The sequence below is a fragment of the Phyllobates terribilis genome, unplaced genomic scaffold, assembly GCF_046119375.1.
Source record: "Phyllobates terribilis strain yellow unplaced genomic scaffold, ASM4611937v1 Scaffold_8__6_contigs__length_399053987, whole genome shotgun sequence".
NCBI lineage: Eukaryota > Metazoa > Chordata > Amphibia > Anura > Dendrobatidae > Phyllobates > Phyllobates terribilis.
In genome coordinates, this window is record NW_027362768.1 from 120,838,560 (window position 1) to 120,910,648 (window position 72,089).

A 72,089-nucleotide genomic window follows, 5' to 3' on the forward strand; every position below is an offset into this window, starting at 1 on the left:
GTAGTTTTTTCCGTAAAGAAAAATAGTAGGGTCTCCTGACTGTTGTGACACAAAAATATATCTGTTGAAAACAGTCTTGTGTAGGCCCGACATCCCAGTGTGGTTTCGCAGTTCCACGGGTCAAATCGCTGTACTATCCAGTTTTGGGCCTTTGGTATCTAAAAAAAAAGCAGTTTGAGTGTGCCGCTCACTGTTCAGCCGCAAATATCTCTATTTAAAAAAGTATGGTATACCCCAGTAAACAATAACTGTGGTTTTGCCATCCCACGGTAAAAAATCTCTATTATTCAGCTTTTGGTAGTTTTTTCCATAAAGAAAAACAGTAGTGTCTCCTGACTGTTGTGACACAAAAATATATCTGTTGAAAACAGTCTTGTGTAGGCCCGACATCCCAGTGTGGTTTCGCAGTTCCACGGGTCAAATCGCTGTACTATCCAGTTTTGGGCCTTTGGTATCTAAAAAAAAAGCAGTTTGAGTGTGCCGCTCACTTTTCAGCCGCAAATATCTCTGTTTAAAAAAGTATGGTATACCCTAATAAACAATAACTGTGGTTTTGCCATCCCACGGTAAAAAATCTCTATTATTCAGCTTTTGGTAGCTTTTTCCGTAAAGAAAAACAGTAGTGTCTCCTGACTGTTATGACACAAAAATATATCTGTTGAAAATAGTCTTGTGTTTGCCCGACATCTCAATGTGGTTTCGCAGTTCCACGGGTCAAATCGCTGTACTATCCAGTTTTGGGCCTTTGGTATCTAAAAAAAAAGCAATTTGAGTGTGTCGCTTACTGTTCAGCCGCAAATATCTCTATTTAAAAAAGTGTGGTATACCCCAGTAAACAATAACTGTGGTTTTGCCATCCCACGGTAAAAAATCTCTATTATTCAGCTTTTGGTAGTTTTTTCCGCAAAGAAAAACAGTAGTGTCTCCTGACTGTTGTGACCCAAAAATATATCTGTTGAAAACAGTCTTGTGTAGGCCAGACATCTCAATGTGGTTTCGCAGTTCCACGGGTCAAATCGCTGTACTATCCAGTTTTGGGCCTTTGGTATCTAAAAAAAAAGCAATTTGAGTGTGTCGCTCACTGTTCAGCCGCAAATATCTCTATTTAAAAAAGTGTGGTATACCCCAGTAAACAATAACTGTGGTTTTGCCATCCCACGGTAAAAAATCTCTATTATTCAGGTTTTGGTATATTTTCAGTAAAGAAAAACAGTAGTGTCTCCTGACTGTTGTGACACAAAAATATATCTGTTGAAAATAGTCTTGTGTAGGCCCGACATCCCAGTGTGGTTTCGCAGTTCCACGGGTCAAATCGCTGTACTATCCAGTTTTGGGCCTTTGTATCTAAAAAAAAAGCAGTTTGAGTGTGTCGCTCACTGTTCAGCCGCAAATATCTCTATTTAAAAAAGTGTGGTATACCCCAGTAAACAATAACTGTGGTTTTGCCATCCCACGGTAAAAAATCTCTATTATTCAGCTTTTGGTAGTTTTTTTCCGTAAAGAAAAACAGTAGTGTCTCCTGACTGTTGTGACACAAAAATATATCTGTTGAAAACAGTCTTGTGTAGGCCCGACATCCCAGTGTGGTTTCGCAGTTCCACGGGTCAAATCGCTGTACTATCCAGTTTTGGGCCTTTGGTATCTAAAAAAAAAGCAGTTTGAGTGTGCCGCTCACTGTTCAGCCGCAAATATCTCTATTTAAAAAAGTATGGTATACCCCAGTAAACAATAACTGTGGTTTTGCCATCCCACGGTAAAAAATCTCTATTATTCAGCTTTTGGTAGTTTTTTCCGTAAAGAAAAACAGTAGTGTCTCCTGACTGTTGTGACACAAAAATATTTCTGTTGAAAATAGTCTTGTGTAGGCCCGACATCTCAATGTGGTTTCGCAGTTCCACGGGTGAAATCGCTGTACTATCCAGTTTTGGGCCTTTGGTATCTAAAAAAAAAGCAATTTGAGTGTGTCGCTCACTGTTCAGCCGCAAATATCTCTATTTAAAAAAGTGTGGTATACCCCAGTAAACAATAACTGTGGTTTTGCCATCCCACGGTAAAAAATCTCTATTATTCAGCTTTTGGTAGTTTTTTCCGTAAAGAAAAACAGTAGTGTCTCCTGACTGTTGTGACACAAAAATATATCTGTTGAAAATAGTCTTGTGTAGGCCTGACATCTCATTGTGGTTTCGCATTTCCACGGGTCAAATCGCTGTACTATCCAGTTTTGGGCCTTTGGTATCTAAAAAAAAAGCAATTTGAGTGTGTCGCTCACTGTTCAGCCGCAAATATCTCTATTTAAAAAAGTGTGGTATACCCCAGTAAACAATAACTGTGGTTTTGCCATCCCACGGTAAAAAATCTCTATTATTCAGCTTTTGGTAGTTTTTTCCGTAAAGAAAAATAGTAGGGTCTCCTGACTGTTGTGACACAAAAATATATCTGTTGAAAACAGTCTTGTGTAGGCCCGACATCCCAGTGTGGTTTCGCAGTTCCACGGGTCAAATCGCTGTACTATCCAGTTTTGGGCCTTTGGTATCTAAAAAAAAAGCAGTTTGAGTGTGCCGCTCACTGTTCAGCCGCAAATATCTCTATTTAAAAAAGTATGGTATACCCCAGTAAACAATAACTGTGGTTTTGCCATCCCACGGTAAAAAATCTCTATTATTCAGCTTTTGGTAGTTTTTTCCATAAAGAAAAACAGTAGTGTCTCCTGACTGTTGTGACACAAAAATATATCTGTTGAAAACAGTCTTGTGTAGGCCCGACATCCCAGTGTGGTTTCGCAGTTCCACGGGTCAAATCGCTGTACTATCCAGTTTTGGGCCTTTGGTATCTAAAAAATAAGCAGTTTGAGTGTGCCGCTCACTTTTCAGCCGCAAATATCTCTATTTAAAAAAGTATGGTATACCCCAATAAACAATAATTGTGGTTTTGCCATCCCACGGTAAAAAATCTCTATTATTCAGCTTTTGGTAGCTTTTTCCGTAAAGAAAAACAGTAGTGTCTCCTGACTGTTATGACACAAAAATATATCTGTTGAAAATAGTCTTGTGTAGGCCCGACATCTCAATGTGGTTTCGCAGTTCCACGGGTCAAATCGCTGTACTATCCAGTTTTGGGCCTTTGGTATCTAAAAAAAAAGCAATTTGAGTGTGTCGCTCACTGTTCAGCCGCAAATATCTCTATTTAAAAAAGTGTGGTATACCCCAGTAAACAATAACTGTGGTTTTGCCATCCCACGGTAAAAAATCTCTATTATTCAGCTTTTGGTAGTTTTTTCCGCAAAGAAAAACAGTAGTGTCTCCTGACTGTTGTGACCCAAAAATATATCTGTTGAAAATAGTCTTGTGTAGGCCAGACATCTCAATGTGGTTTCGCAGTTCCACGGGTCAAATCGCTGTACTATCCAGTTTTGGGCCTTTGGTATCTAAAAAAAAAGCAATTTGAGTGTGTCGCTCACTGTTCAGCCGCAAATATCTCTATTTAAAAAAGTGTGGTATACCCCAGTAAACAATAACTGTGGTTTTGCCATCCCACGGTAAAAAATCTCTATTATTCAGGTTTTGGTATATTTTCAGTAAAGAAAAACAGTAGTGTCTCCTGACTGTTGTGACACAAAAATATATCTGTTGAAAATAGTCTTGTGTAGGCCCGACATCTCAATGTGGTTTCGCAGTTCCACGGGTCAAATCGCTGTACTATCCAGTTTTGGGCCTTTGGTATCTAAAAAAAAAGTAGTTTGAGTGTGCCGCTCACTGTTCAGCCGCAAATATCTCTATTTAAAAAAGTATGGTATACCCCAGTAAACAATAACTGTGGTTTTGCCATCCCACGGTAAAAAATCTCTATTATTCAGCTTTTGGTAGTTTTTTCCGTAAAGAAAAACAGTAGTGTCTCCTGACTGTTGTGACACAAAAATATTTCTGTTGAAAATAGTCTTGTGTAGGCCCGACATCTCAATGTGGTTTCGCAGTTCCACGGGTGAAATCGCTGTACTATCCAGTTTTGGGCCTTTGGTATCTAAAAAAAAAGCAATTTGAGTGTGTCGCTCACTGTTCAGCCGCAAATATCTCTATTTAAAAAAGTGTGGTATACCCCAGTAAACAATAACTGTGGTTTTGCCATCCCACGGTAAAAAATCTCTATTATTCAGCTTTTGGTAGTTTTTTCCGTAAAGAAAAACAGTAGTGTCTCCTGACTGTTGTGACACAAAAATATATCTGTTGAAAATAGTCTTGTGTAGGCCTGACATCTCATTGTGGTTTCGCATTTCCACGGGTCAAATCGCTGTACTATCCAGTTTTGGGCCTTTGGTATCTAAAAAAAAAGCAATTTGAGTGTGTCGCTCACTGTTCAGCCGCAAATATCTCTATTTAAAAAAGTGTGGTATACCCCAGTAAACAATAACTGTGGTTTTGCCATCCCACGGTAAAAAATCTCTATTATTCAGCTTTTGGTAGTTTTTTCCGTAAAGAAAAATAGTAGGGTCTCCTGACTGTTGTGACACAAAAATATATCTGTTGAAAACAGTCTTGTGTAGGCCCGACATCCCAGTGTGGTTTCGCAGTTCCACGGGTCAAATCGCTGTACTATCCAGTTTTGGGCCTTTGGTATCTAAAAAAAAAGCAGTTTGAGTGTGCCGCTCACTGTTCAGCCGCAAATATCTCTATTTAAAAAAGTATGGTATACCCCAGTAAACAATAACTGTGGTTTTGCCATCCCACGGTAAAAAATCTCTATTATTCAGCTTTTGGTAGTTTTTTCCATAAAGAAAAACAGTAGTGTCTCCTGACTGTTGTGACACAAAAATATATCTGTTGAAAACAGTCTTGTGTAGGCCCGACATCCCAGTGTGGTTTCGCAGTTCCACGGGTCAAATCGCTGTACTATCCAGTTTTGGGCCTTTGGTATCTAAAAAATAAGCAGTTTGAGTGTGCCGCTCACTTTTCAGCCGCAAATATCTCTATTTAAAAAAGTATGGTATACCCCAATAAACAATAATTGTGGTTTTGCCATCCCACGGTAAAAAATCTCTATTATTCAGCTTTTGGTAGCTTTTTCCGTAAAGAAAAACAGTAGTGTCTCCTGACTGTTATGACACAAAAATATATCTGTTGAAAATAGTCTTGTGTAGGCCCGACATCTCAATGTGGTTTCGCAGTTCCACGGGTCAAATCGCTGTACTATCCAGTTTTGGGCCTTTGGTATCTAAAAAAAAAGCAATTTGAGTGTGTCGCTCACTGTTCAGCCGCAAATATCTCTATTTAAAAAAGTGTGGTATACCCCAGTAAACAATAACTGTGGTTTTGCCATCCCACGGTAAAAAATCTCTATTATTCAGCTTTTGGTAGTTTTTTCCGCAAAGAAAAACAGTAGTGTCTCCTGACTGTTGTGACCCAAAAATATATCTGTTGAAAATAGTCTTGTGTAGGCCAGACATCTCAATGTGGTTTCGCAGTTCCACGGGTCAAATCGCTGTACTATCCAGTTTTGGGCCTTTGGTATCTAAAAAAAAAGCAATTTGAGTGTGTCGCTCACTGTTCAGCCGCAAATATCTCTATTTAAAAAAGTGTGGTATACCCCAGTAAACAATAACTGTGGTTTTGCCATCCCACGGTAAAAAATCTCTATTATTCAGGTTTTGGTATATTTTCAGTAAAGAAAAACAGTAGTGTCTCCTGACTGTTGTGACACAAAAATATATCTGTTGAAAATAGTCTTGTGTAGGCCCGACATCTCAATGTGGTTTCGCAGTTCCACGGGTCAAATCGCTGTACTATCCAGTTTTGGGCCTTTGGTATCTAAAAAAAAAGTAGTTTGAGTGTGCCGCTCACTGTTCAGCCGCAAATATCTCTATTTAAAAAAGTATGGTATACCCCAGTAAACAATAACTGTGGTTTTGCCATCCCACGGTAAAAAATCTCTATTATTCAGCTTTTGGTAGTTTTTTCCGTAAAGAAAAACAGTAGTGTCTCCTGACTGTTGTGACACAAAAATATTTCTGTTGAAAATAGTCTTGTGTAGGCCCGACATCTCAATGTGGTTTCGCAGTTCCACGGGTGAAATCGCTGTACTATCCAGTTTTGGGCCTTTGGTATCTAAAAAAAAAAGCAATTTGAGTGTGTCGCTCACTGTTCAGCCGCAAATATCTCTATTTAAAAAAGTGTGGTATACCCCAGTAAACAATAACTGTGGTTTTGCCATCCCACGGTAAAAAATCTCTATTATTCAGCTTTTGGTAGTTTTTTCCGTAAAGAAAAACAGTAGTGTCTCCTGACTGTTGTGACACAAAAATATATCTGTTGAAAATAGTCTTGTGTAGGCCTGACATCTCATTGTGGTTTCGCATTTCCACGGGTCAAATCGCTGTACTATCCAGTTTTGGGCCTTTGGTATCTAAAAAAAAAGCAATTTGAGTGTGTCGCTCACTGTTCAGCCGCAAATATCTCTATTTAAAAAAGTGTGGTATACCCCAGTAAACAATAACTGTGGTTTTGCCATCCCACGGTAAAAAATCTCTATTATTCAGGTTTTGGTATATTTTCCGTAAAGAAAAACAGTAGTGTCTCCTGACTGTTGTGACACAAAAATATATCTGTTGAAAATAGTCTTGTGTAGGACCGACATCTCAATGTGATTTCGCAGTTCCACGGGTCAAATCGCTGTACTATCCAGTTTTGGGCCTTTGGTATCTAAAAAAAAAGCAATTTGAGTGTGTCGCTCACTGTTCAGCCGCAAATATCTCTATTTAAAAAAGTGTGGCATACCACAGTAAACAATAACTGTGGTTTTGCCATCCCACGGTAAAAAAATCTCTATTATTCAGCTTTTGGTAGTTTTTTCCGTAAAGAAAAACAGTAGTGTCTCCTGACTGTTGTGACCCAAAAATATATCTGTTGAAAATAGTCTTGTGTAGGCCCGACATCCCAGTGTGGTTTCGCAGTTCCACGGGTCAAATCGCTGTACTATCCAGTTTTGGGCCTTTGGTATCTAAAAAAAAAGCAGTTTGAGTGTGTCGCTCACTGTTCAGCCGCAAATATCTCTATTTAAAAAAGTGTGGTATACCCCAGTAAACAATAACTGTGGTTTTGCCATCCCACGGTAAAAAATCTCTATTATTCAGGTTTTGGTATATTTTCCGTAAAGAAAAACAGTAGTGTCTCCTGACTGTTGTGACACAAAAATATATCTGTTGAAAATAGTCTTGTGTAGGCCCGACATCCCAGTGTGGTTTCGCAGTTCCACGGGTCAAATCGCGGTACTATCCAGTTTTGGGCCTTTGGTATCTAAAAAAAAAGCAGTTTGAGTGTGTCGCTCACTGTTCAGCCGCAAATATCTCTATTTAAAAAAGTGTGGTATACCCCAGTAAACAATAACTGTGGTTTTGCCATCCCACGGTAAAAAAATCTCTATTATTCAGCTTTTGGTAGTTTTTTCCGTAAAGAAAAACAGTAGTGTCTCCTGACTGTTGTGACCCAAAAATATATCTGTTGAAAATAGTCTTGTGTAGGCCCGACATCCCAGTGTGGTTTCGCAGTTCCACGGGTCAAATCGCTGTACTATCCAGTTTTGGGCCTTTGGTATCTAAAAAAAAAGCAGTTTGAGTGTGTCGCTCACTGTTCAGCCGCAAATATCTCTATTTAAAAAAGTGTGGTATACCCCAGTAAACAATAACTGTGGTTTTGCCATCCCACGGTAAAAAATCTCTATTATTCAGCTTTTGGTAGTTTTTTCCGTAAAGAAAAACAGTAGTGTCTCCTGACTGTTGTGACACAAAAATATATCTGTTGAAAATAGTCTTGTGTAGGCCTGACATCTCAGTGTGGTTTCGCAGTTCCACGGGTCAAATCGCTGTACTATCCAGTTTTGGGCCTTTGGTATCTAAAAAAAAAGCAATTTGAGTGTGTCGCTCACTGTTCAGCCGCAAATATCTCTATTTAAAAAAGTGTGGTATACCCCAGTAAACAATAACTGTGGTTTTGCCATCCCACGGTAAAAAATCTCTATTATTCAGGTTTTGGTATATTTTCCGTAAAGAAAAACAGTAGTGTCTCCTGACTGTTGTGACACAAAAATATATCTGTTGAAAATAGTCTTGTGTAGGCCCGACATCTCAGTGTGGTTTTGCAGTTCCACGGGTCAAATCGCTGTACTATCCAGTTTTGGGCCTTTGGTATCTAAAAAAAAAGCAATTTGAGTATGTCACTCACTGTTCAGCCGCAAATATCTCTATTTAAAAAAGTGTGGTATACCCCAGTAAAAAATAACTGTGGTTTTGCCATCCCACGGTAAAAAATCTCTATTATTCAGGTTTTGGTATATTTTCCGTAAAGAAAAACAGTAGTGTCTCCTGACTGTTGTGACACAAAAATATATCTGTTGAAAATAGTCTTGTGTAGGCCCCACATCCCAGTGTGGTTTCGCAGTTCCACGGGTCAAATCGCTGTACTATCCAGTTTTGGGCCTTTGGTATCTAAAAAAAAAGCAGTTTGAGTGTGTCGCTCACTGTTCAGCCGCAAATATCTCTATTTAAAAAAGTGTGGTATACCCCAGTAAACAATAACTGTGGTTTTGCCATCCCACGGTAAAAAATCTCTATTATTCAGGTTTTGGTATATTTTCTGTAAAGAAAACAGTAGTGTCTCCTCACTGTTGTGACACAAAAATATATCTGTTGAAAATAGTCTTGTGTAGGCCCCACATCCCAGTGTGGTTTCGCAGTTCCATGGGTCAAATCGCTGTACTATCCAGTTTTGGGCCTTTGGTATCTAAAAAAAAAGCAGTTTGAGTGTGTCGCTCACTGTTCAGCCGCAAATATCTCTATTTAAAAAAGTGTGGTATACCCCAGTAAACAATAACTGTGGTTTTGCCATCCCACGGTAAAAAATCTCTATTATTCAGCTTTTGGTATTTTTTTCCGTAAAGAAAAACAGTAGTGGCTCCTGAGTGTTGTGACCCAAAAATATATCTGTTGAAAATAGTCTTGTGTAGGCCCGACATCTCAGTGTGGTTTCGCAGTTCCACGGGTCAAATCGCTGTACTATCCAGTTTTGGGCCTTTGGTATCTAAAAAAAAAGCAGTTTGAGTGTGCCGCTCACTGTTCAGCCGCAAATATCTCTATTTAAAAAAGTATGGTATACCCCAGTAAACAATAACTGTGGTTTTGCCATCCCACGGTAAAAAATCTCTATTATTCAGCTTTTGGTAGTTTTTTCCATAAAGAAAAACAGTAGTGTCTCCTGACTGTTGTGACACAAAAATATATCTGTTGAAAACAGTCTTGTGTAGGCCCGACATCTCAGTGTGGTTTCGCAGTTCCACGGGTCAAATCGCTGTACTATCCAGTTTTGGGCCTTTGGTATCTAAAAAAAAAGCAGTTTGAGTGTGCCGCTCACTGTTCAGCCGCAAATATCTCTATTTAAAAAAGTATGGTATACCCCAGTAAACAATAACTGTGGTTTTGCCATCCCACGGTAAAAAATCTCTATTATTCAGCTTTTGGTAGCTTTTTCCGTAAAGAAAAACAGTAGTGTCTCCTGACTGTTATGACACAAAAATATATCTGTTGAAAATAGTCTTGTGTAGGCCCGACATCTCAATGTGGTTTCGCAGTTCCACGGGTCAAATCGCTGTACTATCCAGTTTTGGGCCTTTGGTATCTAAAAAAAAAGCAATTTGAGTGTGTCGCTCACTGTTCAGCCGCAAATATCTCTATTTAAAAAAGTGTGGTATACCCCAGTAAACAATAACTGTGGTTTTGCCATCCCACGGTAAAAAATCTCTATTATTCAGGTTTTGGTATATTTTCCGTAAAGAAAAACAGTAGTGTCTCCTGACTGTTGTGACACAAAAATATATCTGTTGAAAATAGTCTTGTGTAGGCCCGACATCCCAGTGTGGTTTCGCAGTTCCACGGGTCAAATCGCTGTACTATCCAGTTTTGGGCCTTTGGTATCTAAAAAAAAAGCAGTTTGAGTGTGTCGCTCACTGTTCAGCCGCAAATATCTCTATTTAAAAAAGTGTGGTATACCCCAGTAAACAATAACTGTGGTTTTGCCATCCCACGGTAAAAAAATCTCTATTATTCAGCTTTTGGTAGTTTTTTCCGTAAAGAAAAACAGTAGTGTCTCCTGACTGTTGTGACCCAAAAATATATCTGTTGAAAATAGTCTTGTGTAGGCCCGACATCCCAGTGTGGTTTCGCAGTTCCACGGGTCAAATCGCTGTACTATCCAGTTTTGGGCCTTTGGTATCTAAAAAAAAAGCAGTTTGAGTGTGTCGCTCACTGTTCAGCCGCAAATATCTCTATTTAAAAAAGTGTGGTATACCCCAGTAAACAATAACTGTGGTTTTGCCATCCCACGGTAAAAAATCTCTATTATTCAGCTTTTGGTAGTTTTTTCCGTAAAGAAAAACAGTAGTGTCTCCTGACTGTTGTGACACAAAAATATATCTGTTGAAAACAGTCTTGTGTAGGCCCGACATCCCAGTGTGGTTTCGCAGTTCCACGGGTCAAATCGCTGTACTATCCAGTTTTGGGCCTTTGGTATCTAAAAAAAAAGCAGTTTGAGTGTGCCGCTCACTGTTCAGCCGCAAATATCTCTATTTAAAAAAGTATGGTATACCCCAGTAAACAATAACTGTGGTTTTGCCATCCCACGGTAAAAAATCTCTATTATTCAGCTTTTGGTAGTTTTTTCAGTAAAGAAAAACAGTAGTGTCTCCTGACTGTTGTGACACAAAAATATATCTGTTGAAAATAGTCTTGTGTAGGCCCGACATCTCAATGTGGTTTCGCAGTTCCACGGGTCAAATCGCTGTACTATCCAGTTTTGGGCCTTTGGTATCTAAAAAAAAAGCAATTTGAGTGTGTCGCTCACTGTTCAGCCGCAAATATCTCTATTTAAAAAAGTGTGGTATACCCCAGTAAACAATAACTGTGGTTTTGCCATCCCACGGTAAAAAATATCTATTATTCAGCTTTTGGTAGTTTTTTCCGTAAAGAAAAACAGTAGTGTCTCCTGACTGTTGTGACACAAAAATATATCTGTTGAAAATAGTCTTGTGTAGGCCTGACATCTCAATGTGGTTTCGCAGTTCCACGGGTCAAATCGCTGTACTATCCAGTTTTGGGCCTTTGGTATCTAAAAAAAAAGCAATTTGAGTGTGTCGCTCACTGTTCAGCCGCAAATATCTCTATTTAAAAAAGTGTGGTATACCCCAGTAAACAATAACTGTGGTTTTGCCATCCCACGGTAAAAAATCTCTATTATTCAGGTTTTGGTATATTTTCTGTAAAGGAAAACAGTAGTGTCTCCTGACTGTTGTGACACAAAAATATATCTGTTGAAAATAGTCTTGTGTAGGCCCGACATCTCAATGTGATTTCGCAGTTTCACGGGTCAAATCGCTGTACTATCCAGTTTTGGGCCTTTGGTATCTAAAAAAAAAGCAATTTGAGTGTGTCGCTCACTGTTCAGCCGCAAATATCTCTATTTAAAAAAGTGTGGCATACCCCAGTAAACAATAACTGTGTTTTTGCCATCCCACGGTAAAAAATCTCTATTATTCAGGTTTTGGTATATTTTCCTTAAAGAAAAACAGTAGTGTCTCCTGACTGTTGTGACACAAAAATATATCTGTTGAAAATAGTCTTGTGTAGGCCCGACATCCCAGTGTGGTTTCGCAGTTCCACGGGTCAAATCGCTGTACTATCCAGTTTTGGGCCTTTGATATCTAAAAAAAAGCAGTTTGAGTGTGTCGCTCACTGTTCAGCCGCAAATATCTCTATTTAAAAAAGTGTGGTATACCCCAGTAAACAATAACTGTGGTTTTGCCATCCCACGGTAAAAAAATCTCTATTATTCAGCTTTTGGTAGTTTTTTCCGTAAAGGAGAACAGTAGTGTCTCCTGACTGTTGTGACACAAAAATATATCTGTTGAAAATAGTCTTGTGTAGGCCCCACATCTCAGTGTGGTTTTGCAGTTCCACGGGTCAAATCGCTGTACTATCCAGTTTTGGGCCTTTGGTATCTAAAAAAAAAGCAATTTGAGTATGTCACTCACTGTTCAGCCGCAAATATCTCTATTTAAAAAAGTGTGGTATACCCCAGTAAAAAATAACTGTGGTTTTGCCATCCCACGGTAAAAAATCTCTATTATTCAGGTTTTGGTATATTTTCCGTATAGAAAAACAGTAGTGTCTCCTGACTGTTGTGACACAAAAATATATCTGTTGAAAATAGTCTTGTGTAGGCCCGACATCTCAATGTGGTTTCGCAGTTCCACGGGTCAAATTGCTGTGCTATCCAGTTTTGGGCCTTTGGTATCTAAAAAAAAAGCAATTTGAGTGTGTCGCTCACTGTTCAGCCGCAAATATCTCTATTTAAAAAAGTGTGGCATGCCCCAGTAAACAATAACTGTGGTTTTGCCATCCCACGGTAAAAAAATCTCTATTATTCAGCTTTTGGTAGTTTTTTCCGTAAAGAAAAACAGTAGTGTCTCCTGACTGTTGTGACCCAAAAATATATCTGTTGAAAATAGTCTTGTGTAGGCCCCACATCCCAGTGTGGTTTCGCAGTTCCACGGGTCAAATCGCTGTACTATCCAGTTTTGGGCCTTTGGTATCTAAAAAAAAAGCAGTTTGAGTGTGTCGCTCACTGTTCAGCCGCAAATATCTCTATTTAAAAAAGTGTGGTATACCCCAGTAAACAATAACTGTGGTTTTGCCATCCCACGGTAAAAAATCTCTATTATTCAGCTTTTGGTAGTTTTTTCCGTAAAGAAAAACAGTAGTGTCTCTTGACTGTTGTGACACAAAAATATATCTGTTGAAAATAGTCTTGTGTAGGCCCGACATCCCAGTGTGGTTTTGCAGTTCCACGGGTCAAATCGCTGTACTATCCAGTTTTGGGCCTTTGGTATCTAAAAAAAAGCAGTTTGAGTGTGTCGCTCACTGTTCAGCCGCAAATATCTCTATTTAAAAAATTGTGGTATACCCCAGTAAACAATAACTGTGGTTTTGCCATCCCACTGTAAAAAAAATCTCTATTATTCAGCTTTTGGTAGTTTTTTCCGTAAAGGAAAACAGTAGTGTCTCCTGACTGTTGTGACACAAAAATATATCTGTTGAAAATAGTCTTGTGTAGGCCCGACATCTCAGTGTGGTTTTGCAATTCCACAGGTCAAATCGCTGTACTATCCAGTTTTGGGCCTTTGGTATCTAAAAAAAAAGCAATTTGAATGTGTCACTCACTGTTCAGCCGCAAATATCTCTATTTAAAAAAGTGTGGTATACCCCAGTAAACAATAACTGTGGTTTTGCCATCCCACGGTAAAAAAATCTCTATTATTCAGCTTTTGGTAGTTTTTTCCGTAAAGGAAAACAGTAGTGTCTCCTGACTGTTGTGACACAAAAATATATCTGTTGAAAATAGTCTTGTATAGGTCCGACATCTCAGTGTGGTTTCGCAGTTCCATGGGTCAAATCGCTGTACTATCCAGTTTTGGGCCTTTGGTATCTAAAAAAAAAGCAATTTGAGTGTGTCGCTCACTGTTCAGCCGCAAATATCTCTATTTAAAAAAGTGTGGTATACCCAGTAAACAATAACTGTGGTTTTGCCATCCCACGGTAAAAAATCTCTATTATTCAGGTTTTGGTATATTTTCCGTAAAGAAAAACAGTAGTGTCTCCTGACTGTTGTGACACAAAAATATATCTGTTGAAAATAGTCTTGTGTAGGCCCGACATCTCAATGTGGTTTCGCAGTTCCACGGGTCAAATCGCTGTACTATCCAGTTTTGGGCCTTTGGTATCTAAAAAAAAAGCAATTTGAGTGTGTCGCTCACTGTTCAGCCGCAAATATCTCTATTTAAAAAAGTGTGGTATACCCCAGTAAACAATAACTGTGGTTTTGCCATCCCACGGTAAAAAATCTCTATTATTCAGGTTTTGGTATATTTTCCGTAAAGAAAAACAGTAGTGTCTCCTCACTGTTGTGACACAAAAATATATCTGCTGAAAATAGTCTTGTGTAGGCCCGACATCCCAGTGTGGTTTCGCAGTTCCACGGGTTAAATCGCTGTACTATCCAGTTTTGGGCCTTTGTTATCTAAAAAAAAAGCAGTTTGAGTGTGTCGCTCACTATTCAGCCGCAAATATCTCTAATTAAAAAAGTGTGGTATACCCCAGTAAACAATAACTGTGGTTTTGCCATCCCACGGTAAAAAAATCTCTATTATTCAGCTTTTGGTAGTTTTTTCGGTAAAGGAAAACAGTAGTGTCTCCTGACTGTTGTGACACAAAAATATATCTGTTGAAAATAGTCTTGTGTAGGCCCGACATCTCAGTGTGGTTTCGCAGTTCCACGGGTCAAATCGCTGTACTATCCAGTTTTGGGCCTTTGGTATCTAAAAAAAAAGCAATTTGAGTGTGTCACTCACTGTTCAGCTGCAAATATCTCTATTTAAAAAAGTGTGGTATACCCCAGTAAACAATAACTGTGGTTTTGCCATCCCATGGTAAAAAATCTCTATTATTCAGGTTTTGGTATATTTTCCGTAAAGAAAAACAGTAGTGTCTCCTGACTGTTGTGACACAAAAATATATCTGTTGAAAATAGTCTTGTGTAGGCCCGACATCCCAGTGTGGTTTCGCAGTTCCACGGGTCAAATCGCTGTACTATCCAGTTTTGGGCCTTTGGTATCTAAAAAAAAAGCAGTTTGAGTGTGTCGCTCACTGTTCAGCTGCAAATATCTCTATTTAAAAAAGTGTGGTATACCCCAGTAAACAATAACTGTGGTTTTGCCATCCCACGGTAAAAAATCTCTATTATTCAGCTTTTGGTAGTTTTTTCCGTAAAGAAAAACAGTAGTGTCTCCTGACTGTCGTGACACAAAAATATATTTGTTGAAAATAGTCTTGTGTAGGCCCGACATCCCAGTGTGGTTTTGCAGTTCCACGGGTCAAATCGCTGTACTATCCAGTTTTGGGCCTTTGGTATCTAAAAAAAAAGCAGTTTGAGTGTGTCGCTCACTGTTCAGCCGCAAATATCTCTATTTAAAAAAGTGTGGTATACCCCAGTAAACAATAACTGTGGTTTTGCCATCCCACGGTAAAAAAATCTCTATTATTCAGCTTTTGGTAGTTTTTTCCGTAAAGGAAAACAGTAGTGTCTCCTGACTGTTGTGACACAAAAATATATCTGTTGAAAATAGTCTTGTGTAGGCCCGACATCTCAGTGTGGTTTTGCAGTTCCACGGGTCAAATCGCTGTACTATCCAGTTTTAGGCCTTTGGTATCTAAAAAAAAGCAGTTTGAGTGTGTCGCTCACTGTTCAGCCGCAAATATCTCTATTTAAAAAAGTGTGGTATACCCCAGTAAACAATAACAGTGGTTTTGCCATCCCACGGTAAAAAAATCTCTATTATTCAGCTTTTGGTAGTTTTTTCCGTAAAGAAAAACAGTAGTGTCTCTTGACTGTTGTAACACAAAAATATATCTGTTGAAATTAGTCTTGTGTAGGCCCGACATCCCAGTGTGGTTTTGCAGTTCCACTGGTCAAATCGCTGTACTATCCAGTTTTAGGCCTTTGGTATCTAAAAAAGAGCAGTTTGAGTTTGTCGCTCACTGTTCAGCCGCAAATATCTCTATTTAAAAAAGTGTGGTATACCCCAGTAAACAATAACAGTGGTTTTGCCATCCCACGGTAAAAAAATCTCTATTATTCAGCTTTTGGTAGTTTTTTCCGTAAAGGAAAACAGTAGTGTCTCCTGACTGTTGTGACACAAAACTATATCTGTTGAAAATAGTCTTGTATAGGTCCGACATCTCAGTGTGGTTTCGCAGTTCCATGGGTCAAATCGCTGTACTATCCAGTTTTGGGCCTTTGGTATCTAAAAAAAAAGCAATTTGAGTGTGTCACTCACTGTTCAGCTGCAAATATCTCTATTTAAAAAAGTGTGGTATACCCCAGTAAACAATAACTGTTGTTTTGCCATCCCACGGTAAAAAATCTCTATTATTCAGGTTTTGGTATATTTTCCGTAAAGAAAAACAGTAGTGTCTCCTCACTGTTGTGACACAAAAATATATCTGTTGAAAATAGTCTTGTGTAGGCCCGACATCTCAATGTGGTTTCGCAGTTCCACGGGTCAAATTGCTGTGCTATCCAGTTTTGGGCCTTTGGTATCTAAAAAAAAAGCAATTTGAGTGTGTCGCTCACTGTTCAGCCGCAAATATCTCTATTTAAAAAAGTGTGGCATGCCCCAGTAAACAATAACTGTGGTTTTGCCATCCCACGGTAAAAAAATCTCTATTATTCAGCTTTTGGTAGTTTTTTCCGTAATGAAAAACAGTAGTGTCTCCTGACTGTTGTGACCCAAAAATATATCTGTTGAAAATAGTCTTGTGTAGGCCCCACATCCCAGTGTGGTTTCGCAGTTCCATGGGTCAAATCGCTGTACTATCCAGTTTTGGGCCTTTGGTATCTAAAAAAAAAGCAGTTTGAGTGTGTCGCTCACTGTTCAGCCGCAAATATCTCTATTTAAAAAAGTGTGGTATACCCCAGTAAACAATAACTGTGGTTTTGCCATCCCACGGTAAAAAATCTCTATTATTCAGCTTTTGGTAGTTTTTTCCGTAAAGAAAAACAGTAGTGTCTCTTGACTGTTGTGACACAAAAATATATCTGTTGAAAATAGTCTTGTGTAGGCCCGACATCCCAGTGTGGTTTTGCAGTTCCACGGGTCAAATCGCTGTACTATCCAGTTTTGGGCCTTTGGTATCTAAAAAAAAGCAGTTTGAGTGTGTCGCTCACTGTTCAGCCGCAAATATCTCTATTTAAAAAATTGTGGTATACCCCAGTAAACAATAACTGTGGTTTTGCCATCCCACGGTAAAAAAATCTCTATTATTCAGCTTTTGGTAGTTTTTTCCGTAAAGGAAAACAGTAGTGTCTCCTTACTGTTGTGACACAAAAATATATCTGTTGAAAATAGTCTTGTGTAGGCCCGACATCTCAGTGTGGTTTTGCAATTCCACAGGTCAAATCGCTGTACTATCCAGTTTTGGGCCTTTGGTATCTAAAAAAAAAGCAATTTGAATGTGTCACTCACTGTTCAGCCGCAAATATCTCTATTTAAAAAAGTGTGGTATACCCCAGTAAACAATAACTGTGGTTTTGCCATCCCACGGTAAAAAAATCTCTATTATTCAGCTTTTGGTAGTTTTTTCCGTAAAGGAAAACAGTAGTGTCTCCTGACTGTTGTGACACAAAAATATATCTGTTGAAAATAGTCTTGTATAGGTCCGACATCTCAGTGTGGTTTCGCAGTTCCATGGGTCAAATCGCTGTACTATCCAGTTTTGGGCCTTTGGTATCTAAAAAAAAGCAATTTGAGTGTGTCGCTCACTGTTCAGCCGCAAATATCTCTATTTAAAAAAGTGTGGTATACCCCAGTAAACAATAACTGTGGTTTTGCCATCCCACGGTAAAAAATCTCTATTATTCAGGTTTTGGTATATTTTCCGTAAAGAAAAACAGTAGTGTCTCCTGACTGTTGTGACACAAAAATATATCTGTTGAAAATAGTCTTGTGTAGGCCCGACATCCCAGTGTGGTTTTGCAGTTCCACGGGTCAAATCGCTGTACTATCCAGTTTTGGGCCTTTGGTATCTAAAAAAAAGCAGTTTGAGTGTGTCGCTCACTGTTCAGCCGCAAATATATCTATTTAAAAAAGTGTGGTATACCCCAGTAAACAATAACTGTGGTTTTGCCATCCCACGGTAAAAAATCTCTATTATTCAGGTTTTGGTATATTTTCCGTAAAGAAAAACAGTAGTGTCTCCTGACTGTTGTGACACAAAAATATATCTGTTGAAAATAGTCTTGTGTAGGCCCGACATCCCAGTGTGGTTTCGCAGTTCCACGGGTCAAATCGCTGCACTATCCAGTTTTGGGCCTTTGGTATCTAAAAAAAAAGCAGTTTGCGTGTGCCGCTCACTGTTCAGCCGCAAATATCTCTATTTAAAAAAGTGTGGTATACCCCAGTAAACAATAACTGTGGTTCTGCCATCCCACGGTAAAAAATCTCTATTATTCAGGTTTTGGTATATTTTCCGTAAAGAAAAACAGTAGTGTCTCCTCACTGTTGTGACACAAAAATATATCTGCTGAAAATAGTCTTGTGTAGGCCCGACATCCCAGTGTGGTTTCGCAGTTCCACGGGTCAAATCGCTGTACTATCCAGTTTTGGGCCTTTGTTATCTAAAAAAAAAGCAGTTTGAGTGTGTCGCTCACTATTCAGCCGCAAATATCTCTATTTAAAAAAGTGTGGTATACCCCAGTAAACAATAACTGTGGTTTTGCCATCCCACGGTAAAAAAATCTCTATTATTCAGCTTTTGGTAGTTTTTTCGGTAAAGGAAAACAGTAGTGTCTCCTGACTGTTGTGACACAAAAATATATCTGTTGAAAATAGTCTTGTGTAGGCCCGACATCTCAGTGTGGTTTCGCAGTTCCACGGGTCAAATCGCTGTACTATCCAGTTTTGGGCCTTTGGTATCTAAAAAAAAAGCAATTTGAGTGTGTCACTCACTGTTCAGCTGCAAATATCTCTATTTAAAAAAGTGTGGTATACCCCAGTAAACAATAACTGTGGTTTTGCCATCCCATGGTAAAAAATCTCTATTATTCAGGTTTTGGTATATTTTCCGTAAAGAAAAACAGTAGTGTCTCCTGACTGTTGTGACACAAAAATATATCTGCTGAAAATAGTCTTGTGTAGGCCCGACATCCCAGTGTGGTTTCGCAGTTCCACGGGTCAAATCGCTGTACTATCCAGTTTTGGGCCTTTGGTATCTAAAAAAAAAGCAGTTTGAGTGTGTTGCTCACTGTTCAGCTGCAAATATCTCTATTTAAAAAAGTGTGGTATACCCCAGTAAACAATAACTGTGGTTTTGCCATCCCACGGTAAAAAAATCTCTATTATTCAGCTTTTGGTAGTTTTTTCCGTAAAGGAAAACAGTAGTGTCTCCTGACTGTTGTGAAACAAAAATATATCTGTTGAAAATAGTCTTGTGTAGGCCCGACATCTCAGTGTGGTTTTGCAGTTCCACGGGTCAAATCGCTGTACTATCCAGTTTTAGGCCTTTGGTATCTAAAAAAAAGCAGTTTGAGTGTGTCGCTCACTGTTCAGCCGCAAATATCTCTATTTAAAAAAGTGTGGTATACCCCAGTAAACAATAACAGTGGTTTTGCCATCCCACGGTAAAAAAATCTCTATTATTCAGCTTTTGGTAGTTTTTTCCATAAAGAAAAACAGTAGTGTCTCTTGACTGTTGTAACACAAAAATATATCTGTTGAAATTAGTCTTGTGTAGGCCCGACATCCCAGTGTGGTTTTGCAGTTCCACGGGTCAAATCGCTGTACTATCCAGTTTTAGGCCTTTGGTATCTAAAAAAAAGCAGTTTGAGTTTGTCGCTCACTGTTCAGCCGCAAATATCTCTATTTAAAAAAGTGTGGTATACCCCAGTAAACAATAACAGTGGTTTTGCCATCCCACGGTAAAAAAATCTCTATTATTCAGCTTTTGGTAGTTTTTTCCGTAAAGGAAAACAGTAGTGTCTCCTGACTGTTGTGACACAAAACTATATCTGTTGAAAATAGTCTTGTATAGGTCCGACATCTCAGTGTGGTTTCGCAGTTCCACAGGTCAAATCGCTGTACTATCCAGTTTTGGGCCTTTGGTATCTAAAAAAAAAGCAATTTGAGTGTGTCACTCACTGTTCAGCTGCAAATATCTCTATTTAAAAAAGTGTGGTATACCCCAGTAAACAATAACTGTTGTTTTGCCATCCCACGGTAAAAAATCTCTATTATTCAGGTTTTGGTATATTTTCCGTAAAGAAAAACAGTAGTGTCTCCTCACTGTTGTGACACAAAAATATATCTGTTGAAAATAGTCTTGTGTAGGCCCGACATCTCAATGTGGTTTCGCAGTTCCACGGGTCAAATTGCTGTGCTATCCAGTTTTGGGCCTTTGGTATCTAAAAAAAAAGCAATTTGAGTGTGTCGCTCACTGTTCAGCCGCAAATATCTCTATTTAAAAAAGTGTGGCATGCCCCAGTAAACAATAACTGTGGTTTTGCCATCCCACGGTAAAAAAATCTCTATTATTCAGCTTTTGGTAGTTTTTTCCGTAAAGAAAAACAGTAGTGTCTCCTGACTGTTGTGACCCAAAAATATATCTGTTGAAAATAGTCTTGTGTAGGCCCCACATCCCAGTGTGGTTTCGCAGTTCCATGGGTCAAATCGCTGTACTATCCAGTTTTGGGCCTTTGGTATCTAAAAAAAAAGCAGTTTGAGTGTGTCGCTCACTGTTCAGCCGCAAATATCTCTATTTAAAAAAGTGTGGTATACCCCAGTAAACAATAACTGTGGTTTTGCCATCCCACGGTAAAAAATCTCTATTATTCAGCTTTTGGTAGTTTTTTCCGTAAAGAAAAACAGTAGTGTCTCTTGACTGTTGTGACACAAAAATATATCTGTTGAAAATAGTCTTGTGTAGGCCCGACATCCCAGTGTGGTTTTGCAGTTCCACGGGTCAAATCGCTGTACTATCCAGTTTTGGGCCTTTGGTATCTAAAAAAAAGCAGTTTGAGTGTGTCGCTCACTGTTCAGCCGCAAATATCTCTATTTAAAAAATTGTGGTATACCCCAGTAAACAATAACTGTGGTTTTGCCATCCCACGGTAAAAAAATCTCTATTATTCAGCTTTTGGTAGTTTTTTCCGTAAAGGAAAACAGTAGTGTCTCCTGACTGTTGTGACACAAAAATATATCTGTTGAAAATAGTCTTGTGTAGGCCCGACATCTCAGTGTGGTTTTGCAATTCCACAGGTCAAATCGCTGTACTATCCAGTTTTGGGCCTTTGGTATCTAAAAAAAAGCAATTTGAATGTGTCACTCACTGTTCAGCCGCAAATATCTCTATTTAAAAAAGTGTGGTATACCCCAGTAAACAATAATTGTGGTTTTGCCATCCCACGGTAAAAAAATCTCTATTATTCAGCTTTTGGTAGTTTTTTCCGTAAAGGAAAACAGTAGTGTCTCCTGACTGTTGTGACACAAAAATATATCTGTTGAAAATAGTCTTGTATAGGTCCGACATCTCAGTGTGGTTTCGCAGTTCCATGGGTCAAATCGCTGTACTATCCAGTTTTGGGCCTTTGGTATCTAAAAAAAAAGCAATTTGAGTGTGTCGCTCACTGTTCAGCCGCAAATATCTCTATTTAAAAAAGTGTGGTATACCCCAGTAAACAATAACTGTGGTTTTGCCATCCCACGGTAAAAAATCTCTATTATTCAGGTTTTGGTATATTTTCCGTAAAGAAAAACAGTAGTGTCTCCTGACTGTTGTGACACAAAAATATATCTGTTGAAAATAGTCTTGTGTAGGTCCGACATCCCAGTGTGGTTTTGCAGTTCCACGGGTCAAATCGCTGTACTATCCAGTTTTGGGCCTTTGGTATCTAAAAAAAAGCAGTTTGAGTGTGTCGCTCACTGTTCAGCCGCAAATATATCTATTTAAAAAAGTGTGGTATACCCCAGTAAACAATAACTGTGGTTTTGCCATCCCACGGTAAAAAATCTCTATTATTCAGGTTTTGGTATATTTTCCGTAAAGAAAAACAGTAGTGTCTCCTGACTGTTGTGACACAAAAATATATCTGTTGAAAATAGTCTTGTGTAGGCCCGACATCCCAGTGTGGTTTCGCAGTTCTACGGGTCAAATCGCTGCACTATCCAGTTTTGGGCTTTTGGTATCTAAAAAAAAAGCAGTTTGAGTGTGCCGCTCACTGTTCAGCCGCAAATATCTCTATTTAAAAAAGTGTGGTATACCCCAGTAAACAATAACTGTGGTTCTGCCATCCCACGGTAAAAAATCTCTATTATTCAGGTTTTGGTATATTTTCCGTAAAGAAAAACAGTAGTGTCTCCTCACTGTTGTGACACAAAAATATATCTGCTGAAAATAGTCTTGTGTAGGCCCGACATCCCAGTGTGGTTTCGCAGTTCCACGGGTCAAATCGCTGTACTATCCAGTTTTGGGCCTTTGTTATCTAAAAAAAAAGCAGTTTGAGTGTGTCGCTCACTATTCAGCCGCAAATATCTCTATTTAAAAAAGTGTGGTATACCCCAGTAAACAATAACTGTGGTTTTGCCATCCCACGGTAAAAAATCTCTATTATTCAGCTATTGGTAGTTTTTTCCGTAAAGAAAAACAGTAGTGTCTCCTGACTGTCGTGACACAAAAATATATTTGTTGAAAATAGTCTTGTGTAGGCCCGACATCCCAGTGTGGTTTTGCAGTTCCACGGGTCAAATCGCTGTACTATCCAGTTTTGGGCCTTTAGTATCTAAAAAAAAGCAGTTTGAGTGTGTCGCTCACTGTTCAGCCACAAATATCTCTATTTAAAAAAGTGTGGTATACCCCAGTAAACAATAACTGTGGTTTTGCCATCCCACGGTAAAAAAATCTCTATTATTCAGCTTTTGGTAGTTTTTTCCGTAAAGGAAAACAGTAGTGTCTCCTGACTGTTGTGACACAAAAATATATCTGTTGAAAATAGTCTTGTGTAGGCCCGACAACTCAGTGTGGTTTTGCAGTTCCACGGGTCAAATCGCTGTACTATCCAGTTTTAGGCCTTTGGTATCTAAAAAAAAGCAGTTTGAGTGTGTCGCTCACTGTTCAGCCGCAAATATCTCTATTTAAAAAAGTGTGGTATACCCCAGTAAACAATAACAGTGGTTTTGCCATCCCACGGTAAAAAAATCTCTATTATTCAGCTTTTGGTAGTTTTTTCCGTAAAGAAAAACAGTAGTGTCTCTTGACTGTTGTAACACAAAAATATATCTGTTGAAATTAGTCTTGTGTAGGCCCGACATCCCAGTGTGGTTTTGCAGTTCCACGGGTCAAATCGCTGTACTATCCAGTTTTAGGCCTTTGGTATCTAAAAAAAAGCAGTTTGAGTTTGTCGCTCACTGTTCAGCCGCAAATATCTCTATTTAAAAAAGTGTGGTATACCCCAGTAAACAATAACAGTGGTTTTGCCATTCCACGGTAAAAAAATCTCTATTATTCAGCTTTTGGTAGTTTTTTCCGTAAAGGAAAACAGTAGTGTCTCCTGACTGTTGTGACACAAAACTATATCTGTTGAAAATAGTCTTGTATAGGTCCGACATCTCAGTGTGGTTTCGCAGTTCCATGGGTCAAATCGCTGTACTCTCCAGTTTTGGGCCTTTGGTATCTAAAAAAAAAGCAATTTGAGTGTGTCACTCACTGTTCAGCTGCAAATATCTCTATTTAAAAAAGTGTGGTATTCCCCAGTAAACAATAACTGTGGTTTTGCCATCCCACGGTAAAAAATCTCTATTATTCAGGTTTTGGTATATTTTCCGTAAAGAAAAACAGTAGTGTCTCCTGACTGTTGTGACACAAAAATATATCTGTTGAAAATAGTCTTGTGTAGGCCCGACATCCCAGTGTGGTTTCGCAGTTCCATGGGTCAAATCGCTGTACTATCCAGTTTTGGGCCTTTGGTATCTAAAAAAAAAGCAGTTTGAGTGTGTCGCTCACTGTTCAGCTGCAAATATCTCTATTTAAAAAAGTGTGGTATACCCCAGTAAACAATAACTGTGGTTTTGCCATTCCACGGTAAAAAATCTCTATTATTCAGCTTTTGGTAGTTTTTTCCGTAAAGAAAAACAGTAGTGTCTCCTGACTGTCGTGACACAAAAATATATTTGTTGAAAATAGTCTTGTGTAGGCCCGACATCCCAGTGTGGTTTTGCAGTTCCACGGGTCAAATCGCTGTACTATCCAGTTTTGGGCCTTTGGTATCTAAAAAAAAGCAGTTTGAGTGTGTCGCTCACTGTTCAGCCGCAAATATCTCTATTTAAAAAAGTGTGGTATACCCCAGTAAACAATAACTGTGGTTTTGCCATCCCACGGTAAAAAAATCTCTATTATTCAGCTTTTGGTAGTTTTTTCCGTAAAGGAAAACAGTAGTGTCTCCTGACTGTTGTGACCCAAAAATATATCTGTTGAAAATAGTCTTGTGTAGGCCCGACATCTCAGTGTGGTTTCGCAGTTCCATGGGTCAAATCGCTGTACTATCCAGTTTTGGGCCTTTGGTATCTAAAAAAAAGCAGTTTGAGTGTGTCGCTCACTGTTCAGCCGCAAATATCTCTATTTAAAAAAGTGTGGTATACCCCAGTAAACAATTACTGTGGTTTTGCCATCCCACGGTAAAATATCTCTATTATTCAGGTTTTGGTATATTTTCCGTAAAGAAAAACAGTAGTGTCTCCTGACTGTTGTGACACAAAAATATATCTGTTGAAAATAGTCTTGTGTAGGCCCAACATCTCAGTGTGGTTTCGCAGTTCCACGGGTCAAATCGCTGTACTATCCAGTTTTGGGCCTTTGGTATCTAAAAAAAAAGCAGTTTGAGTGTGTCGCTCACTGTTCAGCCGCAAATATCTCTATTTAAAAAAGTGTGGTATACCCCAGTAAACAATAACTGTGGTTTTGCCATCCCACGGTAAAAAAATCTCTATTATTCAGCTTTTGGTAGTTTTTTCCGTAAAGGAAAACAGTAGTGTCTCCTGACTGTTGTGACACAAAAATATATCTGTTGAAAATAGTCTTGTGTAGGCCCGACATCTCAGTGTGGTTTCGCAGTTCCACGGGTCAAATCGCTGTACTATCCAGTTTTGGGCCTTTGGTATCTAAAAAAAAAGCAATTTGAGTGTGTCGCTCACTGTTCAGCCGCAAATATCTCTATTTAAAAAAGTGTGGTATACCCCAGTAAACAATAACTGTGGTTTTGCCATCCCACGGTAAAAAATCTCTATTATTCAGGTTTTGGTATATTTTCCGTAAAGAAAAACAGTAGTGTCTCCTGACTGTTGTGACACAAAAATATATCTGTTGAAATTAGTCTTGTGTAGGCCCGACATCCCAGTGTGGTTTCGCAGTTCCACGGGTCAAATCGCTGTACTATCCAGTTTTGGGCCTTTGGCATCTAAAAAAAAAGCAGTTTGAGTGTGTCGCTCACTGTTCAGCCGCAAATTTCTCTATTTAAAAAAGTGTGGTATACCCCAGTAAACAATAACTGTGCTTTTCCTCTTCCACGGTTCTAATCTACTCTTTATTACCCTTTTTCCATTGATAGTGCAAGTGTAAGCTATTTTACTTCATTTACAATGGGAAGTGGACGTTCTGGTGATGGTTTTTGCAGAGGACAGGGCCGTGGCCAAGGTGAAAATGTGCCACAACCAACAGCCACATCTTCTCTCTGGCACTTCTTGACCAAATTACTAGGGAAGCACAGAACAACACCAGTATTGAGAACTGATGAGTGTGAACAGGTTATTAATTGGATAGCAGATAATACTTCCAGTTACCTGGGCACCACCACCTCCGGTCTGTCTTCCACACGGTCAACTCTTAGTAGCCATGAGTCTCGAACGCAAACTCCTCCTCACCCTGATGCTCCTTCCTCCCACCATGCCGATTGTCGTCAGACAGCAAGTGATCCCACACTTGGACACTCTGAAGAGCTGTTCACTGGTCCATTTCCATATTTGGGCCCCTCACCTGATACGCTTGAAGTGGTGGAAGAGGAGATCCCATGTTGCGATGCCCAAATATTTGAACAGCCACGGCCACAGGAAGTCGACGTTGGCAATCTGTCACAAGAGGTGGACGATGACGAGACACAATTGCCAGGAAGTGAGGAGGAGGATCGTGGTGCGCAAGTGGAAGAGGAGGAGGTGGTGGATGATTTAGTAACTGACCCAACGTGGAAGGAGGACATGCAGAGTGAGGCCAGCAGCACACAGGGGGAGGGAGGCAGAGTACCCCAACAGGCAGGAAGAAGCAGTGTGGTGGCCGCAGACAGAAGGCAGGCAACCGTTCCCCGTAACACCAACACGAGGGCGTTGCCAGTACAAGCGGTAGGTCTTCCAGAGTCTGGAATTGTTTTAAAGACTCTGCTGATAATACCAAAAAGGCCATATGTTCCACCTGCCATGCCAGCATCAGCAGGGGTGACAAAACTACCAGCCTGACCACCACCAGCATGATCAGGCACATGGCAGCAAAGCACCCGACTTTGTGGGGCGAAACCCAGGGTCCACGACCAGTGTCAGCGGGTGTCACCACTGCCTCTTCCACTGTTGTGCGCGCAATAGAACCCCCTGTTGTGTGTGCAAGGCAATCCCCTGTCCATACTGCATGTAAAGATGCCCCCTCCTCTCAGTCTTCACTTGTTATGGCAGTTTCTCAAGAAACAGCATCAACGTCCACGTCCACGTCCCACCGCAGCGTTCAATTGTCCATATCCCAGACCTTTGAACGAAAGCGGAAATTCGCAGCTAACGCCCCACAGGCCACAGTCCTAAATTCGCACATTTCACGACTGCTTGCGTTGGAAATGTTGCCTTTCAGGCTGGTGGAGACCGAATCCTTCCGCAATCTTATGGCGGTGGCCGTCACTCGGTACTCGGTCCCCAGCCGACACTATTTTACCCGGTGTGCCATCCCCGCACTACACAAGCACGTGTCCCAAAGCATCTGCCGTGCCCTCAACAACGCAGTTACTGGGAGAGTCCACCTGACAACGGACACGTGGACAAGTGCTTGTGGCCAGGGACGGTACATCTCTCTGACGGCACACTGGGTAAACATAGTGGAAGCCGGGACCCAGTCGGACCTTGGGACGGAACACATCCTCCCCAAACCGAGGATTGAGGGCCCTATGTCAGTTAGAGTTGCCCCCACAGTGTACAGCTCCTGCGCATCCTCCCCCTCCTCCTCATGTTCAGCCTCCATCTCAGATATCACCACATCATTTACAAGCTGGAAGCATTGCAGTACTGCCTCCGCCAAGCGGCAACAGGCAACAGACCGCTGAACCTACATCCCGGCATGGTCGTGTGTGACAATGGCTGTAACCTGGTGGCGGCTCTGAGTCAAGGTGAGATCACACACGTACCATGCCTGGCTCATGTGCTTAACCTAGTGGTTCGGATTTAGTAAAGCTGTCTCTCAGCTTCTAGGGGAGAAAATGGAAAGAGGAACGGCGCAGATCTAAGTGCAGTATATTTTAGGATTTGTAAATAAGGGTGAGGTAACTGAAAACTGCTCACCTTTAAGTAATCTTGAGGTTTAACGTTTAGTAGTGGTGGACTCTTGTGGCTTGCAGCACGCTTTGCCGGAAGGATCAGGTCCTCATGTTGGAAGATCCTGTTTGCTCAGTAGATCGGTTCGATAAATTCCGGTTTGTATATCGCGGCGCTTCCAAATAGGGCCCAGTGGATATTTACATTCAGGATTTATTGATTAGAATATAAAATAGCAATGTACAACGCGTTTCTACTCATTACAGAGTCTTCATCAGGTACAATTTCGTAGTCATGCTTATGGAAAGTCTCTTCATTATATAAAGCACTGATCAGGTTCATCAGGGTCATGGACCGCCCAGTTAATTAATCATGTTAATTGAGTTGATTTATGCATGTGATTAGTTAATCATGCAATCTAAGGTTGTCTCTACTAGAGTAAAATCAAATAAAAATACAACAACAACTACAATAAAAATGCAACAACAACAAAAAAAAAAAAAAAAAAAAACACACAAAATACTTTCTTAAATGATTAAGAAGAAATAAAAACCTGTTTTTGGTTAAAATGTTTAAAAGAATATTTTTCTCCCCTGCATGTAGATCCAGTAGCACTATCGCTCACTATTGACAGATTGTATTTAAGAGGAAAATCAGATTCATAATAATATTATGTTGTTCTTACTGACCTTCAGTGTGGTTATTATTTCTCTATTTTATGACTAATAAATATATGTTTATTGTTAATATATTCAAGGTCCTCTAATGTAAAGTGAACTCAGTGTGGTTCTGCCTGTTCAACTTTGTTTTTCTATCAAATATATTCAATTCTGTCATTTAATCCCTCTGGCTGTAGACACCGCATGCGATAAATCCAGAAGGATTCCTTTCTATTCAATGTTTGAATTCTATTCTGGGTGGAAACTGGTATGGATTCTACGGGGGTTATTTGAACTTCAAATTTCCCCCCGTGATTCTGCAGTAGATGGCGTGATAGGCTATGTGTTAAAAGCCCTATTTTGGCATTGTGACGGTGTCCACTAAGGCGGTTTTGCACTTTTCTTATGGTACGACCGACGTATTGTAAACCGCATTTGCAAGTAATAACCTATATAACGTAGTCTGTTTGACAGGTGAGATACTGGCGAATTGGAAATTTTTCACCTGTACTATGACAAATAATCTCTTTGCAGCCGTGTGATATACATCTGCAACAGTTGCAAAGTTTCTTTCTGCATTTGAATACTCCCACTGATTTGGTTGTATTAAATCTTTTTCGCTCAGATAAAGTGGGGATGTTTTTAAGTCGGCTTGGAGCTATCAAATTCCTGATGGTTTTTCCTCTTCTAAAGGTGATCCCTGGTCTTTCAGGTAGGGATTCTCTTAGAAGAGGATCTTGTTGCAGAATATACCAATATTTACTGAGTATTTTTCTGACATTTAAATTTTCCTTATTGTAGGCTGTGATGAAGTTAAATCTCCATTTATTAGGTTGTAAAGGATTTTTTGTGAACCTTGTACTGTCATTGGGGAATTTTAAGGTGGTATCTGTTTCTAATTTGTGTTCCTTGCTCTTTTCCTTAATTTTTTCTGTCTTATTTGACTTATTTTTCATTGCCAAAAGGCAATCCTTCTGTGTCTTTTTTCTGTTGATTTCATATGCTGCTGAAATTAGTTTTTTGGGGTACTTTTTTGTTTTAAACCGGTCTATAAGGACTTTTGCTTGTATATTATAGTCCTCTAGTTGTGTGTTATTTTTCCTTATACGTAAAAACTGGCTATAAGGGATGTTTTTTTTCCATTTGTGAAAATGTGCACTATTGAACTCTAAATATCCATTTGAATCTACTACTTTAAAGTATGTTTTTGTTATTAATGAGTTTTTTTTAAAACTGATTTCTAAATCTAAAAAATTGATTTTATTTATACTCATATTAAAAGTGAAATTGATACCCCACTCATTTTGGTTTAGTTCATAAATAAGTTGTTCCGCCATTTTTTGGTCTCCTTTCCACAGGATAACTAGATCATCAATATATCTACGGTACAGGATAATATTTTCTGTATACATGGCTTTTGTCAGAGCTGATAGGGACTCGAAACGTCCCATGAATAAATTAGCGAAACTAGGCGCGACTCGAGTCCCCATTGCTGTACCGAGCTTCTGGACATATAACTGGTCTTGGAATTCAAATATATTTCTCTTTAAGATGAATTCAAGGCCTAAAAGAATGAATTGTATTTGTGCTTGCGGCATATTGGTATATGTTTCTAAGTAATATCGAGTTGCTGATATCCCCAATTGGTGGTCTATGTTTGAATATAGTGCTGTTACATCTAAGGATATGAACCAATATCCTTCTTCCCAATATATATCCTGTAATTCTTCTATCAGTTGGGTAGAATCACGTAGATACGATGGGAGTTTTTTCACTATGTTTTGTAGATGGAGATCGATATAATGGGAAAGATAGCTGGTGAGTGAATTTATACCAGCTATAATGGGGCGACCTGGTGGATTAATTGGATCCTTATGAATTTTGGGTAAATGATAAAAAAAAGCTAGAGAGTATTCTTTATTTGTGAGAAACTGCTTTTCTCTTTTATCTATAATTCCTTTTTCATAAGCGGTATTTATGATTAGATGATATTCTTTAGAAATGGTTTTTGAAGGATCTGTATTAAGTTTACTATAATATTTTTCATCTGATAGTATTCTATGTGCTTCTTTGAGGTACACTTCTCGATCTTGAATTATTATCCCCCCCCCTTTATCTGCTTCTCTAATGACAATTGTATTATTATTTTTTAAGGTTTTTATGGCACATTTTTCTTTTTTTGTGATGTTAGCTCTTGTTTTCAGGTTTTCTTTCACATGGTGTTTTTTATTATTCTTTTTTGAAGATTTTTTAAAAAACTGTTTTTTATTTATTTTGCGGAATTCGTCCCCTACCAATGAGAGGAAGGTCTCAATGTAGCTTCCTCTATGATGGATAGGATTAAAATTAGATCTATTTTTAACTACAAGATGTATATTTTCATCATGTTTATTTTCAGACTTAGAATTATTTTTAGGATTTTTACGTATTTCCGTAGGTTCAAAAGTTTTTTCTTTTATTTTTTCTTTTATCGCAAAATGTCTGGATAGGGTAAGACGTCTTATGAACTGATTTAGATCAATATACAGATCAAAGTTATTTGCACGTTGGTCAGGGCAGAAGTTCAGTCCTTTTTCAAGCAGAGTTTGTTCATTTTCGTTTAGTGTGTATTTAGATAAATTAAAATTTTTTATTTTATCAGAGTTTTCTTTCCTATCTCTTTTCATTACTTTTTTATTTTTTATGTGTTTCTTATTACTTTTTATTTTTGTGTTTGGGCTATTTTTTCTTTTTCTATCAGATTTAAGGAGGTAGGATTTGGTAATGATTTTTTTAGGGTGTTTCCTACCTGCTCTCGTGCCTCTGGGCCGCCTTTTCTTTTTTTGTTGGTTTGAGATGTAATCAAGGGAAAAAATTGAGTTATCTGCTGTTGTGAAGGAGGTAGCATAATGGGAGCCATAGAGGTGAGGCTTATTATCGGAGGAAGCAGTGTTTCTAATAGAGGTGGAGGTTGGAGGGGTCCAATCTCTAAAAAAGAAATATGTGAGGCTGTAGATGAAGGGGAGTATGACGGTGCTTGGATGACAGTTATAAAAGGTTGAGAGCTGTCCTCTACACTATGTGTTGTTAAATTTGCTAGATTTGTTATATTTAGAAGATCCTCACATTCAGTAATTTCTTCGATGTCCCTGCTTTCTATTGAACAGGGATTAACCCATGTGTTAGCAGTCGTAGTTGTTTTATTTGTTAATAATTTTAAGGGTGGGAGACCCGGGTTGGGTGCCTGAAGATTATGCACTTCCGCATTGACTTCTATGTGAATGGGAGAGATATTAGCAGTGGGAATTATGTTGCAGGGGGATTTTATTTTCTCTGTATGTTGGAAATTTTTCCCACTACTAGGTGTAGACTGGCAATGTGACTGTTTAATAGTTGAGAAGCTTGCATTATTTTTCCTTGGAATCCGATTGTGATTGGGAGTTGATTCATTTACCCAATATTTATTTGAGGTTTGTCTATTCCTTGCATGCTTTGAATTGTAAAACGTACAAATAGTGTCTATAGTTTCTCTCTGTTTTTTTGAAAACATGTTTTCATTTGTGATGTTCTCTTTGGTGTTTTGATGGAATTGTTTCTCTTTATTAGTTTTACGTAAATTTATATTTTCAACTGTATTTTGCTTAAAATTTGCTTCCATATTATTTCTAAGATTATTTTTATTGTTATTGTAGGGATACATGTCTCTCCTCAGTTTTTTGGTTTTATGTTCGATAAGACCATTCTCCAATCTCTGCAAATTCCCATTTATATCAGAATTTACTATGTTAAAGTAGGAGGAATGATTGAATTCATTCAGTTCTGTCAACAATTTTTCACAGTTTTCAGAAGCATTTTTTGCAAGCATTTTCCTTTTCTTTATCAATAAAGACATTAATTTGTAAGAACAATTGTCTATAATCTTTCTCCAGTCCTTTGTGAAATCCGGATCTTCCGGAAAGGAACTGTCAAAATGAATCTCCAGTCCCCTAGGGATAATACTTTTATCTAAACATATATTTAAAAATTCCGCGTCGAGCTGGTGTCTAATTTCCATCTTCATTGTTTTTTCGAACATGAAAAACAATGTATTGATCTTCTTTTTAGTGTCTAGATCTATTTCATTAGGTATGAATCCCACATTGTGTTCAGACTTATCCATGTATGTAATTTTTGCAAGTGTCTCTCTTCTCCTTGATGATCTGTTTTTAAAGTGTTCCATGATAGATCGCTGCCAGTTCCTCCTCAGAACGAGGTTAATCCACTCCCTAGCTCCCGGGTTATGTTCCAGGGGCTTCAGTCAGGATTTAGTAAAGCTGTCTCTCAGCTTCTAGGGGAGAAAATGGAAAGAGGAACGGCGCAGATCTAAGTGCAGTATATTTTAGGATTTGTAAATAAGGGTGAGGTAACTGAAAACTGCTCACCTTTAAGTAATCTTGAGGTTTAACGTTTAGTAGTGGTGGACTCTTGTGGGACATCGAAGAAATTACTGAATGTGAGGATCTTCTAAATATAACAAATCTAGCAAATTTAACAACACATAGTGTAGAGGACAGCTCTCAACCTTTTATAACTGTCATCCAAGCACCGTCATACTCCCCTTCATCTACAGCCTCACATATTTCTTTTTTAGAGATTGGACCCCTCCAACCTCCACCTCTATTAGAAACACTGCTTCCTCCGATAATAAGCCTCACCTCTATGGCTCCCATTATGCTACCTCCTTCACAACAGCAGATAACTCAATTTTTTCCCTTGATTACATCTCAAACCAACAAAAAAAGAAAAGGCGGCCCAGAGGCACGAGAGCAGGTAGGAAACACCCTAAAAAAATCATTACCAAATCCTACCTCCTTAAATCTGATAGAAAAAGAAAAAATAGCCCAAACACAAAAATAAAAAGTAATAAGAAACACATAAAATATAAAAAAGTAATGAAAAGAGATAGGAAAGAAAACTCTGATAAAATAAAAATTTTTAATTTATCTAAATACACACTAAACGAAAATGAACAAACTCTGCTTGAAAAAGGACTGAACTTCTGCCCTGACCAACGTGCAAATAACTTTGATCTGTATATTGATCTAAATCAGTTTATAAGACGTCTTACCCTATCCAGACATTTTGCGATAAAAGAAAAAATAAAAGAAAAAACTTTTGAACCTACGGAAATACGTAAAAATCCTAAAAATAATTCTAAGTCTGAAAATAAACATGATGAAAATATACATCTTGTAGTTAAAAATAGATCCAATTTTAATCCTATCCATCATAGAGGAAGCTACATTGAGACCTTCCTCTCATTGGTAGGGGACGAATTCCGCAAAATAAATAAAAAACAGTTTTTTAAAAAATCTTCAAAAAAGAATAATAAAAAACACCATGTGAAAGAAAACCTGAAAACAAGAGCTAACATCACAAAAAAAGAAAAATGTGCCATAAAAACCTTAAAAAATAATAATACAATTGTCATTAGAGAAGCAGATAAAGGGGGGGGATAATAATTCAAGATCGAGAAGTGTACCTCAAAGAAGCACATAGAATACTATCAGATGAAAAATATTATAGTAAACTTAATACAGATCCTTCAAAAACCATTTCTAAAGAATATCATCTAATCATAAATACTGCTTATGAAAAAGGAATTATAGATAAAAGAGAAAAGCAGTTTCTCACAAATAAAGAATACTCTCTAGCTTTTTTTTATCATTTACCCAAAATTCATAAGGATCCAATTAATCCACCAGGTCGCCCCATTATAGCTGGTATAAATTCACTCACCAGCTATCTTTCCCATTATATCGATCTCCATCTACAAAACATAGTGAAAAAACTCCCATCGTATCTACGTGATTCTACCCAACTGATAGAAGAATTACAGGATATATATTGGGAAGAAGGATATTGGTTCATATCCTTAGATGTAACAGCACTATATTCAAACATAGACCACCAATTGGGGATATCAGCAACTCGATATTACTTAGAAACATATACCAATATGCCGCAAGCACAAATACAATTCATTCTTTTAGGCCTTGAATTCATCTTAAAGAGAAATATATTTGAATTCCAAGACCAGTTATATGTCCAGAAGCTCGGTACAGCAATGGGGACTCGAGTCGCGCCTAGTTTCGCTAATTTATTCATGGGATGTTTCGAGTCCCTATCAGCTCTGACAAAAGCCATGTATACAGAAAATATTATCCTGTACCGTAGATATATTGATGATCTAGTTATCCTGTGGAAAGGAGACCAAAAAATGGCGGAACAACTTATTTATGAACTAAACCAAAATGAGTGGGGTATCAATTTCACTTTTAATATGAGTATAAATAAAATCAATTTTTTAGATTTAGAAATCAGTTTTAAAAAAAACTCATTAATAACAAAAACATACTTTAAAGTAGTAGATTCAAATGGATATTTAGAGTTCAATAGTGCACATTTTCACAAATGGAAAAAAAACATCCCTTATAGCCAGTTTTTACGTATAAGGAAAAATAACACACAACTAGAGGACTATAATATACAAGCAAAAGTCCTTATAGACCGGTTTAAAACAAAAAAGTACCCCAAAAAACTAATTTCAGCAGCATATGAAATCAACAGAAAAAAGACACAGAAGGATTGCCTTTTGGCAATGAAAAATAAGTCAAATAAGACAGAAAAAATTAAGGAAAAGAGCAAGGAACACAAATTAGAAACAGATACCACCTTAAAATTCCCCAATGACAGTACAAGGTTCACAAAAAATCCTTTACAACCTAATAAATGGAGATTTAACTTCATCACAGCCTACAATAAGGAAAATTTAAATGTCAGAAAAATACTCAGTAAATATTGGTATATTCTGCAACAAGATCCTCTTCTAAGAGAATCCCTACCTGAAAGACCAGGGATCACCTTTAGAAGAGGAAAAACCATCAGGAATTTGATAGCTCCAAGCCGACTTAAAAACATCCCCACTTTATCTGAGCGAAAAAGATTTAATACAACCAAATCAGTGGGAGTATTCAAATGCAGAAAGAAACTTTGCAACTGTTGCAGATGTATATCACACGGCTGCAAAGAGATTATTTGTCATAGTACAGGTGAAAAATTTCCAATTCGCCAGTATCTCACCTGTCAAACAGACTACGTTATATACGTTATTACTTGCAAATGCGGTTTACAATACGTCGGTCGTACCATAAGAAAAGTGCAAAACCGCCTTAGTGGACACCGTCACAATGCCAAAATAGGGCTTTTAACACATAGCCTATCACGCCATCTACTGCAGAATCACGGGGGGAAATTTGAAGTTCAAATAACCCCCGTAGAATCCATACCAGTTTCCACCCAGAATAGAATTCAAACATTGAATAGAAAGGAATCCTTCTGGATTTATCGCATGCGGTGTCTACAGCCAGAGGGATTAAATGACAGAATTGAATATATTTGATAGAAAAACAAAGTTGAACAGGCAGAACCACACTGAGTTCACTTTACATTAGAAGACCTTGAATATATTAACAATAAACATATATTTATTAGTCATAAAATAGAGAAATAATAACCACACTGAAGGTCAGTAAGAACAACATAATATTATTATGAATCTGATTTTCCTCTTAAATACAATCTGTCAATAGTGAGCGATAGTGCTACTGGATCTACATGCAGGGGAGAAAAATATTCTTTTAAACATTTTAACCAAAAACAGGTTTTTATTTCTTCTTAATCATTTAAGAAAGTATTTTGTGTTTTTTTTTTTTTTTTTTTTTTTTTTTGTTGTTGTTGCATTTTTATTGTAGTTGTTGTTGTATTTTTATTTGATTTTACTCTAGTAGAGACAACCTTAGATTGCATGATTAACTAATCACATGCATAAATCAACTCAATTAACATGATTAATTAACTGGGCGGTCCATGACCCTGATGAACCTGATCAGTGCTTTATATAATGAAGAGACTTTCCATAAGCATGACTACGAAATTGTACCTGATGAAGACTCTGTAATGAGTAGAAACGCGTTGTACATTGCTATTTTATATTCTAATCAATAAATCCTGAATGTAAATATCCACTGGGCCCTATTTGGAAGCGCCGCGATATACAAACCGGAATTTATCGAACCGATCTACTAACCTAGTGGTTCAGCGGTTTCTTAAATCGTACCCCGAGTTGCCAGATCTGCTCGTGAAAGTCTGTCAGCTCATTTTCGCAAGTCGGCTACATCTTCCGCCGCCCTTGCTGTGTTGCAGCAGCATTTGCAGCTTCCAGCACACCGACTGGTGTGTGATGTCCCCACACATTGGAACTCTACCCTCCACATGTTGCAAAGGATTTGTGAGCAGAAGAGAGCAGTTGTGGAGTACCAGCTGCAACCAGGCCGTCGATATTCAGGTCAGACTCCACACATAAGACCTCAGGAGTGGACCTGGATGTCTGACATATGTACCACCCTGACAAACTTTGAGGATGCCACCAAGATGGTGAGTGGCGATGACGCCATAATTAGTGTCAGCATCCCACTTGTCTGTCTTTTGCAACGCTCTCTGCAGAGAATTAAAGAGGAGGCATTGCAGCCAGAGTATGATGAGATGGATCAAGAAGCCGTAGCGGGCGATTACACACAGCCCAGCCTCATCTCATCCCAATGTGCATTGGGGGACAATGAGGGAGAGGAGGAGGAGGAGGAGGAAGAACAGGAGCTGCTATCATACGTTGTAGACGGTAGTACCTGTACAAGTGTTATACCGTCGGTTCAGCGTGGGTGGCCTGAGGACAGGGGGGAGGAGGAAGATGAGGAGGAGGAGGGGGAGGAGAGCATGGTCAGTCGTCATCTTGGTGAGGACACGGAAATCTTGCCCGTTACCAGTCTAGCACGCATGGCTGACTTTATGTTACGCTGCCTTAACCGTGACCCTCGCGTTGTCAAAATGTTGGGTGACAGTCATTACTGGTTGGTGACACTTGTAGACCCCCGCTACAAGGAGAACTTTCACTCTCTTATTCCTGAGGTGGAGAGGTCTACAAAAATGGGGCAGTACCAGAAGGCCCTTGCTGCAGAACTCTTAAAAAAATTCCCATCTGAACACGCTAGCGGCAGAGGTCACAGTTCGCTGCCCAACCAAGGCGTACAGGCGAGAGAGATGCAACTCCAATCCAGCAGAGGCAGGGGAACACTGTCAACGTTCTGGGACAGTTTTCTGACACCCGCCCAGCTTACAGGCCCTGAGGCGCGGGGTGCTCTCTCAAGGAGTGGAAAGTTTCAAAAGATGGTGAGGGAGTACCTTGCCGACCGTACCAGTATCCTCCGTGATTCCTCTGTGCCTTTTAATAATTGGACACTTGGAATGAACTAGCTCTGTACACCTTGGAGGTCCTGGCCTGCCCTGCCGCTAGCGTGTTATCGGAGCGTGTTTTTAGTGCCGCTGGGGGAATTATAACTGATAAGCGCACTCGCCTGTCAACTGACAATGCTGACAAGCTGACCCTTATCAAAATGAACAAGGGCTGGATTGGGCCAGACTTCTCATCATCACCAAATGACAGCAGAGTAACATAAAGTCAAATCCACTGTGTTATTTCGGGAGGTGTATTCACATGCACCGCTTCACACCCACACATGGGTATACGCTTCCTCGTTTCGGCTGTTTTATCTTCTTCTCCTTATCCTCAGCCTCCACCACCACTATACCACCAGGGTGCCAGCATTGCAAGTTCCTCCATCCTTATTTTTGCCAGCTTTTGCTTGCAAGGCATAAGCAAATACTAAGGGACACCCACTCCCCAATAATGGGACTTATGTTTGTAATATGCTGTACTGCATGGCTCTTGTAAGGGGCATTGCAAGTTGCTCCGTCCTAATTTTTGGCAGCTTTTGCTTGGAAAGCATAAGCAAATACTATGGGAGTTCCACTCCCCAATAATGGGACTTATGTTTGTAATATGCTGTACTGCATGGCTCTTGTAAGGGGCATTGCAAGTTGCTCCGTCCTAATTTTTGGCAGCTTTTGCTTGCAAGGCATAAGCAAAAACTATGGGACACCCCCTCCCCAATAATGGGACTTATGTTTGTAATATGCTGTACTGCATGTGTAGCACCCCGAGGGCTCGGCTGCTACAGGGGTATTACACCTCAAACCAGAGGTGTGATATTCCACTCCCGGGTAAGGATGGAGTGTGGACTAGGGCTCGTTAGGCTGCATGCACCACACACACCCCATTTCCGAGGGACAGCTCAACGGTGCTCCCACAGAAGTGCAGGCACGACAGCTTCTGTCCCTGGCTGGAGTGGGGAGGGGGAGGAAAACCCAGTGGTGTAGGAGCAGATAGGGGTGGGTCTCTGGGCATATGTAGGAGCCCATTGGTTGCTAGTCACCTGGGCTCGGGTGCTAGAGGGAGGTATATAAGGTGGGCACCATCTTAGGACAGAGAGAGTTCAGAGAGGAGTGCAGTCCGAGGAGAAGTGACAGGGAGCAGAGCTGCTGCATGGGCTCTGCTCCACGGGCAGGCCTTGTCAGGAGGCCGGGGCCTGAGAGAGAGAGAGAGAAGGAACAGCAAAGGAAGTAAGAAAGGAAACAAGGAACTGGAACACAGAGAAAGGCCCAGAGACACGAAGGCAGAAGGAACCCCAAAGGCCCAGGAGATTGCGGGTGAAGGGTTGGCAGAGCAGGGTACCGGGACCCAAATTGGTGGAGGCAACAGATTCCTCAGCCAAAGACCGGAGGTTGTGACCACATCTTGGTGCGACCCCTCACTACATCCACCAGGAAAGCATACCACATAGGGTCAGGGAAACCGGAGATAGGTTTCGCCAAGAGAAGGCCCGAGGAAGCTGGACAAAGGTGGGTCACTGGTGAGGACGGCCAGAGAAGGGAAGAGAAGGGAGCCCTGTGCCACGCTCTGGAATTGCCTGGGAGTTGGTCGTGCCCCTTGCCTGGTGGACGCAGCACGACTTGGGCAGTCACTCCCTGCAGAAGTGACTCGGATGACAACTGTGAGTAAAGCATTGTAAACTGCAACCACACGTCTCTGTGTTTCATTGCCGCACCAGCACCATTAGTGCTGGGACGCTCACACCATCACTCCCATCATCCACACTAGCTGCCCTGACTCAATACTTCTCCCATGGGGAGTTATCCCATACTTGGCTGCGCTTACAACATCAGCCTCAGCGGTCTGCAGCGCAGCGGCGGTCCCCACTGACCGCAATCCACGGGTGGCGTAGTCGGACATTTATTATCACAATACTAAAACTGCCTCTGATATGACCACCCTGGCCACTGACCGGGTCATCGCCACGAGGACTACAAACCCCCAGCGATCCGGCTCCGGGTATCCCCTGCACAACACAAGCCCAGGGGGTGCGTCACAGGGCTCTTGTAAGGGGCATTGCAAGTTGCTCCGTCCTAATTTTTGGCAGCTTTTGCTTGGAAAGCATAAGCAAATACTATGGGAGTTCCACTCCCCAATAATGGGACTTATGTTTGTAATATGCTGTACTGCATGGCTCTTGTAAGGGGCATTGCAAGTTGCTCCGTCCTAATTTTTGGCAGCTTTTGCTTGCAAGGCATAAGCAAATACTATGGGACACCCACTCCCCAATAATGGGACTTATGTTTGTAATATGCTGTACTGCATGTGTAGCACCCCGAGGGCTCGGCTGCTACAGGGGTATTGCACCTCAAACCAGAGGTGTGATATTCCACTCCCGGGTAAGGATGGAGTGTGGACTAGGGCTTGTTAGGCTGCATGCACCACACACACCCCATTTCCGAGGGACAGCTCAATGGTGCTCCCACAGAAGTGCAGGCACGACAGCTTCCGTCCCTGGCTGGAGTGGGGAGGGGGAGGAAAACCCAGTGGTGTAGGAGCAGATAGGGGTGGGTCTCTGGGCATATGTAGGAGCCCATTGGTTGCTAGTCACCTGGGCTCGGGTGCTAGAGGGAGGTATATAAGGTGGGCACCATCTTAGGACAGAGAGAGTTCAGAGAGGAGTGCAGTCCGAGGAGAAGTGACAGGGAGCAGAGCTGCTGCATGGGCTCTGCTCCACGGGCAGGCCTTGTCAGGAGGCCGGGGCCTGAGAGAGAGAGAGAGAAGGAACAGCAAAGGAAGTAAGAAAGGAAATAAGGAACTGGAACACAGAGAAAGGCCCAGAGACACGAAGGCAGAAGGAACCCCAAAGGCCCAGGAGATTGCAGGTGAAGGGTTGGCAGAGCAGGGTACCGGGACCCAAATTGGTGGAGGCAACAGATTCCTCAGCCAAAGACCGGAGGTTGTGACCACATCTTGGTGCGACCCCTCACTACATCCACCAGGAAAGCATACCACATAGGGTCAGGGAAACCGGAGATAGGTTTCGCCAAGAGAAGGCCCGAGGAAGCTGGACAAAGGTGGGTCACTGGTGAGGACGGCCAGAGAAGGGAAGAGAAGGGAGCCCTGTGCCACGCTCTGGAATTGCCTGGGAGTTGGTCGTGCCCCTTGCCTGGTGGACGCAGCATGGCTTGGGCAGTCACTCCCTGCAGAAGTGACTCGGATGACAACTGTGAGTAAAGCATTGTAAACTGCAACCACACGTCTCTGTGTTTCATCGCCGCACCAGCACCATTAGTGCTGGGACGCTCACACCATCACTCCCATCATCCACACTAGCTGCCCTGAGGCAATACTTCTCCCGTGGGGAGTTATCCCATACTTGGCTGCGCTTACAACATCAGCCTCAGCGGTCTGCAGCGCAGCGGCGGTCCCCACTGACCGCAATCCACGGGTGGCGTAGTCGGACATTTATTATCACAATACTAAAACTGCCTCTGATTTGACCACCCTGGCCACGGACCGGGTCATCGCCACGAGGACTACAAACCCCCAGCGATCCGGCTCCGGGTATCCCCTGCACAACACAGGCCCAGGGGGTGCGTCACAGGGCTCTTGTAAGGGGCATTGCAAGTTGCTCCGTCCTAATTTTTGGCAGCTTTTGCTTGGAAAGCATAAGCAAATACTATGGGAGACCCACTCCCCAATAATGGGACTTATGTTTGTAATATGCTGTACTGCATGGCTCTTATAAGGGGCATTGCAAGTTGCTCCGTCCTAATTTTTGTCAGCTTTTGCTTGCAAGGCATAAGCAAATACAATGGGAGACCCACTCCCCAATAATGGGACTTATGTTTGTAATATGCTGTACTGCATGGCTCCTGTAAGGGGCATTGCAAGTTGCTCCGTCCTAATTTTTGGCAGCTTTTGCTTGCAAGGCATAAGCAAATACTATGGGAGGCTCACTCCCCAATAATGGGACTTATGTTTGTAATATGCTGTACTGCATGGCTCTTGTAAGGGGCATTGCAAGTTGCTCCGTCCTAATTTTTGGCAGCTTTTGCTTGGAAAGCATAAGCAAATACTATGGGAGACCCACTCCCCAATAATAGGACTTATGTTTGTAATATGCTGTACTGCATGGCTCTTGTAAGGGGCATTGCAAGTTGCTCCGTCCTAATTTTTGGCAGCTTTTGCTTGCAAGGCATAAGCAAATACTATGGGACACCCACTCCCCGATAATGGGACTTATGTTTGCAATATGCTGTACTGTATGGCTCTTGTAAGGGGCATTGCAAGTTGCTCCGTCCTAATTTTTGGCAGCTTTTGCTTGCAAGGCATAAGCAAATACAATGGGAGACCCACTCCCCAATAATGGGACTTATGTTTGTAATATGCTGTACTGCATGGTTCTTGTAAGGGGCATTGCAAGTTGCTCCGTCCTAATTTTTGGCAGCTTTTGCTTGCAAGGCATAAGCAAATACTATGGGAGACCCACTCCCCAATAATGGGACTTATGTTTGTAATATGCTGTACTGCATGTGACGCGCCCCCTGGGCCATGTGTACACGTGTCTGGGATACCCGGTGCCCAGTTTCTGTGGTCTGTAGTCTCCGTGGCGGTGACCCGGTCCCGTGGCTCAGGCTGGTCAAACCAGTGGCAGTCTTTCTTAGGTTTTGAGGTTAATTGTCCGACTGCGCCACCCGTGGATTGCGGTCAGGGAGTACCACCGCTGCGAGGCAGACCGCTGAGGCTGGTGTTGTGTGCGCAGCAGAGAATGGGATAACTCCCCATGGGAGGAGTATAGCCTGAGTGTGGATGATGGGGGTGATGGTGCACGAGCGCAGCAGGAACGACTCAGAGTCTTTGCAGTGCAGTTCAGGGTCTTTACTGATGATTATAAGGTAGACCCTCCCGGGAGTACTGGCTAGCATAAGAGGCCTGGTCAGTCTGTGAGCGAGCAGGAGTTCCCCTGGCCAGGTGGAGTTGTAGGCCTCCCCATCTGTCTGCACTCTTCCTGGCTACCTTCCTGTAAGCGGGTAGAAGTAGCCCACGTCCCTGATTGTACCGTGTAGTGCTCACCCGTATGGCTGGTGACTTGGGGCCTTCTGTTAGCCTCCGCTCCACGACGGCGGTGCTGGTCCCTTGCTTGTGACTGAGCCTCTGGGCTTCTATGGCCAGAGGACCTGAAATCCCCTACCGGCTGGTTTCTGCTGCTGGATATATAAGTCCTCACAGCCTCGGACTCCTGTGTCCGGTTCCTATTGTCTTCTGCCAGGGTGAGCTCTGCTCAGCTTCCAGCCCCTGGTCTTTAGCTCCTAGCTCCTACAGAGCTCCTTGCTGTTACTTTCCCTTGCTCTCACTCTGACTCTGACTGTTTTCTGTTCTCTGACTCACTCAACCCCGCCCCAGATCCAGTTTATAAGGGCAGAATTCTCCCCTCCCAGGACTGGGGCAGGAGGATGTTGCATGTTTAAGGGATCCTGACCAGGAAACCTCACACTTGCTCTCCGACGTAATATCTCTATTACTGTGGTGACTAGACCCCTGGGGTGCCACACATGGCTCTTGTAAGGGGCATTGCAGTTAATCATAATTTTTGGAAAGCCTTCCATTCACTGCTTAGGCCAACAGTGCACAGGGGGCCCAGTTGCTATAAATGGAAAAAAAGGTTTAGTTAACGCCCTCTGACCTCCATGTCATTTCCAAGGGGCATTGGAGTGCCTCGAAATTTTTGGTAGGCATTGCACTCACTGTATGCCCTATAACTGTGTAGCCGAACCACTCCTTTTGTTACAGAAACATATCCTACAAGACATATTTGGTTGACTGGCCTGATATTGATGTGAATGGTCCCTGTTCCTCCAGCTCTTTCTCCTTTGCCACTACCTCATCCATCATTTATTACCTGAAGCTTTGTTTTAACGGGAGTCATAGAACTTGGATAGTAGCAGGAAAACATCCAGCAATCCTCGGAGGAGGTAGGATATGCGCCAAAACGCTGACCACCTCAGGCCTAGCCGCTACTACATACATGCGCTTGCATTACAACAAAACAAAGCAGATGCTAACTTCTATCATCCTCATCATGCTCTTCACCTTGGCACTTTCAACTGCCCTGATGGAGAAGCCAGGGCCCACCGGTGGAGTCTGATAGTCCGATGGGCTCAGCCAATGCTGCCCTAAAGCAGGCCAGGCTAAGAAAAGTGTGGGAAGGGTTACCGGGACAAATAGGGGTGGCTGGGGACCGAGTATGGACACCCTGCCACCCCCTGGAGGCTGGGGAGCAAGCGGGGACACCCGGCCACCAGGCGGCTGGGGACTGAGTATGGATACCAGACCGCCGACACAGCCATGGCATGGTGGCCAGATTCCGCCTCCACATGCCTAAAAGGCCCAATTTAAAGTGCAAGCAAGCAGTATGGTATTGCAGCCTGGGGGTGGGTGGGTGGCAGGCTGCATACTTGCACTTGCATTGCAAGGAATGGGAGAGGTACAATTGAACACTGCCCTGGGACCAGGACTTGAATGGGGATAGTTGCAAGTCTGCAACGACAGGTGCAAGGTGGGAGGCATCTTCGCATGTACCATGAACAGGGGTTTGGCATGCACACACTACAGCGGAATAGGCTCTCCTTCCCACTAAATGCACTGGGGAGGGCACAGGTAATGTTTTGTTATACACGCTTAATCTTATGTATAAGGCACACCAGGACAAATAGGGGCGGCTGGGGACTGAGTATGGATACATCGCTGCCGAAGCAGCCATGAGGTAGTGGCCAGCTTCGGCCTCCTCCAAACTAAAAGACCCCATTTCAAGTGCAAGCTAGCAGTATGGAATTGCAGTCTGGGGGTGGGTGGGTGGCAGGCTGCACACTTACACTTGCATTAAAAGAAAACATAGCAGATGCTAACTTCTGTCATCATCATCATGCTCCTCACCTTGGCACTCTCAACTCCACCGATGGAGAAGTCAGGGTCCACCGGAGGAGTCTGGTTCTCTGGTGGGCTCGTCCAATGCTGCCTAAAGCAGGCCGGGCTAAGAAAAGTGTGTAGGGGGATGTTCCAAGGAGAAATAGGGGCGGCTGGGGACCGTTTATGGACACCCGGCTGCCCCCAGGCGGCTGGGGACCGTGTGTGGACACCCGGCCGCGGGGCGGCTGGGGACCGAGTATGGACACCCAGCTGCCGGGCGGCAGGGGACTGAGTATGGATTCCAGGCCGCCAACACAGCCATGACGTGGTGGCCAGATTCCGCCTCCACATGCCTAAAAGGCCCAATTTCAAGTTCAAGCCAGCAAGCAGTATGGTATTGCAGCCTGGGGGTGGGTGGGTGGCAGGCTACATACTTGCGCTTGTATTGCAAGGAATGGGGGAGGTACAATTGAACACTGCCCTGGGACTAGAACTTGCATGGGGATAGTTGCAAGTCTGCATCTTCTGATGCGGCAAGGATCACTTATGATGGGCACACTTTTAGACAGTGACCTGGGAGTCAGAGATGCTTCCAGCAGTCTTCCCCATGCTGTTCCCATGTCTTTTCAGCACTTTATGCATGTGTCACACAGCACATGGCCAGATAAGGTTGTAAAATGTTAAAATGACATTACCCGGTGAATGCATTTGTCATAGTTGAAAGCAATACAAAAGTGCAAAAACGCATAAAAAATGCTACTTGTGAACATAGCCGAAGGTGTGGAGGAGTATTTTTGTTTTTGGTCATTTATTTTAACTTATACACAAGTATTTTCCCTGGAAAGGATGTTCCTTAACATATTTCACAGGAAAAAAGTTTCACTTTCGTTTTTGAACGTTTTATTGTGAGCCCGTAAAAGTGGCTTAATACCTCTGACCACGTTGTTGACAGCAGTGACATGGGGGTCAGAAATGCTTCCTGGGGCGATCCCCATGCTGTTCCCATGTCATTTGAGCACTGTCACTATCATTTTGGGCACTTGTTAGGCTTTTAAAAGACTGCCGGGGATGCCACCGCAAAAATGCTCGAGTCTCCCATAGACTAACATTGGGCTCGTTGCTCGGGTCGAGCACCCGAGTATCACGGCGAGCTCGGCCCGAGCTTCGAGCACCCGAGCATTTTAGTGCTCGTTCAACACTACTGATAACTCAAGAAGGTTCTCACCTGGAGAAGGATGCTCCCCCACAAGCCAAACACCTGTGGAATGAGAGAAGCCATACTCTGTGGTATCTGTGCATCATGAATCGTGGTATGTGTTAAAGGGGCCCACTGAGACTCTTTCGCCCGGGGCCCAGAAAAACCTGGAGCCGGCCCTGGCCTGAACGGTTTTGGTTAGTGTAGCCACACTTTTGGTCAGCTCCTGGACCTGAAGCATAGGTCTGCAGAGGGGTCATTATCTAGGGTCTGCGCGTCAGCCTCCACAGGTGCCGGGGAAAAGGACGCCGCCTCCTGGTGGTATGTGATAGCTGGGCGCTGGAGGGATGCAGTGCCACTTGGGGTTGATTCTCGCAGCACCCGGATGGCCCGGTCTTTAAATTGTGCAAAGTCTAGATCGGGGTTTTGCAGAGCCATAATGCGCAGCTGTGTCCGGTGAGCGTTAGAAAGGAGACCCTCAATAAACTGTTCGGTTAGCAATTTGTCCTCGTCTCGCACACTGTCGGGGTCTACCTGTTTAATGACCCACAGCGCCTCCTGCACGTTTAGAGCATAGTCCCGTACACTGTCCTGTACCCTTTGTTTGCACCCTTAGAACTTAATTTTAATCTCCGCTGCTGTGCGGGAGTCAAAAGTATCCTTCAACCTGGCCAGAATATGCTTAAGGCTGTGTGCCCACGATGCGTTTTTTAAGCATTTCCGCAGCGGCAAAAATGCTGCAGAAACGCTTAAAAAATGCATGGTAGAAGGCCTGCCATGTCCCCCAATGATAATCCGCATGTGCTGTGCACATGCTGCAGAAATTTCCGCTGAGGATTATCATTGCGGAAAAAACCGCAGCACTACCAATTATTTTGCGGAAGTCCTGCATTTTCGCCGCCATTGACTTGCATTAGAATGCGCCAATTCCGCAAGACTGCACCTGTACTTGCATAATTTGCGCGTTCTAATGTGCAGATGGTACCCGGGTGGAGAGGAGTGGAGAGTCTCTTCCACACCCAGGTACCATTAAAAAAGCTGTAAAAAAAGAATAAAATAAAAAATAAATGAATACTTACCTTCTGGCGGCCCGCAGTGCGCTCCTCCTTGCTTCCCGGCACTTTGCGATGGAATGAAGGACCTGCGCAGACGTCAGAGTCATGTGATGGGTCACGCGACGCTGACGTCGGCAGGTCCTTCATTCTACCGCTGCCGGCAGCAGGGACCGAACGAAGCAAGACAGCTCGGGCCATCGGAGGGTAAGTATATATTTTTAAAAAAAAATTTTTTACATTCTTTAGGTCACAGTATATAAATCCATGCTGTTTGCATGGATTTATATAGTGTGACCAAGTTGACAAGCACTTTCCAAGTGATGCTAAAATCGCTTGGAAAGCGCTTGTCAACCCGCATGCGTAAATGCAAGTGAATAACGCTTCACTTCCGCATGTCCCTGGCAGGAAAACGCATGTACAATCCGCATGCGTTTTTTTCTGCCAGGGAGATGCAGAAACGCTCAGGAAAAAATCCTCAGCATTTCTGCATCGTGGGCACATAGCCTAACAGTTCTTTTGTCCCTGCCCGGCCAGGACTTCACCTCCCTCTGGGCAGCACCAATTAGCTGGCCTATAAGGATGCTGACTTTTTGCTTCTCAGACAGGGGGTACACTTGGAACAAACTATGCAGTTGTGTCACCCAGGGGGAATATAGGGGACTCGGTACCTGGGGCTTTTACCTTGTTTAGGAGGTCACGGCAGTCGGCTCCCGGGCCCGTACTCTGGGTCTCTCTTTAAAAAGGGGTTTTAGTGTACAGTTTGTCTCGTGATGCCACCTGTGGTTTCCGGTAATGGTTACCGGCGCTGCTGCAGACCTCCGGGGGTGATGGGATGGCAGCTGGGATGATTCTGCTCCCCACAGGCGGAGCGGGCCCCAGGGGCAGTGTAGGTGCAGATGGTGGTGATGCTGGGGCTTGTGATGCAGGAGAGATGGTGATCGGGAATAAGGCCTCCTCTCTCTAAGCTCCTGGCCAGCCTGCAACTGGGCCTAGCTTCTGTGTCATGCTGTTCCTTCACCTGTCGCTTGGTAGTAGGACCTTTTTCTGGCAACCACTATCCCTGAACGCTGGGGCCTTCGTGGTTCCTAGTCCTGTCAAGGGTTTAGCTTCAGGTCGACCAGGGACTTGTAGTCCTCCTGGTATGCCGGTGATCCCTACTGGGTATAAAGGACCCCGTTGGCGCGGACCCGGTGTGCGGTTCGTGTCTTGGGGTGAGCCTATGATGCTCCTCTGCCCCCTCAACTCCTCTCTCCTCTCCTCTTTGCCTCTGGCCACACTCGGGGCCCTCAATACAGCAGCAGAAGACATGCTGCATCTTCACTGCTCTCAGTGGCAGTACACTCTCTGAACAACTCACCAACTGCCTGGCTCCAGCCTCCATATATATATATCCCTAATGGGCTCCCTCTGGTGGTATGAGGTGGAAGGGTGGAGGTGTTTGTTTGTAATGAGGGCCTCTTGTGGAGAAGTCCATCCATGCACCCTTTTGGGTCCTGTGGTACCTGTGAACAGCAGGGTGCCACATTCCCCCCTTAGTACAATTCAGTACTCATGGACTGAAGCATTTTTAAATAGGTTACAACAATAACAATAATTATAATAACAATAACAACAATAAAGTTACAACAATATGTCCTGTAACCAGGTGTCCATTTCACCGAAGATGGTATAACATGAGTAACATGAGGGACCCGTCTGAAAACCCTCAACATAGGCCCTGGGCGTGGCTACAGGGCATGAGTGATCCAGGTGTTGGACCACGTCTTCGGCCACGCCAAACGGGTTTTTGTTCAGTGGTCAAATAAGGGGGCACTTTTGATGAGTGCAACTATTTACAAGGACAGTTTTTGGCTGCTCACAGTCCTCAGCCTACAAGTCTCTGTACCCTGACGGGTAACTACAGGCACACATTAATTTCAGTTTACACAATAAACAATAGGCAATACCCAACTGGGTAACTATTTATACTTTAGGCATTTTGTATTTTAATTCCTAAACCTAGCAGGGATTTGGCCTTGTGTGCTGCGTGTGGACCTTCGTAGCACTGGGGTGATACTGGTGTCTGTGCATGCACTCTCTGCTAACCTATCAGGTGTACGTGCTGGTAGATTATAAAACTGCCTGAATCTCTCTATGGGACTGGCAAGTGCACTGATTACTGGGCCTTCAGGCTCTGCCTCAACGGGTTATCCTCCTCTGACTGGGGACTCTTCCTGTTCCTGAGCAGGTTCCTCTAGGGTGCTTACAGGTTCTTCTTGTGGTTGATAGAAGTGTATTACTGGTATAATAACTGCTCCATCAAGTTGAGGCCAGTCGGCAGGGAAATCTCCTAGAACTGTGTGAAGCACATCTTCCTTGGGTTCTTCCGGTGCTATAGGAGGTACTTCTTCCTCCGTTGTCTTCAGTAGACCTGGGCACACCTTCAAGTGGTCTCTTGAGACTGTTGCGGTTGTCTTGCCTCCATCCTTACTAATCAGGCAGGTTTTACTGTTGTCAAATCTGGAGTTTAGCACAGTGTAGGGCTCTCTTTCCCACTGGTCATCAAGCTTGTGACCTCTTCTTTTCTGCTTTAGCACTATCTCTCCAGGTGCCAAGGGTTCTGCTGGTGCATGTTTGTTTTACTGCTCTTCCTGTCTTCCCCTCACCTTGTTTAGACTGTCTTCGACACAGGCCTGTACCTTCCTGTACTGCTCTTGCTGACTTGTGTCCCAATCTTCAGTGGACATATCTGCAGCAGGTTCTACCACTCTGAGCTCCAGGTCCATGGGCAATTTTCCAGGTCTTGCTCTCATAAGGTACGCTGGGAAACAATTTGTAGAACTAACGGGTATGTGGTTATACAGGTCCACCAGGTCAGGTAGCTTTTCTGGCCACTGGTTCCTTTCTTCCAAAGGTAGGGTTTTCATGAGGTCTATAACGATGTTGTTCATTTTCTCGCACATACCGTTGGTTTGCGGATGATATAGCGTAGTCAGGATCTTCTTGCATCCATACAGGTGGCAGAATTCCTTGAATAGCTCAGCTTCGAAAGCAGGGCCTTGATCTGTGAGCACCTTTTCCGGATATCCATGGGGTCTGCAGAAGTAGGCTTGGAACATTCTTGCTGCAGTTTCTGCTGTCAGATCCTTGACAGGGGCTACCACCAGGAACCGGAAATAGTGATCCACCATGGTCAGGGCATAGGAATAGCCTCATCTGCTGGGTGACAGATTGATGTGATCCAGAGCGACAATCTCCAGGGGTTGGGTTGTTTTGATGGACTGCAAGGGTGCTTTCTGGCTGCCGTAGTCTTTCCTTCTGAGGCTACAGGGTCCACAATTCCGGCACCACCTTTCTATGGAACTCCGCATTCCAACCCAATAGAACCGGTCCTTCAGCAGGGTTTCCAGCTTCTTCCAGCCAAAGTGACCTGCTTGGTCGTGGTAGGCCTCTAACACCATCTGGATATCTGTCCTGGGTACAACAATCTGCCACACCATTTCATGGGTCTTGGGGTTGACATACCTTCTGCACAGCTTCTCTCTGTAGATGAATTATATATATTGTACAATGCAAAGATTTCACTTCTTACATTACATGAGTGATATCTATTGTAAATTCCACAATAGCTCAGAAACCGGTGAATCGCTCCACACAGAATACTGGCCCCCATATAAGGCTCCATACGGAATACTGGCCCCTTATAAAGCTCCATACAGGATACTGGCCCCCATATAACGCTCCATACAGGATACTGGTCCCCTTATAAAACTCCATACAGGATACTGGCCCCCATATAACGCTCCATACAGGATACCGGTCCCCTTATAAGGCTCCATACAGAATACTGGCCCCCATATAAGGCTCCATACGGAATACTGGCCCCCATATAAGGCTCCATACGGAATACTGGCCCCCATATAAGGCTCCATACGGAATACTGGCCCCCATATAAGGCCCCATACGGAATACTGGCCCCCATATAAGGCTCCATACGGAATACTGGCCCCCATATAAGGCTCCATACAGAATACTGGCCCCCATATAACGCTCCATACAGGATACTGGTCCCCTTATAAAGCTCCATACAGGATACTGGCCCCCATATAACGCTCCATACAGGATACTGGTCCCCTTATAAAACTCCATACAGGATACTGGCCCCCATATAACGCTCCATACAGGATACCGGTCCCCTTATAACGCTCCGTACTGGATACTGGCCCCCATATAATGCTGCATGCAGGCTGTTACCCCCCACATAATGCCCCATACAGGCTGTCCCCCCCTTATAATGCTCCATGCAGGCTGTTATCCCCCACATAATGCCCCATACAGGCTGCCCCCCCCCTTATAATGCTCCATGCAGGCTGTTCCCCCCCACATAATGCCCCATACAGGCTGCCCACCCCCTTATAATGCTCCATGCAGGCTGTCCCCCCCACATAATGCACTATGCAGGCTGCCCCCCCCACCCTTTATAATGCCCCATGCAGGCTGTTCCCCACCTTATAATGCCCCATGCAGGATGTCACCCCCCCCCCTCTTTATAATGCCCCATGCAGGATGTCCCCCCCTCTCTTTATAATGCCCCATGCAGGATGCCCCCCCTTCTCTTTATACTGCCCCATGCCTCCATACATTAAAAAAAAAATCAAATACTCACCTCCCTTCTCCTCACCTGCTGCCCGCTGCTCGGGTCCGAACTCCAGCGTTGTCGGCGTCTTCTCGCTCAGCGCTCCCTGTGACGGCTCAGGGGAGGGCGCGGTGTAAAGACGTCACCGCACCCTCTGACCTGAGACGTCACAGGGAGCGCAGAGCAGGAAGACAACTGATCTGCGGAGGCACGGGGAGAGGTAAGTATCCAGCTGCCGGGGCCCTGATCAAGCGGCGGAGAAGGGCGGGCGCTGACACCGCTCTCCTCCGCCCATAGCCCAGCGGGGTGCGCGACCGCCAGGGGGCCCCTCTGCCTGACGCCGGCCCTGGTTCAGGCCATGCAAGTGTCTAGAAAGGAAAGGATCCAGCAGGCTTCCAGTCCAGATGACGTCCCGTGGCGACGGCAGAGAAGAATTCCACCGACCAGAGGGAGAGACAGCGAACGCTACGACCAGAATGGACAACCCATCTGCCACCGCTGTCAAAAGGCGGGGCACATCGCAAGATTCTGTGATTTAAACGAGCAACCCCAGGAGTAAGGCGACCAGGCCCACAAAGCTGGCGAGATAAGTACGTGGGAGGACAACCGGTCCTGCCTGTCGTGCTTGATGGCATCCCGGTGAACGCGTTACTGAACACCGGTTCCCAGGTGACAACGATGCCATATATCCTTTTTAAACGGTACTGGGCTGATTCAGACATTACCTGCAGTCCAGATGAACACTTTAACATCTTTGCCAGCAATGGTCAGCCCTTGCCTCAGGTGGGGTATAAAGAGGTGACCATAAAGGTTGGCCGAGTAGAATTCCCATCACAAGGGTTGATTATTGTAGATATTGATCGTCGAGAAAGCCATCCTATGATAACCTTAGGCACCAATGTGATAGAGAATTGTCTTGGGGAAATTATTGTTTTGTTGCAACAGATCGCAGAGACTGCCAGTTCTAGTCAGCAGCGAGTTCTGGAGAAGGAGATCAAAGCCATGATGCAGAGACAACAGGTAGAGCTGCCTGGTGGAGAAGTCGGCAGTGTCAGAGTGAGTGATCCATTCCCCTTTGCAATACCCCCTAGGAGTGAAATGTTAATATGGTGTCGGGCAGCAACAGGTCTCAGGGGTAAAGATTATCAGGCCCTGGTAGAACACGTGTACTCTGATAGTAGGCCCACCATCTTGATGGTCATGGGGGTAGTCGATGTCCGCAAGGGGAGAGTACCGATACGCATCCTGAATTGTGGGGAGAAAGAGGTCCATTTACCCCGGTATGCCACCCTTGCTAAGCTGTTCACTGTCAGTAACAACGCAATAAATGCAGTGGAACCCTTGCCTCTGTCCGAACAGGCGGAGGACAATGGCTCCAAGGGGCAAATGGAGGATTGGTGTCAGAAGCTACAAGTAGGCACTGACTCCACCCCTTCGCACCAAAAGCATGGGGTGTACCTGGTGGTCCAAGAATATGAGCGAGTCTTTAGCAAACACCCACTATACTTTGGGCAGGTAAAAGGGGTCCAACATCATATCCCCACAGGAGATCATCCGCCCATTAAAGAGAGGTACCGGCCTGTACCCCCAGCTCACTATCAATGTGCCAAGGGATTGTTACGGAAGATGAAGGAGGCTGAGGTGATCAGAAATAGTTGTAGCCCCTGGGCAGCTCCATTAGTCCTTGTTAGAAAGAAAGATCATACAATAAGGATGTGCGTTGATTATAGGCAGATTAACAGCATTACACATAAGAACGCCTACCCATTACCCAGAATTGAGGAATCATTAGCTGCACTGAGATCCGCTAACTATTTCTCCACTTTAGATCTCACCAGTGGGAATTGCCAGGTTCCCATGGCAGAGGCGGACAGAGAGAAGACCGCATTTACGACACCAATGGCCTCTGTGAGTTCAACTGCATGCCATTCGGGCTCTGCAAGGCCTCGGGAACATTCCAGCGGTTAATGGAGTGTTGCCTAGGACACAAAAACTTCAAAACCATTCTGCTGTACCTGGACGACATAATCGTCTACTCAAAGACATACAAAGACCATCTGGAGCACCTGGCCGAGGTGCTCGAGACCTTATCCGGTTTTGGCCTAAAAATAAAGCCATCCAAGTGCACCTGTTGAAGCCCAAGGTGCAGTACCTAGGCCATGTGGTAAGCGCCAAAGGTGTAGCACCAGACCCTGAAAAAGTCACCGTGATCAAGGACTGGCCAAGACCCTCCACTATCAAGGAAGTGCGGCAGTTCCTCGGGCTGGTAGGCTACTACAGGAGATTTATCAAGGGTTTCACCAAGATAGCAGCACCCATGCAGAACCTCTTAGTGGGCCAGTCCAAGAATGGCAAGAACCCGAATCCTCCGTTTGAGTGGGGTAAAAAAGAAGAAGAATCCTTCAGTTGGCTGAAGGTGGCTCTTACGGGAGACGAAGTCCTGGCCTACCCCGACTATGGCCAACCCTTTATGCTCTATACGGATGCCAGCAATGTGGGATTGGGAGCGGTGCTGTCCCAGGTACAGCAAGGCAGAGAGAGAGTGATTGACTATGCCAGCAGGAAACTCCGTCCCACGGAAAGGAGCCCCGACAACTACAGTTCTTTTAAGTTGGAGCTTCTAGCCATAGTCAGGGCTGCAATGGAGCGCTTCAAACACAACCTGGCTTCAGTGAAGTTTACCATTTTCACAGACAATAATCCGCTGACCCACCTTGAAACTGCGAAGCTAGGTGCACTGGAGCAGCGATGGATGGCCCAGCTGTCCAACTACGAGTTTACCATCAAGTATCGGGTGGGGCATAAAAACGCTAATGCTGATGCACTGTCCAGGATGCCCGACTTGCCAGATAGGGGAGAAGACCCGGAAGAGCTGGAGAAGATAGAGCTACCGGCTTTCCATCATCACAGGGTGACCCAGTGCACCCATTGTGTGAGGGACAAGGGCTCCGCCAACAGAGAGGCCTCATTTAACCCATTGCCCCACCATGGATGGGCAGAGACGCAGGATAGCGACCCAGCTGTCCACCTAGTAATGGAGTTGCTGACACAAGCTGACTCGCACCCTAGTCCAGATGCTCCACAGGAGACCCAACAGTTGTGGAAGGAGAAGGGCAAGCTGTTCATCTACAAGGGAAAGCTGTGTCGGAGAAGCATCAACTCCCGGATACACAAACTGGTCTGGCAGGTGGTAGTCCCGAAGCGGGATGCGCCAATGGTTTTAGAGGCGTACCATGATGGAGCAGGACACTTCGGGTGGAAGAAGTTGGAAATTCTGCTATGTGAGCGATTCTACTGGGTTGGCATGAGGAAAGCAATCGAGAGATGGTGTCAAGAATGTGGTCCATGCAACCAGAGACGGAAAGACTGTGATAGCCAGAGGGCTCCCCTGCAGCCCATAGTCACCAAACAACCACTTGAACTGGTAGCCTTGAACCACATGAAGCTAGCCCCAAGCCGGTCAGGCTATGTCTACGCTCTCACCATAGTAGACCACTACTCCCGAATCCTGATAGTACTGCCAGTGAAGGATCAGATGGTTAAGACGGCAGCCAAAGCGTTTCAACAACACTTTTGTCGCAAGCACGATTACCCTGAACGAATGCTTACCGACCAAGGCACAGCCTTTGAAGCAGAAGTTTTTCAGGAATTCTGTAACTTGTACGGCTGCAAGAAAGTAAGGATGACACCATACCATCCCCAGACCAACGGGTTATGCGAGAAAATGAACCAGGTAGTAATAGACCTGTTGAAGATGCTGCCCCTTGAAGAGCGTAGCCTGTGGCCAGAGAAGTTACCGGATTTGGTAGACCTATATAACAACATCCCGGTGAACTCCACCAACTGTACACCCCCCTACCTGATGAGGGCAAGATCTGGCAAGTTACCCATTGACTTAGACATGGGGGTTTAAACACCTGAGATGACATCATCAGATGCAGACTGGGATATGGAGCGGCAGCAACAATACCGCAATGTGCAAGAATGTGTAGAGAGAAGTTTGTCCCAGGCGAGACAGAGGCCGGAAAGAACTTATAATCAGCACGCACATGCAGTACCCTTGTCACCTGGAGAACAGGTACTCAAAAGGAAGAGACAAGTTCACAAATTAGACGATCAGTGGGAGGTTGAGCCATACACCGTACTACCTTCAAATTTCGACAACATCAAGGTATGCCTCATCAATAAAGATGGAGGAGAGACTTCGGCGGCAGTCTCAAGAGATCACCTAAAGATATGTCCTGATCAATTGAGACACCAAGAGGAAGACCAAAACAGCCCCCAGCACACAGAAAAGGTGGAAGCGACAGTCCAAACCATCCTTTGAGAATTTCCCCGGTCTTGGACGCAGGTGAACCAAGCAATCGTGGTACCTGTTCTGACCTTTCCCCAAGCAGCCTTACCAGAAGCCGCAGAGACTCTAGAACAGCTGGGAGACCAGACGGCCTCAGCAACAGTTGCCACAACCGCAGTGGAACGAGTGAATCTACCCCCTGCTAGCAGTGAATCTGTCAGTCCCAGTACTATGTAGGTCCACAAGTAGCGTAGTGAATAGTGCACCCACCACACCAGCGGTAGACACTAGAGATCCGGGTAGGTAATTAGCAATAACTGTACTGCGTAGATCAACCCGTAGTACCAGAGGTCAGCTCCTTGCCCATTATAGGGACTAAGGTGTAATAAGATAATAGTGTACAGTTTATAATTGCAACCGTTAAGCATGAGAGCCTACAGAGACTTCCTGTAAGAACTTTTAAGCAATCGTGAGTGCATATAGTTACAGTCATATGAAAAAGTTTGGGCACCCCTATTAATCTTAAGCTTAATGTTTTATAAAAATTTGTGTTTTTGCAACAGCTATTTCAGTTTGATATATGTAATAACTGTTGGACACAGTAATGTTTCTGCCTTGAAATGAGGTTTATTATACTAACAGAAAATGTGCAATCTGCATTCAAACAAAATTTGACAGGTGCATAAGTATGGGCACCCTTATCATTTTCTTGTTTTAAATACTCCTACCTACTTTTTACTGACTTACTAAAGCACTTTTTTTGGTTTTGTAACCTCATTGAGATTTGAACTTCATAGCCAGGTGTATGCAATCATGAGAAAAGCTACTTAAAGTGGCCACTTGCAAGTTGTTCTCCTGTTTGAATCTCCTCTGAAGAGTGGCATCAGGGGCTCCTCAAAACAACTGTAAAATGATCTGAAAACAAAGATTATTCAACATAGTTGTTCAGGGGAAGGATACATAAAGCTGTCTCAGAGATTTAACCTGTCAGTTTCCACTGTGAGGAACATAGTAAGGATATGGAAGAACACCGGGACAGTTCTTGTTAAGGCCAGAAGTGGCAGGCCAAGAAAAACATCAGAAAGGCAGAGAAGAAGAATGGTGAGATCAGTCAAGGACAATCCTCAGACCACCTCCAGAGAGCTGCAGCATCAACTTACTGCAGATGGTGTCACTGTGCATCGGTCAACTATACAACGCACTTTGCACAAGGAGAAGCTGTATGGGAGAGTGATGCGAAAGAAGCCGTTTCTGCAAGCACGCCACAAACCGAGTCGGCTGAGGTATGCAAAAGCACATTTGGAGAAGCCAATTTATTTTTGGAAGAAGGTCGTGTGGACTGACGAAACCAAGATTGAGTTGTTTGGTCACACAAAAAGGCGTTATGCATGGTGGCAAAAAAACACAGCATTCCAAGAAAAACACTTGCTACCCACAGTAAAATTTGGTGGAGGTTCCATCATGCTTTGGGGCTGTGTGGCCAATGCCGGCACCGGGAATCTTGTTAAAGTTGAAGGACGCATGGATTCCACTCAGTATCAGCAGATTCTTGACAACAATGTTCAAGAATCAGTGATAAAGTTGAAGTTACGCATGGGTTGGATCTTTCAGCAAGACAATGATCCAAAACACTGCTCCAAATCTACTCAGGCATTCATGCAGAGGAACAATTACAATGTTCTGGAATGGCCATCCCAGTCCCCAGACCTGAATATCATTGAACATCTGTGGGATCATTTGAAGAGGGCTGTCCATGCTCGGCGACCATCAAACTTAACTGAACTGGAATTGTTTTGTAAAGAGGAATGGTCAAAAATACCGTCATCCAGGATCCAGAAACTCATTAAAAGCTACAGGAAGCGACTAGAGGCTGTTATTTTTGCAAAAGGAGGATCTACTAAATATTAATGTCACTTTTCTGGTGAGGTGCCCATACTTATGCACCTGTCAAATTTTGTTTGAATGCAGATTGCACATTTTCTGTTAGCACAATAAACCTAATTTCAAGGCAGAAACATTACTGTGTCCAACAGTTATTACATATATCAAACTGAAATAGCTGTTGCAAAAACACCAATTTTTATGAAACATTAAGCTTAAGATTAATAGGGGTGCCCAAACTTTTTCATATGACTGTATATTTATGGACAAATGGACCACAGGACTAGATGTGGTCAGAACATTATTGAGTAAAGTTAATTGTTAGCATTGAAAATAAACCGCAGGCGTGGCCGAAAACCAGGCCCACCGACAGAGTGCCCTGAAGCCACGCCCAGGAACGATACACGAAGTGGGTTAAGGCGGTTCCCACCAACCAACCTTCAGGTACCCGGAAAAAGACAATTCCTGGATAGCGGCGTAAAGAATAAGCGCCGCAATGACTGCTCCCAATTTTTGTTTGTTTTTTTTTTGCTCTGAAATTTTTGCCTGTTTGAGACCCCAGGAGTCCGGTTGCCACATTGGCATTGCCTCCCTCACAGGGGGTGAAGCCATGCCTGGACTCAAGGAGGGGTCCTTTTATCAGGTAACACCTGCATCCAACACTTTTCCTGATTCCAGACACAAAGGGGGAGCTCTAACCCGGTTTCAAGGGAGCTTCCCCTTTAAATTGGGGCCCGGAGGCGGGGGTTAGGAGAGTCAGTTGGAGACGGAGGAGAGTCTGTTGGGGACGAAGGAGAACCTGGGGAGGGGAGCTGTGACCAAGCTCGCCCCAGAGAAAAGCGCCAGAAACCGGACGTGGTTGCTCGGGTACTGAAGTCCCGGCAGCTAAATCCGGAGGGCAGGAGACTGCAGGTCTTCTGGCCCCACCAAACACCCGGCGGCTCAGCAGCATACTAGAGCCCTTAGCTGCCACGAAGGAGCGACACCTGTAAAAGGCTCGAGCCGCCTGCCATACCGCCTATAATTTAACGATCACTCAGAAAAGAGGGCCGCAGCATAGCTTTAGGCAGCAGGGCCAAAGAGGACAGCACAGAAGGAAGGCCTACAACCCAACCTGGCGAGGTGGATCCCAAATTGCTTCTAGGCTACCCGGATCTCCATTACCTTCTGTTAGCAGTGCACCGTTCTGCACTATCAAACATCAAGTAAAGGTAGAGGAAACCACCATTCCTGTGTTGTCTGGTCATTATCTGCACCCTCAGTCCTGCACCCCAACATCCACAATCCCCTACATAAACCTTACTGGTAGCCCAGGGGCCTCGCTCTATCCATGGGGAGCAAATCCATCCAAGCTGCGTCACCAACGGCCCCAGCGGTCTCTTTCAATAGCGGCGGCCACCTACAGCCGCATACCACTGGTGGCATCACGAAACTTTTCCCCTAAATAAACTGTCCTTTTTATTGACCACCCAGGGCCCCAGACTGGTTCACACCCCCCGTGACTATCCCAAGGAACTGACCGACCCGGTGGCGAGTACCCAACGGTCCTAGGGGGCGCATCATTCACACTATAGAGAGCAGTCCGGCGCTTGTACACACTATAGGGAGGACACCTGAGGTTGTGCACACTATAGGGAGGACTCCTGAGCTTATACCTACTATAGAGAGAGCGCCTGAGCTTATACACTCTATAGGGAGGACTCCTGAGATTGTACACACTATAGGGAGGACTCCTGAGCTTGTCTACACTACAGGTAGGACTCCAGAGCTTGTGCACAGTGTAAGGAGGACTCCTGAGCTTATACACTATAGGGAGGACTCCTGAGCGTGTGCACACTATAGGGAATACTCCTGAGCTTATACACACTATAGGGAGGACTCCTGAGCTTGTGTACACTATAGGGAGGACTCCTGAGCTTGTGCACAGTATAGGGAGGACTCCTGAGTAGAGATGAGCGTTGTTCTACTCGAACTGTTCGCCAATCTCAAATTCGAGCTGTTTTGGGCGGTGTTCGAGCCGGTCGGCGAACACGAACAATTTGAGAAAAATTCGGCTGTTCGAGGTTATGTTCGATAACTGTTCGTGCACCAAAATCATAACTGGATTTTTTCTCAGTAATGATGAAAATTAATGTTAATACGCAGTTTGAGTGTACAGCGGGGCGGGGGGAGGGGCAGGGGATGAATCTCTGCAGGAACAATGAAGATCTCCATTTTTTTTCTCTTTCCCGCATTTGCAGTGGGGAGGTGCAATCTGTCAGCCTATCAGCAGCGCACACACGGAGCGAAGTGCTTTTTTTCACACAAGCAAGGGCATGTGTGATTGGCAGTGTATGTCACATGTCCTTGCCCTATAAGACCAAGCCATTTTCCCCGTCGCCACCATTTTCTCACTGCTGCAGCTGCGTGTTAGACGGCACCGCTGTTGCTGTGTGTGCTATACCTTGTTAATTTCAAGCCAATTTTCGCACAAATATACAGATAGCTTGGGAGTAGGGAATAGTTGTGATTGCAGTCCTTTTAAGGACTAGGTTACAGCATTTCCTACGACTTTTATCAGGGAGGTCTGTGCTCTTAAATAGATAGGTTGTGGGAGTAAAGACTAATTGTAATTGGAGTCCTTTTCAGGACTAGGTTACATGAGTTCCTATCAGTTTTTGCCAGGCAGGTCTGTGCCAGTGCTGTGCAAGTTTTTTTCACAGCATTTGGCTGAATCTAGCAAAGCTAATCCTTTTTGGCCTATTGCAGAGTGTGTTAGTCAGTGGAGTAGCCTATCTGTGTTGCAAGATATAACACCTGTGTATAGAATACCAATTTTTTTACTGCACCTAGTGAAGTAAAATCTTTTGGGCATAGCATCATTCTATTAGTCCATCTATACTGACCTCCATCAGGTTGCAAACTGAATATAATTTTTTTCTGCATCTAGCTCTGAAAAAATATTTGGGCTTCTAGCGGTGTGTGGGACTTGGTCTATTAGTCCATCTATACTGACCTCCATCAGGTTGCAAATTAAAAATAATTTTTTTCTGCATCTAGCTCTGAAAAAATATTTGGGCTTCTAGCGGTGTGTGGGACTTGGTCTATTAGTCCATCTATACTGACCTCCATCAGGTTGCAAATTAAAAATAATTTTTTTCTGCATCTAGCTCTGAAAAAATATTTGGGCTTCTAGCAGTGTGTGGGACTTGGTCTATTAGTCCATCTATACTGACCTACATCAGGTTGCAAATTAAAAATAATTTTTTTCTGCATCTAGCTCAGAAAAAATATTTGGGCTTCTAGCGGTGTGTGGGACTTGGTCTATTAGTCCATCTATACTGACCTCCATCAGGTTGCAAATTAAAAATAATTTTTTTCTGCATCTAGCTCTGAAAAAATATTTGGGCTTCTAGCAGTGTGTGGGACTTGGTCTATTAGTCCATCTATACTGACCTCCATCAGGTTGCAAATTAAAAATAATTTTTTTCTGCATCTAGCTCTGAAAAAATATTTGGGCTTCTAGCGGTGTGTGGGACTTGGTCTATTAGTCCATCTATACTGACCTCCATCAGGTTGCAAATTAAAAATAATTTTTTTCTGCATCTAGCTCTGAAAAAATATTTGGGCTTCTAGCAGTGTGTGGGACTTGGTCTATTAGTCCATCTATACTGACCTACATCAGGTTGCAAATTAAAAATATTTTTTTTCTGCATCTAGCTCTGAAAAAATATTTGGGCTTCTAGCGGTGTGTGGGACTTGGTCTATTAGTCCATCTATACTGACCTCCATCAGGTTGCAAATTAAAAATAATTTTTTTCTGCATCTAGCTCTGAAAAAATATTTGGGCTTCTAGCAGTGTGTGGGACTTGGTCTATTAGTCCATCTATACTGACCTACATCAGGTTGCAAATTAAAAATAATTTTTTTCTGCATCTAGCTCTGAAAAAATATTTGGGCTTCTAGCAGTGTGTGGGACTTGGTCTATTAGTCCATCTATACTGACCTCCATCAGGTTGCAAATTAAAAATAATTTTTTTCTGCATCTAGCTCTGAAAAAATATTTGGGCTTCTAGCAGTGTGTGGGACTTGGTCTATTAGTCCATCTATACTGACCTCCATCAGGTTGCAAATTGAATAAAAAAAATTTCTGCATCTAGCTCTGAAAAAATATTTGGGCTTCTAGCGGTGTGTGGGACTTGGTCTATTAGTCCATCTATACTGACCTCCATCAGGTTGCAAATTAAAAATAATTTTTTTCTGCATCTAACCCAGCCAATAGTTTTGGCCTAATACCACAGTTTGGCCACTCAGCTCTGCTCGGTTACCATCCATTGTTTTTTTGTGCAAACAACTCCAGAGTTGTGAATTAGTTAACCACCAAAATGAGTGGAAAAAGGCCTGCTGCTGGTGGAAAGGGGAATAGGCGTGTTGGGAAGGGGAAAATAGGTTGTGTCCGTGGGGTAGGTGCAGAAGAAAGACCATCTTCCAGCCAAACTAAAATGTCTACTTCTTTTAGCGGACAATGTGATAAGATCCCTTTCTTACGGCCACGCCAATCGCTACAAATTCCAGATGAGGCACAAAAACAGCAGGTGCTTCAACGGATATCAAGTGCTCCTTTAAGTGGGCTCTCCTCCACATCAACTTCAACATCACAAATACTCCAGTCCTCAAAGGTGTCACCCAAATCGCACTTGCTTCCTCACAGCTCCCAAATCTCCAGCTGCCCGTCTGAGTGTGAGGTAGAACAGATGGTTGAGTTTGCAGAGCTGTTTACTCATACTATAGCCTGGGAATCAGAGGTCGACTCCAGCGCTTCTGTGAATCCAGACGAGGAAATGATCTGCACTGATGCCCAGAATCTTTATGAGTCGGATCCAGGACCAGACGCAGAAGGTTCTGACCATAATGTAGACCCTCATTCCCAAACTGTAACTCCTGTTGGTGGAGACAATGAGGAAGACGATGATAAGACTCAAATACCTGATTGGAGCGACAACTTTAGTTTTTTGTCAGGGCAGGAACAGGTTGGCTCTGAGGACGACGGGTGTGATAACGCACAGGGTGATGATGATGAGGTCGGAGATCCCACTTACTGTCAACCCACAGTCAGCCAAGAGATGAGGTCAGCAGAGGAGGTGGAGGAAGATGCTAGTGACGACGAGGTCAGGTTGCGCCTTCCTGGACAGAGACGTAGTACTGGAAGCACGTCAACAACTGCATCCTCAAACACAACTCTGCCTCTCACCACAAGTCGTGGTGGCTCTTCAGGTCGCATGGGTGCTAAGCCTTGCATAGCCTGGGCATTTTTTCAGATCGATAAAGATGACCCAACTCGTGTTATCTGTAACATTTGTCAGCAAAAGCTAAGTAGAGGCCAAAAAATACATAGTTTGAGTACTTCATGCATGAACCGGCACATGGACATGAAGCATAAGTTGCAGTGGGAAGCTCAGTGTGCTACAATGCGGCCTAGCCGGCCGGGCCAATCACCGTCTGCCATATCTTGTGCATCCGCGGCCTCTTCATCCTCTGTGACTGGGGGGACAGCAGTCACACCTGTTTTGGGGCGCAGACCTGCCACCTCTTTACCCGCAACAGCCAGCGTGATTGGCAGGTCATCATTTTCTTTGGAGGTGGTAACACCAGCTGGTGTTGAGCGCTGTCCGACATCGATAGCACCACCTTTGGATCAAGGCAACCTAACATGTCCGCCTGCATCTTCCTCACAGACCGGCAGTTTGCCGGGGACACCCTTATCAACCCCGTCTAAGCACAATAGCCAGCCCTCGGTCCCTCAGATGTGGACAAGTAAAAGACCATTTCCTCCTAGCCATGAGAAAGCTAAGAGGTTGAATTTCACCATCTGCAAGCTCTTGGCTACAGAAATGCTGCCTTTCCGCCTGGTGGACACAGAGGATTTTCGAGACCTTATGTCCGTCGCAGTGCCCCAGTACCAGATGCCCAGTCGGCACTACTTCTCAAAGAAAGGTGTGCCTGCGCTCCACCAGCATGTCGCACACAACATCACCGCTTCTTTGAGAAACTCTGTGTGTGACAGGGTGCATTTCACCACAGACACTTGGACGAGTAGGCATGGACAGGGGCGTTACATGTCGCTGACTGGGCACTGGGTAACTATGGTGACAGCAGGACAAGGGGCTGCTGTCCAAGTCTTGCCGTCCCCACGAGTTGTGCGTCAATCCTCTTTATGTCAAAGTTCCTCCACTGCTTCTGCCTCCTCAACCTCCTCTCGGTCTTCCACCTGCACCCAAAGCCTGTCTGGTCATGCCACAAGCTTTCTAACTGCGCAGAAGGGATCCTGCACACCTCCTTACTATGCTGGCAGTAGGGCTCAACGTCATCAGGCGGTTTTTACATTGAAATGTCTGGGAAATGTGAGTCACACAGCTGAGGAGTTGTGGTCAGCTCTGGAGAACCAATTTCATGAATGGTTGTCTCCACTGGACCTGAAACCAGGGAAGGCCGTGTGCGACAATGCTGCAAACCTGGGTGCGGCCCTTCGCCAGGGCAATGTCACACACGTGCCTTGTATGGCTCACGTGTTGAACCTGGTTGTCCAGCAATTTTTAGCCCACTATCCCAGACTAGATGGCCTTCTGCAGAGGGCACGGTCGCTGTGTGCTCACTTCCGCCGTTCGCATCCCGCAGCTCAGCGACTTACATCTCTACAGAAGTCGTTGGGCCTGCCACTTCACCGGCTAAAATGCGATGTGCCTACCCGGTGGAATTCAACTCTGCACATGTTGCAGCGACTGTGGCAGCACCGACAAGCCCTGGTGCAATACGTTCTGACGTATAGCCTGGGCCAACGAGATTCAGAGGTGGGGCAAATCACGCTGGAGGAGTGGTCTCAGATCAGGGACCTATGCACCCTTCTGCACAGTTTTGAAATGGCGACGAAGATGTTTAGTGCTGACGATGCCATTATCAGCATGACTATTCCGGTGATTTACATGCTGGAGCACATGTTAAACAGAATTCGGAGTCAGGTGGTGGCACAAGAGGAGGTGGAGGAAGTAGAGGAGGAGGAGTTGTATGCGGAAGGGCTAACATCTGCAAGGTCCAGACGGTCGGCAGCACCAAGGCGGCAGGCATGTGAGGGTGGGGGAGATGGTTTTACCAGGGCGCATGGTAGCAGCCAAACTAGTGAGGAAGGTGCAGGAGCCCAGGAAGAAGTGGAGGACGAACTGATGGAAGACTCATCAGATGAGGGAGACCTTGATCACATTTCTGTTGTGCGAGGTTGGGGGGAGAGGACAGAGGAAGGAAGCATGATTGTTACCTCGCCACCAACACAACAGGGACTTGGTGCTCCTGGATGCGCAACACACATGAGTGCCTTCTTGCTGCACTACCTGCAACATGACCCTCGAATTGTGAGAATTAGAAATAATCCTGACTACTGGGTTGCCACACTGTTAGATCCCCGGTACAAAAGTAAATTTGCAGAAATTATTCCTGCCATAGAAAGGGATGCACGCATGCAGGAGTATCAGCAGAGACTGTTGCAGAATCTTACATGTGCTTTTCCACAAAATACCAGTGGTGCACGTAGTGAATCTCACAGTTCCAACTTGCCAACCGTGGGACCGTCAAGTGTTCAGCACTCAACCCGTGACAGAACCACAGTATCTGCTGGTAACATCAATTTTGCGGAATCATTTCACCACTTTTTTAGCCCATCCTTTGCAAGGCCACAGGAGACAAGAAGTCTGACACATAGTCAACGCCTAGAGACGATGGTACAGGAGTATCTCCAAGTAAACATTGAAGCCACGACTGTGTCACTGGACCCTTGCTCTTTTTGGGCTTCCAATCTGGATAAATGGCCGGAGCTAGCCACTTACGCCTTGGAGATCTTGTCATGCCCCGCAGCCAGCGTTCTGTCTGAACGTGTGTTCAGCGCTGCTGGTGGTGTGCTGACAGATAAGCGCACGCGGCTCTCCACTGATAATGTAGACAGACTCACGTTCATAAAGATGAACAAATCATGGATCCGAAACGACTTTTCTACCCCTGTGTCATCCTGGGGAGAGTAAAAGCTTGATGATTGGTTAAAATCACCCTACCAACCGTTTTAAGCTTTCAAATTACTAATCATGTTTATCTGTATCTTGACTGGAAAATAATTTGGGCTTTGTAGCAGTGTGCAGCACTGATCCTATTAGGCCATCTATACTAAAGCTTCACCAGATTTAAAATTAAAAATAATTTTTAGCTGCATCTAGCCCGGAAAATAATTTTGGGGCTCCGAGATGCGCAAGGCACATAAGTGCCTTCTTGCTGCACTACCTGCAGCATGACCCTCATATTGTCAGAATTCGAAGTAATCATGACTACTGGGTTGCCACACTCTTAGATCCCCCAAACTTTTCGATCAACCTTTTCATTTTAATAAAGACCAAAAAAATGGTCATTTTTGAAATTATAAGCATTAGCAGGTTGTTAGAAACTGAAATCAAACAGTTTTCAACTCAAAACTTTATTCTAGGTGATGTTACATTTTCACATAGGACCCCTTGTTCGAAAGGAGCTTCTGAACTCTCTCGTCCATTGAATTTGTCAGGTTTTGGATGGTTTCTGCTTCAATTGTTTTGCATGAGGACAGAATACCCTCCCAGAGCTGTTGCTTAGATGTGAACTGCCTCCCGCCATCATAGACACTCCTTTTAATGATGCTCCAAAGGTTCTGAATGGGGTAGAGGTCAGGGGAGCATGGGGGTCACACCATAAGTTTGTCCCCTTTTATGCCCATATCAGCCAGAGATGCAGATGTTTTATGTGCAGCATGAGATGGTGCATTATCATGCAGAAAAATGATCTTGCTGTGAAATACACGGTTCTTCTTCTTGAACCATGGCAGGAAGTGCTGTTTGAGAAAATCCACATACATTATGGAGTTCATCTTTAGCGCCTTCAGGGATCCTAAAGGGGCCGACAATCTCTCTCCCCATGATTCCAGCACAAAACATTACTCCACCTCCTCCTTGTTGGCGCTGTAGCCGTGTTTGCGTGGGGTGTCCATCAACCAGCCATCCTCCACTCCATCCATCTGGACCATCGAGCGCTGCACGGCACTCATCCGTGAACAAAACAGTTTTGAAATCAGTCTTCATGTAATGTTTGGCCCACTGGAGCCGTTTCTGCTTGTGTGAAGTGGATAGAGGAGGTCGACAGGATGGCGCATGCACAGCTGCAAACCTCTGAAGGACCCTGCATCTTGTTGTTCGGGGGACGTTGGAGGCACAAGCAGCTTCAAAAACTTGTCTGCTGCTATGACAAGGCTTTTTTGCCGCTGCTCTTTCAACCTGACGTAATTGCCTGTAGGAAAGAGTCCTCAATTTGCCCTTATCAGCACGCACACGTGTGTACTGTGAATCAGCTACATACTTCTTGATTGCCAGGACACTTCATCCTGATCATCGCACAATGTTGATTGTAGTCATGCCTTGACCTAAACACTCCACAATTTGTTGCTTCTCAGCAGCCGACACATCCTTTTTCTTTCCCATTTTGGCAGAAAATGTAGGCTGCTTAATAATGTGAGAGAGCCTTCTTAAGTAGTCTTGCCTTTCATTGGACACACCTGCCAAACTAATTAGCACAGGTGTCTGCAATTGCTTACAGTGATATAAAGAGCCCTGACACACATCACCATCAATGAGTTTAACTGACAAACAAACAAATTCTTCCCTTATCACTCCTAAACACTTTTTGTATAATAATTTGGAACGCAGTGTACATGTGCTTTTCCACAAAACACCAGTGGTTCACGTAGTGAATCTTACAGTTCTAACTTGCCAACCGTGGTCTGTATGGAGTTGTTCAATAAAGGGCCCAAAATTAAGATAACATAGATGGGAGAGGTCTCTATGAATAGGAATTCCTAAGTATTTGATACCCTGTGAGGGCCAGGCAAAGGGAAAGTTGGACTGGATGGAATCCTATATGGATTTGGGGAGGGAGACATCGAGGGCCTCAGACTTCGCTGCATTGATTTTAAAATTTTACCATGTAACAAAGTGATCTATTTCAGCCATAACAGCATGGATGGATATATGTGATTGAGTGATATATACTAGGACATCATCAGCAAATAGAGAGCACTTGTACTCGGTGCCTCCCACCTCAATCCACCTAATATTGGGGTTATGGCGAATTGATGAGAGCAGGTGCTCCGTCACTAGGATGTATAAGAGAGGGGACAGAGGACATCACTGCCTTGTCCCATTGGTGATTGTGAAAGGTGATGAAAATGTTCTGACGCACCCCCTGGGCCTTGGGACACCCGGAGCCGGACCCTTTTTGGTGGATGCTGGTGGTTGTAGTCTTCGTGGCGGCAACCCAGTTCCGTGGCTCAGGGCGGTCAAACCAGTGGCGGAACTATTTATGTGGTTTTCATGTTTAAATGTCCGACTACGCCACCCGTGGATTGCGGTCAGAGTGAACCGCCGCTACAGGGCAGACCACTGAGGCTGGTGTTGTGGGTGCAGCAGAGCGTAGCATAACTCCCCACGGGAGGAGTATAGCCTCAGGGCAGTGTATGCGGAGGATGGGGGTGATGGTGCAGGGCAGCAGCAGTAACGACACGGAGTCAGTGATGCAGTTCAGGGCCTTTACTCACAGTTCTTATTATCCAGACCACGTCTGCAGGTAACGGCTGCCCACGTCGTACTGTGCTCACCAGGTGAGGGGCTCAGACAACTCCCAGATAACTTTGGAGCACTTCACAGGACCCCCTTTGTGTGTCCTTTGTCTGGCCTTTCTTACCAACACTTCTGTCCGGCTGCCTCGGGCCTCCTCTTGGTAAACTTGGCGCCAGTTTCCCTGACCCTATGTGGTGCCTTCCTAGCGGGTGTAGCGAGGGGCTGCGCCACATAAAATGTCAGAGCCTCCGGTTTCTAGCTGAGGGTCGTTTCCTGCCTCCACTAGTTCGGGGACCGGTCTCCCCCTTTGGCCTGACCCCTCCACGCAGGTGGATTCGGGCGTGCGGTGGCGACTCGCCCGTCCGCACCCCTGGGATCCCTTCATTCCTCGTTCCTGGAGCCTTCTCCGCTCCTCTTCCTTCCTTCTCCCTCTTCCAGGCCTGGGCCTCTGTTACTAGGCCCGCCTCCGGAGCAGAGCTCATGCAGAGCCCCTGCTCCCTGCCACTTCTGCTCAGACTTCTCTGCACTGAACTAAGATGGTGCCCACCTTTTATACTCCCTTCTCAATGCACCCAGGAACTGCTTCCTCCCTGCTCCTGCACTACAGGGTTCCCCTTCCTCAGTGTTCCCTCCCCCCACTCCAGCCAGGGACAGGGACTGTCGTGCCCATCTCAGGGGCATATTGGTCGCCCTGCCCCACGGCAATGTGGTGTAATGCATGCAGGTGTCGGGTCCTGATCCACACTCCATCCTTACCTGAGAGTGAGATATCACACCTCTGGGTGAGGTGCAGTACGTCTGTAGCAACCGAGCCCTCAGGGTGCTACAGTTCCATTTATCTTCAGCCTAGGTGACGTATTGCGATACAGGGCCGTGATTTTGGCTATAAAAGGGTCCCCTAGACCCCTACCCCAAGCTTTTTAAGAGAATCATATATGGCGTGCCAGGAGACTCTATGGAATGCTTTCTCAGCATCCAACGAGAGTATCTACTTACAAATTTTTAACTGCATCTAGCCCAGGAAATACTTTGTGCCTAGTAGCAGTGTCTGCTAGTCAGCGGATTATCCCGGCTGTTAAGCAAGCTGCACCACCTGTAGTTTAGACACTTAATTTTTTCAAAGGAAATGCTTCGGGACCATGGGATACTTAGTGAAGAGCATCAGGAGGCACCCCAAGGCATAGGGGCTGGGACTGGCAGTAGGATGCCTTGCGGTGGACAGCCGAGCTCGATCCTTATAAAAGCTTTTTAACTGCAGCAGCTTTAGTGGACGCTACTGGAGCTGGAATTACCGCGGCTGCTGGCATGAGACTTGCCCTCCAATAGATCCTTGTAAATGGATTTAAAGTGTATTCATTCAAATTAGAGAGACAATTTAAATTAAAAAGCTTAGAGCTGCCTCCACCACAGGGGGGCTCGCTCGACCCACCAGCGGACAGGCACCAGTATTGGGAGAGGGGGGCTGGCCGTCAGGGTTCACCGCGGCTCTGGCACAAACCCGGCGACACGGAGGTGGCACGGGCAGGAGCGGACTGGCCGTGTTGGCTTCTCACTTTTTGGATTTTAGAAGGGCATGACATGCCTATATCTGTGTCTCCCCCTCCTTTTACTCCTCCACCTCTTTTATTTTCGCATGACTATATGTACTTGTCACTTTTCCATGTGTTAGTTATGTCTTCTGAGCAGTTTGTCAGCTTTTGGACACCTTTGAAGGTGTTTTCTATGTGTTTCTATGTGTTTTTGTTTGCCTGCCATTGGTTTTAACGGTGTTCGAAGGTGTTCGACGAACAGTTCGACGAACAGTTCGGCGAACACACGGGTGTTCGACGAACCGAACCGAACTCGAACACTACGGGGGTGGCTCAACACTACTCCTGAGCTTATACACACTATAGGGAGGACTCCTGAGCTTGTGCACACTATAGGGAATACTCCTGAGCTCATACACACTATAGGAAGGACTCCTGAGCTTGTGCACACTATAGGGAGGACTCCTGAGCTTGTGGACACTATAGGGAATACTCCTGAGCTTATACCTACTATAGGGAAAGAGTCTGAGCTTATACACTCTATAGGGAGGACTCTTGAGCTTGTACACACTATAGGGAGGACTCCTGAGCTTGTGCACACTATAGGGAATACTCCTGATCTTATACTCACTATAGGGAGGACTCCTGAGCTTGTGCATGTCGCAGAGTGCATCTTCTTACAGTCACCGCTGTACTTATGAGAGCTTCAATCAGCAAGATATATTGAGTAAACAGTATTTACTTCATACTGGATAAACATGAGATGCAATTCAGTGTCACACAGTCCGTGTGCTGCTGACATAACACATTCAGGAAAGAAAGAAAAAACAGGAAGTAAAAACAACCAACAATTGAGAGCTTTCCTCCCACATTTACAGCAAGCATATAACTTTACACACTATCGCCATCTGCTGTCTGGTTAGTATAAAGTCCTCCTTTCACTTATAATAAGTCCTAATTTGTTGTATATGCCAACACCCTTTCTCAACAGTAAGGACTTATTCAATCAAACCCAACTTTTTTATTAGTCTCTGGTGTTTATCAGCATTCAACACCTTCGTGAAGATGTCTGCTGTCATTTCTTCATTAGGACAATACTCTAACTCCAAGACTCCTTGTTCCTGATGATCTCTCAAGAAATGATATTTCACATCTATATGCTTGGATTGACTCTTTCCATCTGAGCAAGAACAAGACATCCTTGATTGTCCTCTTTCAGTTTTGTTGGTTCCAACTGTGGTTGCCCTAATTTTGTCAACAATTGTCTTAATCACAGTACTTCTTGACTCGCATGTGCTGCGACAACATATTCTGCTTCTGTTGAAGACAGTGTCACAATTGACTGTTTCTTACTTGTCCAACTTATTGGTCCACCTGAGAGAAAAAAAATATGTCCACTGGTAGATCTTCTGTCAGTTGGATCTCCAGCCCAATCTGCATCAACATATCCTGCTAAAATGCAATTATCACTTGTGGGTAATTTCAGCTTAACATTGCTAGTTCCTTTCAAATAACGCATTACTCTCTTCACGGCATTCCAATCAGCTTGATTTGGTTTTGATACCTTTCTACTCGGGATTCCTACTGCTACTGCGATGTCTGGTCTTGTAACAGTCGCTAGATACAGTAGTTTTCCTATTGCTGTTCTGTATTCTTCATTATTTGGTAGAATATTTTTTTCACTGTTCAGCTCTTTGAGATAATTAGTTTCCATTGGAGACTTTACTGTTTTTGCATCCTTTAATCCAAATTTTTCTGTTATGTCTTGAATCATGTGATTTTGATTCAGTAGGAAACTTCCGTCTTCTTCTCTTTCTACCTGTATTCCTAGGTACTGTTTTACATTTCCCAAGTCTTTGATTTCGAAATGTTGCTTCAGGATTTTTAGAATGTTTTCTTTATCCCTTTCTTGTTTAAAACAAATCAAAATGTTGTCTACATATATGAGTACATAAATCCATCTATTAATCAGCCTTTTTGTGTACAAGCATGGATCAGGTTTGCTTCTTTGAAATTTTTCATTTGTAAGTATTTCCGTGATTTTGTCATTCCACGCTTTAGCTGCTTGCTTTAAACCTTATATGCTTTTCTGTAGTTTGCAAACTTTGTTTGGATTTCTTTCATCTTTGAATCCTGGAGGTTGTTCCATGTAAATGTCTTCTGTTAAATCTCCATTCAGAAAAGCTGTCTTTACATCCAGATGTCTCAGTTCCATCTGTTTCATTGCTGCAACTGTAAGTAAAGTTCTTATTGTAGTGTGTTTGACAACTGGAGCAAATGTCTCATCATAGTCTTCTCCATATTTTTGAGAATACCCTTTAGCTACGAGTCTTGCTCGGTATCTTTCAGCTGTGCCATCTGTTTGGTATTTTACTTTAAAAATCCATTTACATCCTATGGCTTTTCTTCCTTCTGGCAAATCTGTTAGTGTCCATGTATTTGAATCATGCATGGATTTAATTTCTGTTTCTGTTGCTTCTATCTATTTATCAGCTTCTTCTTCAGGAAGTTTAGATATGTCTTCCCAAGAGGTAGGCTCATATATTTTTCTTATGCTTGTCTTGAATGAGAGACGTTTTGGTGGTTTTCCTTTGTTCTCTCTCATTGAACGTCTTGGTTCTGTGTCTGTTTGTAGTTGTGATTCTTCACTTTCAGTATTTTGTTCTTCATTGATTTCTTCTTCTTTCTCATCAGATATTGCTTCAGTTATGTCACTATTGTTTTTCTCATTTTTTGTTTCAACTGAAATCATAATGTCTTCATTTAAATCTTCAATGAATGTCACACTGTTATTCACCGTAACTCTGTCTGTTTTGGGATCTAGG